Source organism: Perognathus longimembris, chromosome 28 (genome assembly GCF_023159225.1).
Source record: "Perognathus longimembris pacificus isolate PPM17 chromosome 28, ASM2315922v1, whole genome shotgun sequence".
NCBI lineage: Eukaryota > Metazoa > Chordata > Mammalia > Rodentia > Heteromyidae > Perognathus > Perognathus longimembris.
Window position 1 is genome coordinate 66,831,661 of NC_063188.1, and position 72,089 is coordinate 66,903,749.

At 39.9% G+C, this 72,089-nt stretch overlaps 1 protein-coding gene across 1 annotated transcript; it reads left to right on the forward strand.

Moving 5' to 3' along the window:
• The first annotated feature begins 34,657 nt into the window (after positions 1–34,657).
• Zc4h2 (zinc finger C4H2-type containing) lies at positions 34,658–59,957 on the forward strand. The gene is made up of 5 exons (XM_048335971.1): positions 34,658–34,817; positions 53,930–54,101; positions 56,519–56,691; positions 58,120–58,282; positions 59,574–59,957. The coding sequence occupies exons 1-5, from the start codon at positions 34,765–34,767 to the stop codon at positions 59,685–59,687; spliced, it is 675 nt and encodes a 224-aa protein (XP_048191928.1). The 5' UTR covers positions 34,658–34,764; the 3' UTR covers positions 59,688–59,957.
• The last annotated feature ends 12,132 nt before the right edge of the window (positions 59,958–72,089 follow it).

Consider the following 72,089-nt stretch of genomic DNA (forward strand, 5'->3'; position numbering starts at 1 on the left):
ATATTTGTGTGTCTGGATTATTTCACTTAACAAAATGTATTCTAGTTCCATCCATGTTGCAATAAATGACAGGATATTTTTGCCAGTCCTGGGGCTTGAACTCAGGGCCTGAGCATTGTCCCTGGTTTCTTTATGCTCAAGGTTAGCACTCTGCCACTTGAGCCGCAGCACCACTTCCCTCTTTTTCTGTTTATGTGCTGAGGAATCGAACCCAGGGCTTCATGCATGAAAGGCAAGCACTTTACTGCTAAGCCATATTCCCAGCCCCCAGATTTCACCTTTTCTTGAGTGTAATATTCCATCAGGCATATATTCTACATTTTAACCCATTTATTCATTGAAGAACATCATGGTTGATTAGCTATTGTGAACCATGCTGTAATAAATGTAGGAATGCAGGTATCCCTTTCATGTAATGTCATGGCTATTCTTAACTGTTAACTTGACTGGATGAAAAGATGCTGAGGAGATAAATAAAACACAGTTCTAGGTGTATCTGTCACTTTATTTCCGAGCTAACTAACCCTCAGTTAGTCACTATCCAATAGGCTGAATGCCCAGATTTAAAAAAAAGGGAAGAATGAAAGATGCTTGTTAATAGAGGTTCATTCTCCTCTCTTCTCTCCTCCTTTCTTATTCTCTCTTATCTTCTCCTCTCCCTCCCTTCCCTTATTCTCTCTGTCTCTCTGTTTCTCTGTATCTCAGTCTCTGTCTCACTCTCTTCCCCCTTCTCTGGCCACCATGAGGTCAGCAACTCCTGTGACATGCTGTTGTGATATTTTGCTTCATCGTAGAGGCCACCAAACAATGGACCCAACTGACCATGGACTGAAGCCTCTGAAGCAGCCTAAATATATACTTCCTCTTTTAAATTACTTTTTTCAGGTATTTGTCATAGTAGCAAAAAGTCTGTCTGACACTAGTGATTTAATTTCCTTTGAATATATGTACTTTACAGTGAGCTTGTTGGATTATATGGTCTTCTGTTTTCAGTTTCCTAAGGAAACTCCATATTGTTTTCCAAAAACCTGTACTGATTTATACCTCTTAAAGAGAATGTACAAGAACTTTGCTTTGTCTACATTCTAGCCAATGCTTACTATTTTTTAATGTTTTAAATCAACTGGTGTTCTAACTGAGGTGAGTTTATATGCTATTTTATTGTGGTTTGAATTTTCATTTCCCTGATAGTTAATTATATTGAGCAATTTTTCTTTCCCTTTTTTCTAGTACTGGGACTTGAACTCAGAGCCTAGGCACTGCCCCTGAGCCTCTTTGTAGTTAAGACTAGCACTCTACCACTTGAGCCACAGCACCACTTCCCACCTTTTCTGAGTAGTTTATTGGAGATTAGAGTCTCATAGGCTTTCCTGCCCCACCTGGCTTCAAATTGCAATCATTGGATCTCAACTGCTTGAGTAGATACAGGCGTGAGCCACTGGCACCTAGCTTGAACAGTTCTTCATATAATTGACTGATTACATGATGACTTCTTTTAAGGTATGTTTTTATTAGTGTTTTGCTCATTTTTTAAATTGGTTTATATGCTGTAGTTATTATAGTTGAGCTGAATTTTATGTATTCTGGATATCCCTTATTAAAGGAGTGGTTTGAAAACACTTCCTTTCATTCTGAAGATAGTCTCTTCGGGGCAGGGAATGTAGCCTAGTGGTAAAGTGCTTGCCTCAGATACACAAGGCCCTGGGTTCTCTTCCTCAGCACCACATATATAGAGAAAGCAGAAGTGGTGTGTGCTGTGGCTCAAGTGGTAGAACGCTAGCCTTGAGCAAAAAGAAGCCAAGGACAGTGCTCAGGCCCTGAGTTCAAGCAGCAGCACTGGCAAAAAAAAAAAGGTTAAGATTGTCTTTTCACTGAGAAACATTTGTTTCTGTGTACTTTCTTTGCTGATGTGACTAAACATTGTCAGAAATATCTTAGAGGAGAAAGGGTTGGTTTGGGTTTATACTTTCAGAGGTTTCAGTCCATGGTTACTTCTGCACTCTGATTTGTGGTAAGAGGGAGCATGTTGTCAAAGCCACTAACTTCAAGGTGGAAAGTTGGCTAGGAAAAGAAAAAAACCATGAATAAGATCCTGTCAAGGACTCGTCCCCAGGGATATACTCTAGCTAAGTTTCCACTTTTAAAATGTACAGACCCTCACATCATGTCCAAACCATAGCTTTGCAGAAGCATCTTTTTTTGCCAGTCCTGGAGCTTGATCTCAGAGCCTGAGCAATGTCCCTGGCTTCTTTTTGCTCAAGGCTAGCACTCTACCACTTGAACTAAAGTGACCCTTCTGGATTTTTCTTTGTATAGGTGATGCTGAGGAATTGAACCCAGGGCTTCATGTATACAGGCAAGCACTCTACCACAAGGCCATATTCCCAGCCCAGCATATTAGATTATAATTTTATTTATCTAGTTTTGTTTTTGTTACTACTTTTGATTGGGCTTTTTATCCCCCAAATCTTGGCTTATATTAATGTGTTCAAGAATTTCCCCTATTGGGGCTGGGGATATAGCCTAGTGGCAAGAGTGCCTGCCTCGGATATACGAGGCCCTAGGTTCGATTCCCCAGCACCACATATACAGAAAACGGCCAGAAGCGGCGCTGTGGCTCAAATGGCAGAGTGCTAGCCTTGAGCGGGAAGAAGCCAGGGACGGTGCTCGGGCCCTGAGTCCAAGGCCCAGGACTGGCCAAAAAAAAAAAAAAAAAAAAAAAAAAAAAGAATTTCCCCTATGGATTATATAAGGAAGATGACAGAGGAGCAGCAGAGCCCTAGCTGAGCTCCCTCCGACATCACAGTTTTCTCACCCCATAGAAACTTTTACTCCTAAAAAGACAGCCAGAGTAAGTTCTAACAGTACAGGGATTCTGGCCAGGAAGGAAAAATCGACTTTGCTCATCTGAAAACACAGATTTGAGCTCCGGGTGGCGTCTCACCACCGCGCCAGTGCTGGCGCCAACACAGCACCCAGCACAGCGACCCGCACTCCATGTGGATAAAGCACACAGCATAGACCAGGGAGAAATCCTCCAGACGGCGTCTGAGCATGGATGAGCTGAAATCGCAGAGAAAACGTGAGTAGCCCATGAAAGATACTCTCACTTGCGCCCACAGAGCAGCTTCTGGAAGGTAGCCCTTCCCCCACCGCCAGAGCAAAGTGCCATCTTTGACACTGGCATAGGGTCAGACCAGACTGGAACTAAAGCAGGCCTGGGGAAAGCGAGGACAAAGGAGCCATCTTTGAAAAGGGCAAAAGGGACCGACCAGTGAGAGCCAGCTCCACCCAGGAGAATGCCCCCTGCCCAGGAGGAAGGCTTGTCCTGGGTCACAGCTTAGCCAGAGGAGCCTGGGCCTGCCTGCCGGAATTTCTAAATTTAAAGCGAAAGCGGCAAGCAGCTACCGGCAGCACAGAAACACCAGATGGGGGAACAAACAGTGCCTGAGACAGATAAATGATCCCGTCACAGAGGACGCCCAATTCCCAGCCCGAAATGGAGCTCAATTCCATAACCAGCTCAGCCAGGCGGATGCCCCGCCAAGGAGGGAGGAACCTCCCCCAGGCAACCAACTCTCAGCCAGAGGCACCCCACCCTGCTGAGTACACAGCCGATTCAAAGCCAGGCGTTAAAGGCCGCAGCCCCACAAGCAGACAGAGGAGCCATGGTTCCCGAGACTGCTCACGTCCTCATCTACAGAGGACGCCCAAGGCCTACCTGCAAGATGTGCGAACCACAGAGACCCAGGATTGCACCAACAGGGGAGAAGGGTCAGAACAGATCCACCTCCTGCAAACTGAAAGCAAGTCAAACCAGCCAAGCAGCAAAATAGACTGCAGACCATCACAAGGAAGCCAGAGACTGGGGAAAGACCACCCAAACAAGGAGGACTCCATTTTCTTTTCTTTGCAAACATTTTTTAAACTTTTTTAAAAAAAAATTTTTGCCACTCTGGCAAGCAGTATGGAGATTCCTCAGATGGCTAAATATAGAAGTCCCCTATGACCCAGAAACACCACTATTGGGTATCTATACAAAAGACCACAAACAAAATCACAGTAATGCCACCAGCACAACAATGTTCATCGCAGCACAATTTGTCATAGCTAGAATCTGGAACCAACCCAGATGCCCCTCAGTAGACGAATGGATCAGGATTATGTGGTATATATACACAGTGGAATTTTATGCTTCTATCAGAAAGAATGACATTGTCCCATTTGTAAGGAAATGGAAGGACTTGGAAAAAAATATACTAAGTGAAGTGAGCCAGACCCAAATAAACATGGACTCTATGGTCTCCCTTATTTGGAATAATTAGTACAGGTTTAGGCAAGTCATAGCAGAGCATCACAAGGCCCAATAGCCATACCCTTATGAACACCTAAGATGATGCTCCGTGAAATGAACTCCATGTTATGGGAACAATTGTTATTTCACAGTTGTAACTACTTTCAACGTCCCATCTGTATCTGTAGCTTCTATTATTGATGATGTTCTTGTATCACCTTCCTGTGGTTGTACCTACACTATCTCTGTAATCTTATCTGAGTATATTGGAAACCGTGTATACTGGTATTGGAACTAGGAAATTGAAAGGGAATACCAAAATTGAGAGACACAGGGTAAAATAAGACAAACAACTACAAAAGCAATACTTGCAAAACTATTCGGTGTAAGTGAACTGAACACCTCATGGGGGGAAAGGGAAAGGGGGAGGAGGAAGGAGGGTATGAGGGACAAGGTAACAAACAGTACAAGAAATGTATCCAATGCCTAACGTATGAAACTGTAACCTCTATGTACATCAGTTTGACAATAAAAATTTGAAAAAAAAATTTTTTTAAATTTTTTCACTTCTGAAACATCGTTGGTTTTTTGTTTTCCATTTTTACCTGTTTGTTTTATCAAGTTTTTTTTTTTTTTGGTTGTTCGTTTTTTTTTTCCTTTTTATTTTTTATTTAATTTTTTTAAAATAATTTTTCTCTGTTTTATGCATCTGTCTTCCTGTATTTTTTCTTTATTTCTTTCTTTGCGTTCTCTTTCTTTAAAAATTACTTTCCTATGAATAACACCTCCACTCTTTTCTGCTAACTCTCCATTGTCTATCATTTTAACTTTGTTCTTTCTACTGATTCTACTCTTCTCCACATTTCCACGTCACTAAAACTAAACCAAAATCTTCACCCCCCCCCCCCCCGCAATACATTTTACTCTATTCTCTTTACTACCTCAAACTTTCCCTCCTGACTTACTGCCAGGACCTCCAGGTTCCATTGACTCCTGGATAGAGGGTATATTGGATAGAGGGTATCCCTGCTTAATCCGAGTGAATCAAAGGGGTTCATAGAGAAAGCCAGTCCTAAAAGAACTTAATATAAGAACAAGAATTGCTCATAGGGTGGTAACAGTAAATAAATAATTACTGAATACAGGGCCCAGGATCGGTTGTTATATTGAAATTGTATTCTTTAGGAACACCAAATCTAATTTTATAGACAGCTATACAAGGTATCTGTATATAATTGTGAACTTACAAGATTTACACAACAGGGGCTGGGGATATGGCCTAGTGGCAAGAGTGCTTGCCTTGTACACATGAGGCCCTGGGTTCGATTCCCCAGCACCATATATACTGAAAACGGCCAGGTGTGGCACTGTGGCTCAAGTGGCAGAGTGCTAGCCTTGAGCAAAAATGAAGCCAGGGACAGTGAGAAGGTCCTGAGTTCAAGGCCCAGGACTGGCCAAAAAAAAAAAAAAAAGATTTACACAAGAGTGTTTGGTAAGGGCTGCTTTGGGTCTTAAACGGTGCTCACAGGTGCTTGTAGATTGGCATTCCCAATCCACATGGGCAGAAGAAATAGAAGAAAGATGGCAAACAATGGAGTCTTTTCTCCCACGCAAAACAAGCAGGAAACAGAGCAGTCAATCAAAGACATAGAAGAGAACCCTCAAAATCCATTACAAAGTCCACTGATAAACATGTTAAATGAAAAGTTTGAATCAATACAGCAATCCTTCCATAAAGTCATAGATGATTTCATGGCCTCAACAAGTAGAAAGATAAATGAAATTCAAGAGTCAAACGAAAAGATAGCTACCCAGGTAAAAGATTTGAGAGACAGCACTCAAAACCAAATTAATGAAGTAAAAAAGTCCATGCAAGACCTAAGTGATGACATGGAAATCATCAGGAAAGACCAGTCAGAAGGAAAAGAGATTCGAAATCAAGTAGCTAACCTACAGTCCTGACTAACTGAAGCAGAGGATCGAATCTCAAGAGCTGAAGATTCCCTAGAATCTATGGAAAAAGATCAAAAATCAATACAAATCCAGGCCAATCAACATAACAGATCGCTACAGGAGATTCAAGACACGATTAGAAAGCCCAATTTAAGGGTAATAGGTATTGAGGAAAACTTGGAGAAAGAAGTTAATGGGATAGGCAACCTATTTAACAGAATATTAGCTGAGGACTTCCCAAATATCCAGAAGGATAGGCCTGGGGCTGGGAATATGGCCTAGTGGCAAGAGTGCTTGTCTCGTACACATGAATCCCTGGATTCGATTCCCCAGCACCACATATATGGAAAACTGCCAGAAGGGGCGCTGTGGCTCAGGTGGCAGAGGGCTAGCCTTCAGCGGGAAGAAGCCAGGGACGGTGCTCAGGCCCTGAGTCCAAGGCCCAGGACTGGCCAAAAAAAAAAAAAAGATACCAGAAGGATAGAGGCCTATACAGATACAAGAAGCTTTTAGAACCCCAAACTGACTAGACAAGGATAGGACATCCCACCGACACATAGTGATCAAAACAGGATCAGTAGAGTACAAGGAAAGAATCCTTAAAGCCGTTAGGGAGAAGAAAACAATCACATATAAAGGAAAAGCAATCAGAATCACCCCAGACTTCTCAGCAGAGACCATGAAAGCAAGGAGAGCCTGGAATGAGGTATACCAAACACTAAATAAAAATAACTACCAACCAAGAATAGTGTACCCAGCCAAACTATCATTCATAGCCGAAGGTCAAATAAAAGTCTTCCATAGTAAGGAAAAACTGAATCAATATATCTCCACCAAACCAGCTTTACAGAAAATCCTCAAAGATGTACTATACAGGGAAAATAATCAAGATCCCAATACAGAGAAACGAACCCTAAACAGTAAACATCAGATCAAGAAATGGGAAGACACAGATTTTAACAAGATAGTGATGATGAAAGGAAAAAATGATCATCTCTCAATCCTACCTCTCAACATTAATGCACTTAATTCTCCAATCAAACGACAAAGGCTCATAAGTTGGATCAAAAGTCAAGATCCATCGTTCTGCTGCCTCCAAAAGACACATCTATCCAGCAAAAGTAAACATCTTCTCAAAGTAAAAGGCTAGAATCAAATCTATCAAGCAAATGGCCTCCATAAGCAGAAGTATCAAAACCATTCCGTGCATTCTCTCAGACTACAATGGAATAAAATTAGAGCTCAACTCAAACAGACACCACAGAAAATCCTACACTTCATGGAGACTAAACAACACACTGCTGAACCATCGGTGGGTCATTGAAGATATTAAAATGGAAATTCAAACGATTATGGAATTCAACCAAGATGAGGACACAAAGTACCAGCTCCTTGGGACACAGCAAAGGCAGTACTCAGAGGAAAATTTATATCTCTGCGTGCATACACCAACAAACTGGAGAAACAGCAATTTTATAATTTAAGGAAACACCTTAATTTCCTTGAAAGAGAAAAACAAGCCAAATCCCAAGTCAGTAGACAGAAGCAAATAATGAAAATCAAATAATAATTAAATCAATTAGATATGAAGAAAAACATCGAAAGAATCAACAAAACGAAGAGTTGGTTCTTTGAAAAAATTAACAAGATAGACAGACCCCTGGCAAACCTGACCAAAAAACGAAGGCAGCAAACTCAAATAAACAAGATAAGAGATGAAACAGGTAACATCACCACAGAAATAACCAAAATTCAGAAAATAATAAGGGACTATTTTGCAAACCTTTATGCCAACAAATTCGAGAACTTGGAAAAAATGGATGATTTTCTAAGTAAAATCCATATCCCCAAACTCAACCATGAAGATTTAAACCTTCTAAACAGACCCATATCCAGTATTGAAATAGAAACGGCAACAAATGATCTCCCATCCAAGAAAAGCTCAGGTCCAGATGGATTCACTGCAGAATTCTACACGGCCTTCAAAACAGAACTCACACCAATATTTCTCAAACTCTTCAATGAAATTGAAAGAGAACATTCACTATCTGACACATTCTATGAAGCCAGTATAACCCTCATCCCAAAACCAGGCAGGGACTCATCACAGAAAGAGGACTATAGACGATTTCTCTGATGAACATAGACACAAAAATTCTCAATAAAATTCTGGCCAATCGACTTCAATAGGTCATCAAAAAAATCATACACCAAGATCAAACTGGATTCATCCCAGGGATGGCAAAGTTGGTTTAATATATGCAAGTCAATTAATGTAATCCACCACATCAATCGGAGCAAGGTAAAGAACCGCATGGTTTTATCTCTGGATGCGGAAAAAGCGTACGATGAAATCCAGCACCCATTTAAGCTAAAAGCCCTGGAAAAACTGGGATTCCAGGGAACATTCATGAATATAATCAAGGCAGTTTATGACAAACCAACAGCAAGCATAACTCTAAATGGTAAAAAACTAAAGCCATTCCATTTAAAATCAGGAACAAGGGGCTAGGAATATGGCATAGAGGCAAAAGTGCTTGCCTCGTATACATGAGGCCTGGGTTCCATTCCTCAGTACCACATATACAGAAAATGGCCAGAAGTGGCACTGTGGCTCAAGTGGCAGAGTGCTAGCCTTGAGCAAAAATGAAGCCAGGGACAGTGCTCAGGCCCTGCGTTCACGGCGTAGGACTGGCCAAAAAAATAATAATAATAATAAAATAAATATATAAATAAATAAAATCAGGAACAAGGCAGGGATGTCCACTCTCTCCCCTGCACTTCAACATAGTACTAGAATTCTTAGCCAGAGCAATTAGGCAAGAAGAAAATATAAAGGGCATCCAAATAGGAAAAGATGAAGGTAAACTTTCTGTCTTCGCACATGACATGATACTATACCTAAAGAAACCCATAGACTCTACCCCCAAGCTAGTAGAGCTGATCCAAAACTTTAGCAAAGTTGCAGGATATACAATAAACCATCAAAAATCAACGGCCTTTCTCTATGCTAAGGACCCAAAGACCGAGGCTGAATTCAGGAAAGCAACTCCTTTTGCAATAGCCCCCAAAAACATAAAGTACCTAGGAATAACCTTAACCAAAGAAGTGAAAGACCTCTTTGATGAGAACTTTAAAAGCTTGAAAAACGAAATTAAGTCAGAACTAAGGAAATGGAAAAACCTCCCAGGCTCCTGGATTGGGAGGATTAATATACTCAAAATGGCAATATTTCCAAAGGCTATCTTCAAATTCAATACAATACCCATTAATATCCCAACACCATTTTTTAATGAAATAGAGGAAGCAATCCAGAAATTCATATGGAACAATAAAAGACCTAGAATAGCAAAAACAATCCTAAGCAGAAAGAACAGTACTGGAGGGATTACAATACCCAACTTCAAGCTGTATTATAAAGCTATAGTAATAAAAACAGCTTGGTATTGGCACCGGAACAGGCCTGAAGACCAATGGAACAGAATTGAAGACCCAGAAATGAACCCACAGAACTATGCCTACTTAATCTTTGATAAAGGAGCTAAAACAATAGTTTGGAAGAAAGATAGCCTCTTTAACAAATGGTGCTGGGAAAACTGGTTTGACACATGCAACAAACTAAAGCTAGATCCTTATATATCACCCTGCACCATAATCAATTCCAAATGGAATAAAGACCTCGAAATCAAAACAGACACCCTGAAAACACTAAAGGAAGGAGTAGGAGATACACTTGGGCTCCTTGGCGCAGGAGGGAACTTCCTTAACAAAGACCCAGAAAGGCTACAAATCAAAGAAAGGTTGGACAAATGGGACTGCATCAAACTGCAGAGCTTCTGCGCAGCAAAGTACATAGCTCTCAAGATAAACAGAAAGCCCACAGATTGGGAGAAGATCTTTACCGGCCATTCAACGGACAAAAGCCTCATATCTAAAATATACACAGAACTAAAAAAATTACCTTCCTCCAAAACAAAACCGCAAAGAACCAATCGCCCCCTCATCAAGTGGGCTAAAGACTTACAAAGAGACTTCTCTGATGAGGAAATGAGAATGGCCAAGAGATATATGAAAAAGTGCTCTACATCACTGGCCATAAAAGAAATGCAAATCAAAACAACATTGAGATTCCATCTCACCCCAGTAAGAATGTCATATATCAAGAAAACTAACAATTGTTGGAGGGGATGTGGCCAAAAGGGAACCCTACTTCCTTGTTGGTGGGAATGTAAACTGGTTCAGCCACTCTGGCAAGCAGTATGGCGATTTCTCAGAAGGTTAAATATAGAACTCCCCTATGACCCAGCAGCCCCACTTTTGGGTATCTATCCAAAAGAACACAAATAAAATCACAGTAAAGCCACCGGCACAACAATGTTCATCGCAGTGCAATTTGTCATAGCTAGAATCTGGAACCAACCCAGATGCCCCTCAGTAGACGAATGGATCAGGAAAATGTGGTATATATACACAATGGAATTTTATGCCTCTATCAGAAAGAATTACATTGTCCCATTTGTAAGGAAATGGAAGGATTTGGAAAAAATTATACTAAGTGAAGTGAGCCAGACCCAAAGAAACATGGACTCTATGGTCTCCCTTATTAGGAATAATTAGCACAGGTTTAGGCAAGTCACAGCAGAGGTTCACAAGAGCCCAGTAGCTATACCCTTATCATCATATAAGATGATGCTAAGTGAAATGAACTCCATGTTATGGAAACGATTGTTATATCACAGTTGTAACTACTTTCAATGTCCCATGAGTATCTGTAGCTTCTACTATTGATGATGTTCTTGTTTCACCTTACTGTGGTTGTATCTACACTATCTCTGTAATCTTATCTGAGTATATTGGAAACCGTCTATACTTGTATTAGAACTAGGAAATTGAAAGGGAATACCAATATCGAAAGACTTAGGATAAAAAAGACAAACAAATACAAAAGCAATACTTGAAAAACTGTTTGGTGTATGTGAAATCAACACCTCATGGTGGGAAAGGGAAAAGGGGAGGAGGGACAGGGGAATTAGGGACAAGGTAACAGAAAGTACAAGAAATGTATCCAATGCCTAACATATGAAACTGTAACCTCTCTGTACATCAGTTTGATAATAAAAATTTGAAAACAAAAAAAGAATTTCCCCTATGTTTTCTTCCAGTGGTTTCTTGGTTTTCAGGTCTTACATCTAGGTGTTTGATTCATTTGAAGTTGATTTCTAATATAAGAGAAAAAGGTATTGCTTCATTCTTCATATGTGTCTTCACTGACACACGTTTTATATGTATGCATGTAGACACACCTGGATGTGATTAAATATATGCATATATATCCATCTAGTTTTTCATTAACATTTATTTTAAGGATTATCCTTGGTCCATTTGTTGAAAATTAGTTGGCTATGATCTGGGGTACTGTAGCTCAGTGGTAGAGCACCTCTCTAGCCTGTGAGAGGCCCTGGGTCTGATCCCAGCACTGAAATAAAACTCAAATAAACAAATAAAATCAATGTCAGACATAAAATAAATTAATCATTAGAAAATTCTCCAAAGTCAATGGCACTAGTCAATATCTTGGTTTTAATGCCAATACCATGTTATTTGTTTGTTATAGCTTTTTGACTCAAAGTTTATTCTTTTTCTCAGGATTGCCTTGGCTCTACTGGGTCCTGGGTGATTCCACACAAATTTTAGAATTTGTTTTTCTGTTTGTATGGAAAATCTCATTCGTACTTTGATAGAGATTGCACTGAATTTGGTCACTATTTTACCAAGTGTAGACATTTTAACAATATTATTTTTCACTCCATGAGCATGGGATATCTTGTCCCTTTAGGAGAAGAGCACTAGCATTTCTGTGAGCTCCCTTAGTTGATTTCACCTCACAATCATTGGTCAAAATCAGATCATTGTCACCTAAACTTAAAGCTAAAAATATTTCATCTGAGGCTGTCCACACTACTGCCTAGACAAATTAAGGTGTTTGTCAGCAAGGAAGAAATGTGGTTTATCTATTGGGAAAGCAATTTAAAAAGTGCACCATGCTAATACACTTATTTGTATACAGAATGCAAAAGTGAATTCACTAAACATAAGCTGAACTGCCTTGCAAGTGGCTTTCTGGTCCTTTTTTGTCCCCATTCTGGGGTTTGAACTTAGGGCCTGGGCACTGTCTCTGAGCTTTTTTGTTCAAGGTTTATGCTTTACCATTTGAGCCACAGTCCTATTACTGGCATTTTTGGTAGTCAATTGGAAATAAGAGTCTCACAGGCTTTCCTGAAGTGTCTGGCTTTGAAACATCCTTCGATCTCAGCCTTCTGAGTAGCTAGGATTACAGACATGAGCCACCTGTGCCCATGTGTTACACCCAAATGTTTAACATCATCTAGAGCACATGCCTTCGTGGGAAACAAAGCCCCAGATAATCTGAGTCCTGTTAGTGCTATCCAGAATGTAAGCTGTGGATTTTTGGCAACATGCTACCCTTAGGCCAATATGAAAATGCATTTTCACTTCCAAGCAAACATTAATTGATTACAGCACAGACACATGCTGCTTGGCAGAGGGAAACCAGCTTGAGATTTTAATTTGTCACCAATGATCCACAAAGTATACAGTCAAGCAGATAATCAAGGGTTGGCAGTATATAGCCATTACTCACAAGTACGAGCTGTTTATGTTATTCATTTATTCTGAGTATAGCAGAAGGACTGAACCAACTGACACTACAATATTAAGAATGATAGCGAATTCTTATGAAGTGAAATGATAGAGTTTTGCTCTCTTTATAGAGGTATGACATTTGCAAGCTCCAGAAGTATGTTCATAAATACACTTTAATATAAATTCATTCACCTTTGTCAATGGGAATAGAATTAGCATTTATAGAATGGCTAGGATCCTTGGAGATGCCTTATTCACTCTTCTGGATAATTTATGGATTATATAACTGAGTCCCAGAGAGGCAAAATGACTTCCCACCAGATTATAGCCAGAAAATACAAATGTAAAGATTTAAATGAAATTTTACTTGAAGGTTGGTGAAACAAAGATTGCTGAGCCCTACCCTTGTAAGTTTAGGATATGATTGAGAGTTTGCATTCTACAGGGTCTAGGTCGTGCTAACTGCTGTTCTGGGGAATCACACCATGAAAACTATTGCTAAAGGATTGCCATTCTAAGTATGGAAAGCATTAAGTCTTCTGGATTTGGGGTTTGAAGTCAATGAAATAAGGTACACTGGTGTGCCACAAATGAATTCTAGGTATTCAAAATTCCAAGAAAGGTTGAATTCTAGGTATTCAGAATTCTAAGAAAGGTTGAGTAGGACCTAGAAAAATTGGTCACAATTTTTAGGTAGCAGCTTTATTGTTTGCATGCAGTGTTCCATACAAATATTATTTTATATAATCTTCAAAGGGCTACCACAAACTGATCTAGTTCATCCATTCACATAATGTCTTACTACCAAAATTCCTAGCATATGCAGCTTCTGCTTGCATAGTTCTTGAGATGTGGAGCTCATTCACCTATGAAATATTCAAATCCACTCTTACACTCACTGATTTAACCTGAATATTAGAAAGGCTTTTCTTTATAGCTTGGAGAAAAGTGGGTAGAGGAGAAAATATCCAAATCATAAGTTTTCACTTCATGACAGAAAGCTTGAATGATGTTCTGGACATTGTTTCCATTCTATGTTACTTTTGCTGAGTAACAAATGATTCCCAAATCTAACAGTTTTAAACATATCACATTTATAATCTTATCATTTCTGTGGATCAGAAATCTGGAGACAACTTTTATGAAATCCTTGGCTTCCAGGCTATCTCACAGCCGGAGACTTTGCATTTCTCCCCCAGTTGGTCAGGATATAATAATCATCATTTTTGTGCCAGTCCTAGGGCTTGAACTCAGGGCCTACACTGTCCCTGAGCTCTTGTGCTTGAGGCTAATGCTCTACAACTTGAGCCACGGCTCCACTTCTGGCTTTCATACTCAGGACTAGCATTATACCCCTTGAGACACAGCTCAACTAATGTCTTTCTCACAGACTTTTCTGCTTGTGCTGTTTTTGAACCATGATCCTCAGAGCTCAGCCTTCTGAATAGCTAGGGTTACAGGTATGAGCCACTAACACCCAGCTTGGCAATAGTCATCTTAAGGTTCAATTTTGTAAAAATTAACTTCCAGGCTCACATTGTTGGTAGGATTCAATTACTTGTGGATTGCTGAATGTGGTGCCTCAGGTCTTTACAAATTAGCAATCAGAAGTTTCCCTCAGTTCTGTGTCATGTGTTTCACCAAAGCTTGCAAAGTAGGAAGTCAATGGAGAAAATATTTAGTGAAAGAAAAGTCATAATCTTTTTTTAACCAAGCATTCAATGATTTTTTATATTTTCTATTTGTAAGAAGAAATTTACTAAGTCTAGCTCACACTCAACTGCTGATAGAAAAAAGAAATTGATACTAGGAGGCAAGGATTTTGGACATCACCTCAGAAGTCTACCTACTATAGAAGTTCTGTTTTATTGTAAAAGTGATGTACAGAAGGGTTACAGTTACATAAGTAAGGTAATGAGTACAATTTTTTGAACAATGTTACCCCTCCCTCATTTCCTCCCCACCCTCTGACTTAACCTCATCCCCTCAACTTGTAAAGTCCATTTCCAACATAGTGTCTAGTGAGTATCACTGTTGTATTAGTCCATCCTTTTTTCCATTGTTTCTGATTCACTTTCCCTTCCCCAAATCAGATAAACTTATATACAAGACAAAGGGTACAGAAATAAAAAACAGTGAGAACAAGAAATAAAGAAAAAGGGAGAAAAAGAAAGAATTGCAAACAGTACACTATAAAAACCTCTTGTTTCTATTTCTTGGAGTTCATTTTGATAAGCATCATTTTATATGGTTATATGCACATAGCTATTGAGCTATTGTGATCATCTGCTAAAAATACCCTAGACGTATTCTAGTTATTACAAATGAGGGAGACCAACAATGAGAAGACCGAAGCTGAAATCAGGAATAGCCTCAAAAATACCTAGGAATTAACTTAACCAAAGATGGGAAGGACCTCTATGATGAAAACTTTAAAAACCTGAAAAAGGAAAATAAAGCAGACTTCAGGAAGTAGAAAAACCTCCCATGCTCCTGGATTGGGAGGATTAACATCATGAAAATGGCAATTCTGCCAAGAGCTATCTACAAATTCAATGCAATACCCCTCATAATCCTGACAACATTCTTCAATTATATAGAAGAAGCAATCTCAAAAAATTCATATGGAATAATAGAACACTCTAAATAGCCAAAACAATCCTTAGCAGGAAGAACTTCAAACTTTATTATAAAGCTGTAGTTATTTAAAAAAGAGCTTGGTACTGGCACATGAACAGGCCTGAGGACCAATGGAATAGAATTGAACATCGAGAAATGAACCCACAGATCTATGACCACTTAATCTTTGATAAGGAAGCCAAAAATATAGGATAGAAGAAAGCCTCTTCAATAAATGGTGCTGGAAGAATTGGCTAGACATCTGTAAAAAACTGAAGTTAGATCCTTATATATCACCCTGCAGCAGCATCAATTCCAAATGGATCAAAGACCTCAGTGTCAAAGTTCTTTAATACTTCCTAGACACAGCCTCAACAATGCAACTTTTCAGTGACTTGGATTAGACAATACAAAGACTATGTCACATGCTGTAGGGAGCTGAGCTGGCAGTTATGTCAGTGGACACATTAAACTATCAGCACAGCATTCGTTTTCATATTCTTCCTTTAGCATGCCTGAGATTTTATTCAGGTCAACAATGTATATGTTCACTTTCCTTCTCCCCTTTGCAGCCAAGACTAGTTCTTGTCATTGAAACTTAGGAGAAAATCTATGGACATTTCTGAGAATACTTTTCTTATAGAAAGGAACAAAAAAGAGCTGGGGGCTAGTGGCTCATGCCTGTAATCCTAGCTACTCAAGAAGTTAAGATTCAGAGGATGGCTGTTTAAGGTCAGCAGAAACATTCACAAGATCTCATCTTGAAAATGGCTAGCAAAAATCAAGTTGGTGATTTAAGAGGTACAGTGGTAGCCAAGTAATAAACCCAAGTAAGAGGGAGGCCCTTAGTTCAACACTCTAATACTAAAAAAATGAAGACAAATGCTAGAGGTTTGTTCTATCTTTTACTGTCTCTTGTGTTTCCATGAACATAAATATGATCACTACAATCAAAACAGCTTATTCTCGGGGCTTGGAATATGGCCTAGTGGTAAAGTGCTCATCTTGTATACATGAAGCCCTGGGTTCGATTCCTCAGCACCACATATATAGAAAAAGCCAGAAGTGGTGCTGTAGCTCAAGTGGTAGAGTGCTAGCTTTGAGCAAAAAGAAGCCAGGGACAGTGCTCAGGCCCTGAGTTCAAGCCCCAGGACTGGCAAACAAACAAACAAACAAACAAAAAACAGCTAATCTACAACTATGTGAGAAACACATTGTAACGTTTTAAATCAAAATGACAAATCATCAAAATATATCAAGTAAAGATTGAGAAAATTGCCAGGTGTTGAGGAACACACATGTAATGCCAGCTACTCAGGAGACCAGCCCAGGTAAAAAGTTAATGTGAATCCCTTCCTCAACAAAATTGTGAAACATGGTGCGTCACTCCTGTAATCCAAGCTACACAGGACACATAAGGAGGATCATAGACTAAGGTCACTTGGGAAAAATATGCAAAGTCCTACCTGAAAAATAGCCCAAATCAAAAAGGTTTGTAGGTGTGGCTCAAGTGGTAGAGTAAGTACCTAGCAAGCACAAGGCCCTGAATTCAAGCTCCAGTATTAAAAAAAAAAAAAACACAAAACAGAATTAGAGATAATTGAAAATGAAAATACAACACACAAAATTTCTTAGAATCACATGTGAAAGTTATAACTATAATCACAGTTTTAAAAGATAGTCCTCAATTTAAGAAAAAACAACTACTTTTAAAGTTTAAAGAATTAGAAAAAAGACAATCTAAATTCAAAACTCACAGAACTAAAGAAATATTAAAGATCTGTATAGAAAAATAAAACAATAGATGAAACTGTTGTGCCAAGTCGCAAGACCACCCCCAAGAAGACCACCGAGATTCAGACACTCCGAAATGCAAAAGCAAGGCAAGGCTTTATTTAACAAGCTGCCAACTCGGGCCTCGTCCTACCCACCGACACAGCGGAGGCTAGGAGGGAGCCCCGAGCTGTGATTACACAGGGCTTATAAAGGCAAAGAACAAGGTTACAACAATCAGCTGTGCAAGCAAGATTAGGACACAGGTACAAATCTGATTGGCTCAGGGTTCGATTCTAAAATGGGGTTCACGTGGTGGGGCCTGACTTCAAAGTCTGGCACCTCATTTCCCCCTTTTTCTTTTTGGTACCTTGGGAGCCAATCATGGCTCCATTCTGTCCATTTCAATGGCTTGCATGTCTAGGGGATGATATAGAGGTAAGGCATGAGCCAGTAGGGCCAAAAGTAGTATCTGAAAATAACTCTGGTCCCTCGGTTTTAAAGGGGGGCTGATGGGTGAAGATCATCCATCTTCTGTAATTTCTTCAGGCTGACTCAGGGGCGTTGACCTTACCTAGCCAGGAACCTATAACCTTAGTCTACTTTACCAAGGGACTGCAGGATTCACCTCACTTTGGAGTGAGCTGCCAAAATAACATTAACACTAGCCAGGGTAGTAAGGAAAGAAGGCAAAAAGAAAATTATAACAATATTCAGTCTAACTTTCTTTTCTTGAGGCGAAGGCGAAGCGGCTGAGTTGGGTGCTTGGAGACCTCCCATGTTCCACCACGGTAGTTGTCATCCAGGACAAAGGGGTCAGCTGGCCTGGCGTGGAAGCAATGAACCCAAGTGGCGATGCCGTCTAGGGTCCCTTCCACCGTGGTTCTTAGGATTTCAGTCTCCTGGTCTGAATAAATGGGGGGGAGGGACAGAAGCAGAATCATATAATGCCTTAAGTTGGGGTCACATTCTTGTACACGAGCTGCAAATAATCGAGTTTACACAAAAATTCAGCATTATCCAAATCAGCAAGCAATTCAGTCTGAAGGCTAGGGATAATGGGCGGGGGGGTACCCGTACATTATTTCAAAAGGAGTAAAGCCAAGCTGATAGGGAGAATTTCTTACTCTAAGCAGAGCAAAAGGAAGGAGTGACACCCAGTCTGCGCCAGTCTCTAAGGCCAGTTTAGTTAAGGTTTCTTTTAGAATCCGATTCATTCTCTTTACCTGTCCTGAACTCTGGGGTCTATAAGCACAATGCAATTTCCAATCCGTCCCCAGTGCTGCAGCTATTCCCTGACTTACTTTTGAGACAAAAGCCTGCCTGTTGTCTGACCCAGTGGTGGATGGGAAGCCATACCTGGGTAGGATTTCTTCCAGGATCTTCTTAGCCACTACATTCGCAGTCTCATGCTTTGTTGGATAGGCTTCAACCCATCCTGAAAAGGTGTCTACAAAAACTAGCAAATATTTGTAATTTCTGTGAAATCTACTTCCCAATACACACCTGGCCTATTCCCACAGAGGCGAGCTCCTTTAGTAATCTGTTGATTGGGGGCATTGGCAAGCTGACAGGCCTTTAACAGATCTCAATAAGGACACAATCTCAGGTCTACAAGCTTTCTTTACTAAACAGATGTATGAGCTTAAAATTCTCACTGCCAGTCAGGGCTTTGAGTAAATGCGGGGGGTGAGATTTTAATCTATCCTCTCATTTGACAAACTTACCCTTACTAACCACTATCACAGATGACTGGCAAATTCCTGCCCAGTAGACAGACATGGGCATTGGAAAGGCATGCTTATGAACTATTCTTCTAGGACTTCCTGGCTTTAACTTTTGAAAGGCCAACAGTAGTGACTCTAGGATCTGACACCATCTCTGCCATCCAAGCAGTGGCTTACTGCCTCTGGATGCTCCATCACTTTTGTTCCAGGAGGAGTGACTTTCGACTTGGACTCAGGGCCCGAGTGCTGTCCCTCAGCTCTCCAGCTCAAGGCTAGCACCCTACCACTTTGAGCTCCACACAACTCCGTTCCCAGCACTCTGCTGGCTGATTAGAGACAAGTCTCTCACAGGGACCTTTCTTTGCCCGGGCTGGCTTCGAACCGCAGATTCAGATCAGTGAGTCTTATAAGAGGCCACTTTACTCCAATTAGAAGCAACAAGGTGGGCCACACAGAAGTAGTTTTTAAGCATGCTCTCTTACCTGGAACTTATTAAGGGTCAGTATTAGATCTCGACAAACTTGTAGGAATCACCTGTGCTTCTCTGTGGGCCTGCTGGAAACTGTTACAAAAAACCTACAAAGAAGCTGGAATGGCAATTAAACATTTTGGTAGCCATAATTCTCCTTTTCTCACTTTGTAATAATTATTTAGGACAATTTTACTTCCAAATTTCTTATCTAGAAATGTATTCTTGATTTCAAAAGCCTTTTTAACACTAACACAACACTTTAGCTTTTATCTGCATCGGAAAAACTGAAGCTCACAGGCAATCTGAAACCAGGTGCCGCCCTTTGCTTACGGGCTGGTTGTTTCAAAAGAACCTCTTTTTTTTTTCTCTTCAGTCCCAGTTACTGCATGGCATGAAGCACACCAAACAATAAGAAGGCTGGGTGGGGGCCCCCCTAGAGTTCTTTTTTTTTTGCGGACACTCTCACTGATTGACTGATTGTGGGCTGTCACCTGTACATCTTTCCAGTGAGCTAAAGTCAAGTCCAGGGGAGTGGAAGGAATGTTCCCCATCATCCGTTTGTCAGTCAGGCACAGTGCAAGAAAGAAACACACAAAAATAATCACAGGCACAAAGACCAGACAACACTTACAGACAGACTTAGGGAGCCGCGGCTTACAGGTTTGACTGTGTCTCTCCTGCCCCTGTGAGAAGGCAGACCACACAGTCTTGAGGCTCGCTCTCTCCCGTTCCTGTGTAGGAGCGGACCAGACAACCCCAAATATAGAGTGGACTAGACGGACACCCATTAGAAGGGCCTCTCGGTCCAGTCCTTCAGGTTCAGAGTGGTAGTGGGAAGCCTGAGCCCCCTGTGGAGGGCTTGAGGTGTCCCCCAAGTCCCCCAGGACTGCCCATACGAGCATGTCCACTCCGGCTCGTCCTTCACTACCTACAGGTTTAGGTTCAAGCAGCTGGCCTAAACAGAAAACAAAACTAAAAACCACACAGACACAGACACACAGAATGAACGGCCCTATTTTCTTACCTTCGGAATCTGGGGTCTCGGGGTCTCTGGGGCTATCCCGGACAAGCCCCCAAATGTTGTGCCAAGTCGCAAGACCACCCCCAAGAAGACCACCGAGATTCAGACACTCCGAAATGCAAATCAAGGCAAGGCTTTATTTAACGAGCTGCCAACTTGGGCCTCGTCCTACCCACCGACACAGCGGAGGTTATGAGGGAGCCCCGAGCTGTGATTACACAGGGCTTATAAAGGCAAAGAACAAGGTTACAACAATCAGCTGTGCAAGCAAGATTAGGACACAGGTACAAATCTGATTGGCTCAGGGTTCGATTCTAAAATGGGGTTCACGTGGTGGGGCCTGACTTCAAAGTCTGGCATCTCAAAACCAAATGATATTCTTTGAAAAGATCAACAAACTGAACTCAAATTACTAAAATCAGAAGTGAAATTGGTACATTACTAATGATTTTGCAGAAATGAAATTGATTATAGACTATAATGAACAATAGCATACCACAAAATTAGATAAACTAAATGAAATGGATAAAAAAGGATGGTTAAATATAAAAATGCCAAGCCATGTGGTTTACATCAGTAATCCAGCTGTTCAGGAAGCTGAGATCCAGAGGATGGAGACCCAAGGCTATCTCCCAAATAACCAGCAAAAAGCTAGGCTGGATCATCAACAGAAAAAGCTACATTTTCACATGGCATGTTGAAAATAATTACAACAATGATATAACACTCGTTTCTATTACATGGAGTTCATTTCACTTAGCATCATCTTATATGTTCATAAGGGAATTCTTGTATCCCCTTCCTGTGGTTGTTCTCGCACTATCACTGTATCTCATCTGAGTACCCTGGATATTGCATATACTGGTATTAGAACCAGGGAAAGGTAAGGGAATATCAAAATTGAGAGACAAAGGATAAAAAGACAATTCCAAAAGCAATACTTACAAAACCATTTGGTGTAAACCAACTGAACAACTCATGGTGGGCGAGGGAAAGGGGGAGGGGATAGGGGGAATGAGGGAGGAGGTAACAAATTGTAAAAGAAATGTATCCACTGCCTTATGTATGAAACTGTAACCCCTCTGTATATCACTTTGACAATGAGTAAGTAATTATTCAAAAAAAAAAAGCCAGGCTGGAAGTATAGCTTAAATGACAGAACACCAGTCCAGCAAGGAGGAGGCCTGAAGTTCAAACTAGCAGAAAGAGAGACAGACAGACAGAGACAGAGAGACAGAGACAATGAGAAATTATTAGTACTTCTCATAAAATAAGCAGAATTAGAAGCAAACCATGAAGAATTAAAGCCCTATTTGTAAACAACTTACCATTCTGGTTAAGATTCTGATTCTTAGAACTGATAAAAAATCGGTGCGAAATACACCTTTCAGGATGGTATCCCAGTGAGTTCGAAGTATATTTGAATGGCCTATGAAATGAAAAAGTAATTATTTCTGGCTTGAGATAAGGAGTCTTCTGGAAAACATATGAAATGAACCTACCTAGGAAGGTGGGCAAAAGCAAAAAACCAGACATTTCCACTTTTATCCTGAAAAGTACAAGGAGCCACAGATAGATTTAGATGGGAGGAAGGGGGCTAGTTGTGGATGAGGATAAAATTAACGTCTCAGAGAGAACAAAATGGAATGTAAGAAGGAGATCAGAGGTAGGCAAGACTTGAAACTTTCAGGTTAATCAAGACATGAGATGATCAGACTGTAACTAAGGTATTGGGAGTCAAGGAAGATAGAAGCAAGTGGACTGAAGGTATTTGAAACAAGAATAATGAGAAAATTTGTGTTTTTATCCAAACTAAGGCATGACCTAATGTTTGGCCAGAAACTGAAATACCTAGAACTACTGGAAGGAAACATAGAGAACAACTTTCTGTAGTTGATAAAGATGATGACTTTTTATTTATTTATTTATTTTTTATTTTTTTGCATTTTATTTTATTTTTTTTCAAATTTTTATTATCAAACTGATGTATAGAGAGGTGACGACTTTTTTATAAACAGGAAAAACAGAAAAAATTGACAAACAGGATTACATAAAACTAAAAAGCTTCTGCAAACAAAGAAGACAGATAAAGAGATAATCTACAAAATGTGAGAAAATATTTGTCAAAATATTTAACAGAAGATTGGTATTCAGAATAGGTAAGGAAGCTTAACAAAAGTAATCAAGTAATCCAATTAAAATTGGGCAAATGATCTGAATAGACATAAAACACAACAGACACATAAAAATGTTCTATATTGTCTGGCATGTTGACCTGTAATCTCATATATTCAGGAGGTAGAGGTTAGGAGAATTGTGTTCTAAAGACACTCTGGGAAAAATGTCAGTGAAACACCTGTCTCCATCAATAAACAGTGTGGGGGCACAGCTCTGGTCTCAAGTAGTGTGCATCTATAAGTAGAAGGCTCATGATCTGAGCCTTTCTCCAGACATACATGTTAATATTCCCTTCTTTTCGTAGTAACATCATGATTTTATTTGGAAATGATCTTTCTAAACAATTCTGTGTAGACCTGTTAAGAGTATCAACAGAAGGTTTCCTCCCAAACCTGGAAAAGAGTCCATTGACCAATGACTGGACAATAAGATTATCTTTTGTGAAGTTATATAATTTAAATGAAGTGATAACTTAATGGGGAAAAACATTTGGAATTAATTCATCATAGTGGTAAGACCCTGAAGAAACTCTGGAAGTATCCTCGTTCCAATGCTTCCCTAGTGTCTCGTTGATTTTTAACTCCCAACTAGTTTTATTTTTTCTTTTAACTCAACTGAATCAGAGACACTTACCATTACATACAATCAATGAGCCTGTCACCAGAGGAGGGGTGAGGAGTTCCTTCTGCTACATAGCTATGATAAAAAAGAAAAAGCATAGGTAGTTGAGATCCAAATGTGAAATACATTTTATGGAGTCTGAGAAAAATGAGTCAGCTCAGTGATAGTGGCTCATACCTGTAATCCTACCTACCCAGGATGCTGAGATCTGAGGAGCTCAGCTTAAAGCCATCCCAGGCTGGATAAGAGACTCTTATCTCCCTTATCTCAAATTAACCACCAGAAAGTCAGAAGAAGAGCTGTGGCTTAAGTTGTAGAGTTCCAGCTGTGAGCAAAAAAGCCAAGTAAGAGTACAAATCCCTGAGTTCAAGCTGCAATACTAACACACACACACACACACACACACACACACACACACACACACGGCTCACAAAGTAGACATTTTAGCAAAGATTTATTTTAGTATAGCTGAATAAAATAGAGAGCAATGAAAAATGCAGGAAACATTTCAGCTCTCCAGACAGGAAATGAGAGTGAAGACTCATAACTGATAGTTTTCTTCTATAGCCTTTACACTTCCTGAGCTGGGAAAATACATGTGGTCATGGCAACCAGCAACTCCTAATCTTGAGACAAAGGTTTTGAGTGAACCAAATGGGTGCTGTTTATTAATCTATAATATGAAGATGTGATCGAGGCCTACACAGGGAACATATACTTCTTTACCCAGCAGACATGCAGAACCTTTTTATCTGTGAAGGACCACTTAATATATTTATAATAGCACTCATGGGCCATACAAAATGAAAATATAGGCAGGTGGCTACATGTGTCAATGAGGAGTATACAAGAAGCATCCATAGGTTAGGAGGCATGGCTCAGGTAGTAAAGAATAGCCAATGTGTGAAAGCGTAAGACACTGAGTTCAAGTCCTGGTAATGGACAAAATAAAAAAGTATATATGTCTGTCTCATCAAGTAGGAAATGATTTCACTGGCTATACATGGTCCGCTGGTGTACTACACCCCCCAAAAGTTTGCAACTTTCTTTTTTTCCAGTCTTGGGACCTGAACTCAGCGCCTGAGCACTGGCCCTGGCTTCTTTTTGCTCAAGGCTAGCACTCTACCACTTGAGCCACAGCGCCACTTCTGGCTTTCTGTATGTATATGTGGTGCTGAGGAATCAAACCCAGGGCTTCATGTATGTGAGGCAAGCACTCTACCACTAGTCCATATTCCCAGCCCCAAGTTTGCAACTTTCTAACATCTCAAAGAACAAGGTCAATTCAGGTAGACTCTTTAGGTTTTCCTGGCTTTGTAACTTAGCATCTGAAAGGAAATGGGATGGGAACTGGTTGCTTTTCGTCCCCAGTTTACTTCTGATTTTGGACCTTTTAATGTTTATTAATTTTAATTTTCCTGTTTCCTCACCTATCTTTCCTGCTTCACAACTCCTTCATACTGGTGTTCTGATCAAGGTCATTTATACTCACTATTCTGGTTATTATCTCTCAGTTCCAAACACATCCTTATAAATTCTGTGTTATGAGCTTGGGGACTGCAAAGTACAGTTTTCTTTGGCAACTAACTCCCTGTAAAGCTCTGCCAACAGGTACCATTAAGAAAAGACCTCAAGGCTGAAAGAGGAGACTGTTTGTCCTTAGGGTATTAGATCCTATTTGTGTTGCTCCAGCAATGTGTTTTCATTAGTTGGTGGCAAATTAAATTCTGTACCAACTGGTTCCAATTTCTAGTTTCTGCTATACTGTCAGAACTCACAGAACTAATTTTATCAGGTTTCCTCAGAGACCCCTCACACCAGTTGGGCCTCTTTTAGCAGGAAACTGGATCTTAGCTCCCCCAGGACTCTTCCTTTAAAAGTCTAATATCTCAATATGTTTCCCTAGCCATATGAAAATAGCTGCTTCTTGAAATTATCACCTCTGTCAGACCTCAGTGTCTTCTTGCTCTTTCAGCTTTCCAATACAATTTCACAATATTATATTCTTTGTAAAAACACATGTTATGTCTGGGGTTTTGAGGGTAGATGGGGTACTCAAGAACAGTCATTGAGATATGGAAATCAAGAAGAGGAATAAGTTGTGGACAATACAGATAATTGGTGACTTTTGTTCATGTTGACTGTGAGTTATCTGTAAGATATCCAAGTGCCAATCAAAGGCAAGCAGTTGTTTATAAGAATCTGAACTGATACTGTCTAGAATTGAGTTCATTTTCACTGCTAATTAAAGAATTAACAGGCAGAAAAGTGTTTAAAGCAAGCAAGGTAAATTTATTTAAAAAACAAAGGAAAGCAAGCAAAATGGACTCGCCCAAGTAGGCAAAGTACGCAATGAATCATGGGAGACTTCTACTACTGGCTTTTTGGTGGTTAATTAGGGATAAGAGTCTCAGAGACTTATCTTGCCTAATCTGGCCTCAAATCATGATCGTCATATCTCAGCCTCCTGATTAGCTAAGGTGATAAACATGAGCCACCAGCACCCAGCTTCAAATATTTTTTTTAAAGTAACAAAAATCATGTTTTAAAAAAGCCTCCCCTGTGAGACCTGCAATTATGAAAAATCATACTAGTTAAATTCTAGTTGAAGCAGGTAAGTAGGTATGCCTTCCCTACACTCTGAAATCTTAGATTTTTGCCAATGTAGTTTGAAAATCATTGATCTTGCTGATTTCTGAGACAACTTCCCACCTCTGGTACTTACTAACCTTCACAGGACTAGATAAATGGAGGAAGTAAAGGGGTTAAGAGGGAAAGTGTTGGGTTAGTTTCTATCTGAAATGTATTGGCTTAGAGAGCACAGGAACTAGGCACATGCATAATTTTATCTGTCACTGAGAAATTGATTGAGGCACTGCTGAGGTATCATGTCAGCAACAGAACAGCTCTGAAACCATCCATCTGGAAAACCTTCCCTGATTCTCCCAGGTGGAGTTTCTTAGTTTCTTCTGACAGCTAAAACCTGGACACACCATGACTGAAATTCCTTAAATTGCTTTGTAGGAAAACCCTCCAGGCATTTCACTAATGATTCCTATAGTTTGGAACTGGCTTTACAAGGATAGACATAAACAGAACAAGCCACCTTGTCTAGTCAATGATATTTCCTGCATAGAGCACAACACCCTTGAAAAGAGATGTGTACTGGGAAAACTGAGGGTATAGGTGGGACTAGGAGAGAAAGAAAAGAACAATGGAAAAAGTGATCAAGATATATTGTATTCATATACTGGTATGTTGAATTGAAACCCCTTTGTACAACTATTTAAAGATAATAAAATAACAACAAAATAATAAAAAGAAAATGGAAACATGATTTTTCTTATTACTCAACCAACAAGCAAAATTTTCCTTCTCTTTCCAATAAATTTCCTTATAGATCCCACTGATTTGGGGAGGCAAATTTGAGCTTTTAGCTCCTGACCTCCTTTACAAGAAAATCTTTTTTGCAAAGATTTGCGTGGCACCGTGTTGGTTTCTATACACACTGGACAGTGAGTGAGCCCTTGCTCAATAACATGTCTAAGTGGTCCCAGAGTATGAAATCCAGTCCTTTATTATAACACAGTTTCCATTGTTTTAGCATTATTTGCAGGCCTATCTCCAATTAGGCTATGAGCATCCTGAGAGCAGAAACTATTCTGATTTCTCTGGCTCTCCAGCTCCCAGAAGAACACTCAAAACAGGGAAGGTACTTGATAAACATGTGCTGACTTGAAATGTTATGCATTTCTCAAATCTCTTTTCTCCCTCAAGGAACCCAAATCATTCAGATTATTCCACAGAAAGCATGTCTAAATGCTAAGGAGGAAATTATTTTTATTAGATATTTGAGTGCTATTCAATAGCCATCATTTTAATCTAATTGAGGATACAGTTGAGATGTATTTTTATGTGCCAACTTGCCATATACAGAATTTCTCACATTTTTATGAATAGCAGATCATGAAATCAATGCATATAGTGTATATGTAACACATACACACACACACACACACATATATATATAATGTACCTTGCCATTTTATAAGACTGAGAACATGATTTTCCTATTCTTAAATGATAACAGAAATTTAAATTTTCTATAACTTCCATTTTATGATAAACTGGCCATAGCAATGATGCATTTGTTTGGTATTTTCATTTCTAATCATTCTTCTTTATCCTTATGATTTAAAGGATGATAGGGGAACTGTTAGGATCAAAACTGCCAGTGATAAAGTTAATTGAAGAATATCCATCCAGAGCCAGATAGGGTGGTGAATGACTGTAATACACTGGTATAAGCCATAAGAATCACAAGTTTGGGGCAATGGAAGTGAAACCTTGAATCAACACACACACACACACACACACACACACACACACACACACACACTCACTACCACCATCACCAACAAACAGAAATGTAATAAATATAATTGTGATCATGTGATTTTTGTCCACCTTTCCTGATTAAGATACAAGTGGTATGGGAGCAATCCAATAAGGAGAAAGTTTAAGGAAATCAGAAAAATCACTGCATATTTTAGAACAACATAAGCAGGAAATGATGGGAAATGACTCATATCTCCTGAGGGTGGTAAGGATGGATAACATGGACTCTACATTCATATCTTATTGAGCTTAGAAAATAGATCTTTCTGGCATTGTATCCTTAGATTTTTTTTCTAGTACTAGGCCTTGAACTCTAGGGTCTGGGCTTTGTTCCTAAGCTCCTTTGCTCTAGGCTAGTGCTCTACTATTTGAGCTATAGTACCACTTCCATTTTTTCTGTGATTAATTGGAGATAAGAGTCTCATGGATTTTCCTGCCTGGGATCACTTCGAACCATGATCCTGTTCAGATCTCTGCCTTCTGAGAAGCTAAGATTATGGGTATGAACCACGAGCACAGGTTTCTTTCTTTTTTTCTTTTTCAATTTTTTATTATTAAACTATGTACAAAGAGGTTACAGTTCCATACGTTAGGCATTGGATACATTACTTGTACTGTTTGTTACCTCGTCCCTCATACCTCCCTCCCTCCTCCCCCTTCAAGCACAGGTTTCTTAGATATATTTTTAAGTGCCACAGTAGGAGTTCTGCCTTATCATTTGCAGATAAAAAAATTGAAGTCTAGTTAAGAAAAGGAATCAGTATCAGATCTGTGATTTGAACCCTAATTCCTTGCGACTCAGGATTCAATGTGTCTTCTCTGAGATTAAGAGAAAGTTTACAAAAATTTACTAAGAAACTTAGCAGAAACACACAAAGCTACTTTTACAAAGTTTTCAACACTAAGGTTTACAGACTTGAAGAAGGGAAAACTAAGAGTCCCCAACTCCTGTTCCAGTTTTTCTTTGCTCACTGCACTTTGCACTTGGGGATCTAGGTCACTGAATAAATGAGAAAGACTAAGGAGTGAAAATGCAGTCACATAAAGCCATCAAAAATAGCATGAATTTCAGCTGTAATATTGCTGGGAGAGTACCTAATACACTCTAAGTAGGCAGATACAAGTTATGTTAAGCACAGGCAACTCCCATCAACCAGAGAAATCTTTGGTAAGGCTCCAGTTACTACTCCCCCAGTTAAAGGGATAGAGAACATAAAGTTTTCTGGTAAGTATGAAGAACAGATAAACAATTCAGTCTTTAATTCCTAAACCCTGGCAATGGCAAGCCAATTCCATTTCCATTTCCTTCTTTGCTTTTCTTTTTTGTTCCAGTACTGGGACTTGAACTCAGGGCCTGTGCTCTGTCCACCACCTTTTTCATTCATTTGAGATATACCTCCTTTTGGATTTGGGGTGGTTAATTAGATATAAGAATTTCATAGACTTTTCGGAACCAATATCCTCAAATCTCAGCTTCATGTAGCTAGGATTACAGGTATGAGCTTGCCATTTCTGATCTTCACTTTTTCTGTGTGTCACATAGAGGGGGCTTTGCAACTCTTATATCCTATAGTTCTCTTTTACTCTTTCCTGTCTCAGAAAATATCACTGTCCTACTTTTCAGGCCCTGAATCTAGGAATAATTTCCTTTTCTAAAAAATGTATATATATATATATTTTTTATTCATACATTATAAGTTTTCACTTACATGGAGCACAATGTGATGTACAATATTATGACCAAATCAAATTAATTAGAATATCTATCATCTTAACTGTTTACTATTTCTTTGTGGTAAAAACATTTAAAGTCCTCTCTTCTAGCTATTTTGTAATACACAAAGCACTATCATTAACTATAGTCACCCTACTGGGCAAAAGAACACCATCACTTATTTCTCCTAAATGTTATGTTGTACCCATTACAAGAGTCATTATTAGATGCACTATTTCTCACACTGTGTCTTCTATCTCATCTATGAGTGAGTCATATCAATCTAGTAATACGTTTCCAGTAAATCTAGTTTTCTTCATGTCTACTCTACTATTACTACTGTAATTCAAGCTATCACCTTCTCTGTCCTGGATAATTGTAATAGCTTTTCTTCTACTTTCTTCTGCTTGTACTCTTACCCCAGTAAAATCTATTCTCCTCACAGCAGAGGGATATTTAAAAACTGGATTGTGTTGTTCCACTGCTTAAAATAAAATCCCAGCTCATCACAGTGACTTCTGTTTTTTTTTTCTGCTTTTCTCCACAATCTATCACAATTGGTAAGAGCCCTGACAGCTTGTGTATGTGTGTGTATGTGTGCATGTGTGCATGCTTCCTGGAGCTGGAACTCAGGATCCAGGTGATGTCTCTTAACTTTTTCGCTCAATGCCGGCACTCTACCACTGGAGCCATCCCTCCACATTAACTTTTTGGTGTTTAGTTGGAGATAAGATTCTCAAGACTTTCCTTCCCTGGCTAGTTTTGAACCTCAATCTTCAGATCCCAGCCTCCTGAGAGGCAAGAATTACAGGTGTGAGCCACCAAAGCCTGGTTCTGGCTAAATACAATTCATTTAAACAGACTCAAAACCACATTTGGACCCTCACCAGACATGTGGACATACTGTGAAGATTCTTAGACGAAAAGATGGCGTAAAAATGAACATTAATTTTAAAACTTTAAAGGCAAGGTTGGGAATGGAGCTCAGTGGTGAGTATTTGCATAATATACAAAGGCTCTGCATTCCATCTGCAGTACTGCAAAACAAACAACATCTTTAAAGGCCGTTCTTAGACTTCTCCTCTCACTCTCTCATACAAATCTTTCACTTCTTTTTTCTTTCTCTTTCTGTCTTTTTTTTCTTATTTATTGTCAAAGTTATATGCAGAGAGGTTACAGTTTCATATGTTAGGCCTTGGGTACATTTCTTGTACTGTTTGTTACCTCCTCCCTCATTGCCCCCACTCCCCTCCCCCTTCCCTCTCCCCTCATGAGTTGTTTAGTTGGTTAACAGAAACGGTTTTGCAAGTATTGCTTTTCGAGTCTTTTGTCTTTTTATCCTTTCTCTCTCCATTTTGATATTCCCTTTCACTTTCCTAGAATCTTTCACTTCTTGACCAACCAATGCTCACTCCCTTTGTAAAGCACTTTATGCTTATTCAGGGCCCTATTTCCTTTCTGTTTATCTTTTTTTTTTTTTTTTTGCTAGCCCTGGGGCTTTTTTGCTCAAGGCTAGTACTCTGCCACTTGAGCCACAGTGCCACTTCTGGCCATTTTCTGTATATGTGGTGCTGAGGAATCGAACCCAGGACTTCATGTATACAAGTCAAGCACTCTTGCCACTAAGCCATATTCCCAGCCCTGTTTATCATATTTTTCCATACATATTGTGTTCCTTAATCTGCAGATGAGTCAGTTCAAATTGAGTTCGAGCTCTTACTCTAAACCTTTGTGTGTGGCCTTGACAAACATATTTTTCTCATTTGAATCTATTTTCAGCCTTATTAAAGAAGAATAATCTGTCTCCTTCATTGTGGTTCTGAAGATGAAATGAAAAAGTATACTTGTAGACCTCCACACAGAAGTCATAAAATGCTAGATGCATGATAGGTACATGCTAGGTATACAGGCATCTTTCTCAAACCTTCTCCTTATAGGACATGGTAGAAGCCAGTTCCTGGCCTAGACCCACAAACAATGTAAATAATCAACTCAGTGGTCTTTAAATGCCACATAGTGACACTATACTATAGAGAACTTCCAGATCACTGGAAAATCTTGATGCTGGTGGCTTACACCTGTAATCCTAACTATTCAGAAGGCTGAGATAAGAGGACTCTGGCTCAAAGGCAGTTTATAAAAAAGTTCTTTTTTTTTTTTTTTTTGCCAGTCCTGGGCCTTGGACTCAGGGCCTGAGCACTGTCCCTGGCTTCTTCTTGCTCAAGGCGAGCACTCTGCCACTTGAGCCACAGCGCCACTTCTGGCCATTTTCTGTATATGTGATGCTGGGGAATTGAACCCAGAGCCTCATGTATACAAGGCAAGCACTCTTGCCACAAGGCCATATCCCCAGCCCCTATAAAAAAGTTCTTGAGACACCTATCTCCAATTAACCTTCAAAAAGCTGGAAGTGGGGCTGGGAAAATGGCCCAGTGGTAAAGTGTTTGCCTTGTATACACGAAGCCCTGGGTTCGATTCCTCAGTACCACATATATAGAACAAAGCTGGAAATGAAGCTGTGGCTCAAGAGGTAGAGTGCTAGCCTTGAGCAAAAAAAAGCCAGGGACAGTGCTCAGGCCCCGAGTCCAAGCCCCAGGACTGGCAACAAAAACAAAACAAATAAACAAAAAGCTGGAAGTAGAGGTTTAGTCAAGTGATAGAGCAACAACGTGAGAGGAAAAGCCAAGCAAGAGCATATAAGTCCTTGAGTTTAAGCCCCAATACCAAGAAATTAAAATTTAAAAAACACAACAAGAGATTATCAGAAAAAAACATCAGACTAATCCAAAATAATTAAAGTCAGCTTACAATAGAGACTCCTGCACACCTTTGTTTATCACAGAATTTTTCAAAATTGGTGGATAAAGAGATAAAGAAAATACAATGGATTTAAAACTTATGTCTGAAGTCATGTTTTAAGTGGTGGAATACCTGCCTAGCAAGCACAAAACCCTGAGTCCAAGCCTCAGGACTGAAACCAAATGAATGCTAGAAAATGGACAGAACTGAAGATCATCATGTTAAGTGAAATAAACCAGTCTCACTAATTCAGGTATCATATATTTTCTCTCATTTGTGGAAATAAAAGGAAAATAAAATAAAGTCATGAAAGTAGCAGGGGCCTACTAGGAAGATAAAGGAGGATGAAAGTAATAAAGATTACTAGAGGGGTGATTTTAATTGCATGTATGAAAATATCATGATGAAACCCCTAACTCTGTACAATTTAATATATGTGAATAAAATGCAGAACTTGTTGATTTATGAAAAGGAAAATATAGAGGATTTCTTGGCTATGAAAGTTATTAAGGTCTGGGGTAGAAAGAATAACAATATTTCAATCCCTTACCCAGAGAACATTCAAATTGTGTGGACTTTCAGAATGGGCTAGCATTCATGTTTCACACACTTTTTTAGCTCCTACAAAATACCAAATCTTGTATTCAGCACCATTATAGAGGATGATCTTATTAAGTCTCCAAAATAAGTCTTTGAAGACTGGAGGTCCATTTTTCAGATAATGAATTGAGTTTTAGGCAAATGGAAGTTCAGGGAACACAGTCAAATTCTCCTTTTGTTCAAAGCCTCCCTCTAAGGAACTGTCCATGCTCTTTTAGTAACCAATTCTCTCTTACCTCTTATCATTTCTAAATTTCCACTTTGCTTCCAATGTCACTTCCCTCAGACATGTCTCTAACATTATCACTCCTATGCCGTTCAAATTATTTTATGTTAGGGGCTGGATGTGTAGCTCATGAGTAGAGTGTTTACTAAACATGCATAAATTTATGTTTTTAAAGAGTATTGTAAAAGTGATGTTCCAAGGGGTTAGAGTTAAATAAGTAAGGTAATTACTTTTTGAAGTGTTACCCTCCCTCATTTTCTACCCCCCCCACCTCCCACTTCAAGTTGTAAAATTTATTTCCAACATAGTATCTAGTGAGTATCACTGTTGCAGTGGTTCATCCTTTCTCCCACCATTTCTGTGATTCCCCTTCCCTTCCACAAATTAGATAAGCTTATATACAAGACAAAAAGTACAGAAATCAAAAACAGGGGATAAAACAAAGGGGGTAAAAAGAAATAATTGCAAGGAGTGCACTGAAAAAAAACCCTCTTGTTTCCATATCTTGGAGTTCATTTTGATTAGCATCATTTTATTTGATGCATATAGTTATTGAGCTACTGTGATCGTCTTCTAAGAATATCCTAGATATATTCTAGTTATTACAAATGTGGGAGACCATGCAGCCTATGTTTCTTTGGGTCTGGCTTACTTCACTTAATATAATTTTTCCCAAGTCTTTCCATTTCCTTACAAATGGGAAAATGCCAATTTATGTTTTCTCGATGCATGTCTCTTTTCACCTCTGTACCTGTCATATGAACCTTATGCTCCAAAGACCCTGAACCATTTGTCTTTTCCTTTTTCAATGTGTTTGTTGTGTCCTTTTGTGGAAACCCAATTTTTTCTCAATGCTCTGGAATTTTCTTAGTAACCTTTAGAGACCTATTTGCATTGTCCCTGCTCAGGTTACAACTTATTTATTCCTGTAATAGGACACCTCACTGTTTTTCAGTCTTGCTTGCTTCTCAGAAGCAAGAACTTATCTTTGCCTATTCCAGTACTGTCTTCATTGAGGGGCCAAGTCTGAGCTTAGTAAAGTTTCACAGGATGGATAACTGGAAGGAAAGAGGCTCCCCCACCAGTTTCCCCCAGTTTCTATCACTGTCTCCTCCTTCCTTTCTCTCTCCTTTTTCCTAATTCCACCCCCAGTTCAATCTCAATACCAAACGTACACGTTGCTAGGCAGAAGCTAGGACACTTGACATCTTGGAAGCTAGTTCTCCCTTCAGGGTTTCACTCTGTGCCCAGGGGCTCAGTAATTAAGAGACACTTGTTAATGTTTCTGGGGTTGGTAAGCATGAAGGCCCCGACTGATTGTGAGTACACGCATTTCTCATTTCTCTAGCTGTCTTCGGGAATATTTTCCTTCCTAATTTCCATACCCTGGCCAGACGAATACTCCCATTGCTCTCCTCTCCTCACAACCTTTGAGATAATTATCCGTGACAAACTGATTTAAAGTGCGGCTGCAGGAAGAGAACCAGGAGTGGCTCGCTCGGCCTTCTGGGAGTTGTAGTCCAATAGGCCCTCGGGCTGCCTGTCTGGCCCTGAAGCTGCGGACTACAGCTCCCAGGCCTTCTCCAAGCTCCTAACGCACAGGCTCAGAGCCTCAAGCCCAGAGGAGGTGGCTACATTGTATCTATTGTATCCCTTGCTGGTGCATTTATAAGATTCTCCCGGACGGGAAATTGAGAGTGAAAAGCATGGCAGATGAACAAGAAATCATGTGCAAATTGGAAAGCATTAAAGAGATCAGGTAAGTGAGCCACTGTATGTTGTAGCATCCCTGTCCCTCCTCCTCCCCCCGCCGCCCACCTCGAGACCCCAACATCCCTCGCTTGGGCACCAAGCTGTTATCTATGGAAAATATCTATTGTTAAGCTACTTGCGGAAGGGAACTGGAAAGGGGCGCGTTCACCATTGATTTACAGGTGAGGTGAGGGTTGGGGTGTGGAGAGAGTCGAAAAACAGACTTCAGACTTGGAGGAGGGAAGGACGAGATGAGAGAGGAGGAGAAAAGGAGGGAGGGAAGGAGGGAGTGAGTATCAGACTACAGATGGAGACACTAGGGACTGGTTCCAAGACAGCTTTATTCTCTCCAGATACTGGTTACAGCATTCATGGATTCCTCCCACCCCCTCGCTTTTCTCTTCTTTCTTCTTATTGACTTCAAAGTGTCTTTGGCTTCTTGCTTTTTATGATTTGAGCCCCAACACCCCTCTACCCCTGCCGACCAACTTCAGGATTCCCAAGCTCGGGAAAGCCTTTTGAAAGCTGAGCCAGGGATGGGGACCTGGAGTGTGGAGCGCACTCATTTTCCTTTTACTCTCTTGTTACTTTCTTCCTATCCCGCGCTTAGAGGGGGGATGGGAGCTCTGGTATCCTGGCTGATGGTGAGATCAGGGACAACTGCTCTGAGGAGCGGGAGGTGAAGGGAACGCTGACAAAGTGTGAATTTCCATAGCACATCACTAGCTACCCCAGAAGCAGCTTCAGCCAGAGAATGTTGATGTTGCTCTGAACACAATAGTGCCTTGAGAGCTGAGGATATGGGCCAGCACTAGGTCTTTCATGGCCTCTCCTGATCTGCTTGAGTTTCTGCTTCACTCCCACCCTCCTCCTAAGGTGGCCTTAGTCTAATTGTCTTCATGTTTCTGTGGTGTTTTCAGGATCCTGGCGGGAGGGGGGGCATGGAGGATATCAAATGTATTTGTTCAAGCTATTAGACCATGAGAATTGAACATGATAAATTTGACATGAGATTGAAGCCCTGGACTATTTGAATGAGATCTGCACATGACAGGAGTGGTTTCTTGGTTTCTTCTTTGAAGGGATTGCATCACACCTTTAACAGGAAAAGGAAAAGAAGGGAACTGAGATTTATTGAGCCTCCAGTGTGCTGGACCTTGTGACCTACTTAAACTAATTTCTGCAAGAATCCTTTGACCTTCCTATGCCTCCTTTCCAATTTGGAAAGTGGAGACTCAAAGAATAGGGATGAGTGTCCCAGAGCCACACAGCTTGAACATGCCGCACTTAACCACACATTTAAACAAAGCCTCTGTTCTTCCTATTGTGGTCTGTGGAAGGCTGGGAAAGGAGAGTCATGATGTAACAGAAGCAGTAGGAGATGCTGGACATGGATTGCTTATGTTTTTAATCCTAGCTACTCAGGAGGCTGACATCTGAGAATCCTGGTTCAAAGCCAGCCTGGGTAGGACAGTCTGTGAGACACTTTTCTCCAATTAACCAGCAAAAAGCTAGCAGTAGAGGTACTGCTCAAGTAATAGAGTGCCAGCCTGGAGGAGTAAAATGTAGGGGACAGCCCTTAGACCCCGAGTTCAAACTCCAGTCCCCCCCAAAAAATCCCCAAGAGATAGAGAGTGAGATACCTGAGTGTAGTAAAATGCTAGGGGTCCTAATACTGTAGCTAATAAGTTTAGGCTATCTTATCCACAGAGAAGGACCATTTGGAAGAAAGGACATTTACCCTAAATGAAAATAGACTCCTCCCAGTGGAGACTACCATGACTTCTACCCTCAACAGCAGTAACCAGGAGAGATTTTTTTTTAGCATAACTGAGGTAAGATCAGTGGAGTTTGAGGCAAAACTGAACTGACACTCCTAACCAACATGATTAACAAGAGACATCTTGTATAGAAACTGAACTTCTAATGACCTGCCCCAACCATCCAGGACAGTATCAGAGGATACCTGCTTAAACAATTTTAGTTCCAGAAAGTCCAACTGAAAATGAAAATTTGCTCACCATATCCAGAAATCTACTCGAATAAGAAGAAAAAATACACAGATGTCAATATTGAAACAGACACTAGAATTATCTGAAAAACATTTTAAAATATCCCCTAAAATGCTTCAGTGAGAAATTACAAAACATTTCAAAATATGATAAAATAGAAATTTACAGCAAATAAGAAGTGTCAATAGCAGAAAAGAGTTCTTAGAAACTAATGGAATTTTTAGAACTGAAAAACCTAACACTAACAATTACCCTGTGGATTCACTATATAGACCCAACAGCAAGGTAGATAAGACATAGAAACACTCAGCCATCTTAAATATAAATTAATAAGTCAGGCACTGGTGGCTCCTGCCTGTAATCTCGTTACTAAGGAAGCTGAGATCTGAGGATTACAGTTGGAAGCCAGCCCAGACAGAAAAGTCCATGACAGGCTTGTCTTCAATTGACCAGCAAAGTGTTGCAAGTGGAAGTGTGGCCATCCTTCAGTGAAAAAGCTAAGGAACAGAGCCCAGGTCTTGAGTTCAAACCCCAGTACTGGTACACCCACATGCAAAGAAAAACCCATAAAGTATTAGAAATCACTATGATAGTATTACAAAAGTTTTAACATTCATACCAACAGATTTCCCCATAAGAGAGGAGAAAAAAGACACAATTGAAAAGGAAATGGAAGGAACAATTACCAAAAACTTCCCAGCAACCTCCAAATTCAAGAAGCTGAGCAAGCTGTGTGCTGGAGGCTCATGCCTATAATCCTGGCTGCTCTGGAGGCTGAGATCTGGGGATTTGGTTCAAAGTCAGCCCGGGCAGGAAAGTCCAATGTGACTGTTATCTCCAATTAACCATCAGAAAACTGGAAATTGTGCTGTGGCTCAAAGTGGTAGTAGCCTTGAGCAAAAGAGCTCAGGGATAGTGCCCAAGCCTCAAGTTCCAGCCTGATGACTGACAAAAAAAAGAGCAAACATCAATAGAAACAAAAGCAAGCCATTCCAAAGCACATTGTAATTAAACTTCTGAAAAAGAAGGAAAAGCCTGAAACAATATCTTATTTATACTTACTAAGAGAAAATTACAGTCTAACCAACAAAGCAGCACATTCTCAAGTGCTAAAGGAAAGGAATGGTCAACCTATGTTGACCTATATGCCCAATGATAATATCCTTCATTATTGAAAGTGTAATCAAGACATCTTCAGATGATGGAAAACAAAAGGAATTTAACAATAGAGCTACCATGAAAAAGTGACAAATGTAATGGGCTGGTACAGTGGCTCAAGTGGTAGAGGACCTGGCTTGCAAGTATGAGGCCCTGAGTCCAAACTCCAGTACTGCTAAAAAACATTCTCAAGAATAACAAAGTAAGTTCTTGAGAGTGTGCCTCAAGTGGTAGAGTGCTAGCCATTATCTGAAGAGCTCAGGGACAGCTCCCAGGCCCAGAGTTCAAGCCCCATGACTGACAAAAAATGATTTGAAAAGTAAGTTTTTGAAACAAATGATAAAGAAAAGGACTTTGTAATAGCAAGAAGGAAGAACAAATACTGAAAGCAAATTTATGAGTAAATATGGGATATTTTCTTTCTGAGGTTTTCTAAGTTATGTTTGATTATCAAAGGGAAAATTTTCTCTTTTTAAATTATCAATATGAAATGTGCTGAAAATAAATTCAATGATTTTTTTGTCCTGGTACTGGGACTTGAGTTCAGGGACTCATGCCCTCCCTTAGCCTTTTAGCTAAAGGCATGTGAAACACAGTTACACTTCTGGCATTTTAGTGGTTAATTAAAAACGAGAGTCTCTTGGACTTTTCTGCCTAGGACAGTTTGGGACTGTGATCCTCAAGCCTCAACCTCTTGAGTAGCTAAGATTATAGATATGAGCCAGAGGCATCCAGTGAATTTAACAATATTTTTCAAACATACATGTAACATATCATATTTACACCCATCACCCTCTTCCTCCCATTCCCCCTACCCTTGATTGCCTTCCTCATTAGAAATTCTCTGAAAGTTTGCAACTTGTAATATAATCTCAATATATGTAGAAAAAAAGGGACATTTTATAAGCAGAGGAGTTTAAAGGGATATAAAAAAGGGAGAGGTTTCTATAGTTTTGTATTTCACAAAATCTGATAAATAGTAATGTTAGAGGACAGTGATAAATTTTGTATTTATAATGTATTAACTGAGAGCAAACACCAATAAACACTATGCAAAGAGATGTTCTCAAAAACACTAAAAATAAATAAAATAGAATTGTAAAACATTGATATATGGAAAATATGGTAAAGAAAAAGAATGAAAATAAAAAAGGCAGACTTAGTTTCTTGGGCAAGGCTTGGGAATTTGCATTTCTAACAAGTTCACAAGCAGCAATGCTATACTGTGAAAAGAAGGTAATCAGGTAAACAGCACTGGATTTTTCTCTTCCTGAATTTGTGATCTTGGGAACTCGCTTTGCTTCTCTCTGTCTCAAAATCTTCATCTGTAAAAATGTGCTGAACATAGTTGTTAAGATATGAGGGGGAGGGGTTGGGGATATGGCCTAGTGACAAGAGAGCTTGCCTTGTATAATGAAGCCCTCGGTTCAATTCCCCAGCACCACATATACAGAAAATGGCCAGAAGTGGCGCTGTGGCTGAAGTGGCAGAGTGCTAGCCTTGAGAAAAAAAGAAGCCAGGGACAGTGCTCAGGCCCTGAGTCCAAGCCCCAGGACGGCAAAAAAAAAAAAAAAAAAAAAAACGATATGAGGGGGAAATGTGGGAAAATGATGGAAGGTATGACATTGATCAACAACCTGACTTATGGAATTGTAACCTCTTGGTATAACTACTTAATAATAATGATAATTTAAAAATCAAATTGTGTTGTTGCATAAAAATGGATGGAAGTGGAGATCTTCATCATGTCACTTAACATGACGATCATCATCATGTTACGTGACATAATCCAAGTTCAGAAAGTTATTATTTTTACTCATATGCATAAGCTAGATCCAAAACATGTAATAATATGCCATGATTTTTTAAAGGGTACTGTTTTGAAAGGAAGGGGTAAAAGAAGGAATGATTGGAGGTAGATATTAAAGAAGTACATATATATTTATTAAAAAAGAACAATGAAATCCACTAAAAACTCTTTAATAAAAGAAAGGATGGGTAATAAAGGTGGATAAGAAAAAATAATGTGGATGATATAAATTTGACCAAGTATATTGTGTGCATGTATGTAAATATCACACTGGTACTTGTGTAAGTTAATATTTGCTAACAAAAATAAAACGTTTACTATTGAAAATAGTGTAAGAAATGAAAACTTATTAAACTTTTTGCTCTTTCATCTTTTCTTTCCTCCCTCCCTCCCTCCCTTCTTTCCTTCCTTCCTTCCTTTCTTCCTTCCTTCTTTCTCTCCTTCCTTCCTTCTTTCCTTCTTTCTTTTTCTCTTGTGGGGTTTGAACTCAGGGCCTGGGCACTGTCCTTGAGCTCTTCTGCTCTAAGCTAATGTGATACCACTTTGAGCCACAGCTCCACTTCTGATTTTTGAGTGGTTAATTGGAGATAATAGTCTTCTGCTCCAGCTGTCTTTGAACTGTGATCCTCAGACCTCTTCCTAATGTCATGCTAGTTAGACTGGTTAAATTTTTACCTTTTCAGTATAATTTCATCATATTTTTCCATGAAATTCCCTTTTTTATTGTCCTTTATTAGTTTGTATAGACATATATTTCTCTGTTAGCATTTTCCTTCAGCCTGAAGGACTTCCTTTAAATTTTCATGCAGTATAGGTTGGCTGGTTGGTAATGGGGTATTTCAGCTTTACCATGTCTGAGAAGTACTCATTTTACCTTTTCTTTTTCAGACTTACTTTCACTGGAAGAAAAATTCTATACTATAAAGAATTTTGTCAGTACTTTAAACAATGATATCATTCTTTGGAATATGCTCTAAGTAGGCAAAAATGTATTCATCATTCTTTGTTCCTCTAATGTATCTTTTTTCCTCTAGCCTCTTTAAAATTTTTATCTTTATCACTGTTTGGAGCAATATCATTTGGATATAATTGTAGTTTTCCTTTAAAAAAAATTCTTTATTGTCCGAGTGAAGTATAGAAGGGTTACAGTTTCATACGTAAGGCAGTGTCTTTATAGTCCCATGATGGTGGTTTGTTGAACTTATTAGATCAATAGATGGATAGTTTTATCAAACTTGGGACATTTTTGCCATTAAATCTTAAAATATCTTTCCTCCTATCTGTTCACCCATTACCTGTATTTTATTTATTTAATTTTTAATTGATTGTGTGATTGTGCACATACACATACTTGCATGCATGCACTGGTCCTGGAAGTTGAAGTCAGGGTCTGGGCACTGTCCCTGAGCTGTTTTCTGCTCAAAGCTAGTGCTCTAATACTCGAGACATAGCTCCACTTCTGAATTATTATTTTTTGTTTATTTTTTTTTTTGCCAGTCCTGGGGCTTGAACTCAGGGGATGAGCACTGTCCCTGGCTTCTTTTTGCTCAAGGCTAGCACTCTACCACGTGAGCCACAGCACCACTTCTGGCTTTTTCTGTTTATGTTGTACTGAGGAATCAAACCCAGGGCTTCATTTATGCGAGGTAAGTACTCTACAACTAGGCCATATTCCCAGCCCACTTCTGGATTTTTAGTAGTTTTTATTGGAAACAAGAGTCTCACAGTTTTCCATGCCTGGGCTAGTTTTGAACCCCAGTTCTCAGATCTCAGCCTCCTGAATTGCTAGGAATACAGGCGTGAGCCACCAGTGCCCAGCTAGTTATTTTATTTTTACCTTTGTAAGCTCATTGAATATGAGATGTGCACACTTAGAGGCACAAGCTTGCATAGCAGATATCTTGAGATTATTCATCTTATGTAACTAAAACTTTGTATGTATTTTATATGCCCTGAATAACTTTCCACATTTTTGTTTTCTCCAATCCCCTAGCAACTCCCATAGAAGCAACTCTCTGCTTCTGTTAGTTTCACTACTATAAATATCTCACATAAATGGAATCATGTTGTAATTATCCCTCTCTGACTTGTTTATTTCACTAAACATTATGTCATCAAAGTTTATACATGTCTTCATATGTGGTTGGTAAGATTTATTTTCAAATGTTGATTAATTTCATTATATATATGAATCATATTTTCTTTATCCATTCATCGTTTGACGGACATTTAGATTTTTTTCCCAAGTCTTGACTACTGTGAATAATGCTGCCATGAACATGGTATTGCTGGCAACTCTTTGAGATCTTGGTTTCAGTTCTTTTGGTTAAATACCCAGAAGTTAGATTGCTGGATCATATGGTAGTTCTATTTTAGTTCCTGAAGTTTTATTTTATTTTAAATTGAAAAGCAACTGTGTTTTATGGAGTAAAATATTGACAGATATATACATTGTGTAATGATCAAATAATGGTAGTGAACATATTCATCAGCTTAAACATATCATTTATTTGTGGTGAGAACATTTAAAATCCTCTCTTGTAGTTATTTTTCAATATCCAGTAGTTTGCTTTGTGTGTGTGTGTGTGTGTGTGTGTGTGTGTGTGTGTGTGTGTGTGTGTGCTGGTACTGTGACTTGAACTCTGAGCCTTGCATTCTCATTTGGCTTTTTTGCTCAAGGCTATCAATCTACCACTTGAATTACACCCACACTTCTACTTTTTTGTTGATTAATTGGAGAAAAGAATCTCATGGATTTTTCTTCCTAGACTGGCTTTGAACTGAGATCTTGTGGTTTCATCCCCCTCCTGAGAAGCTAGGATTACAGGCATGAGCCTCTAATGCTTGACTCCAATAGTTATTACCTTGCCCTGCAGTTTCAGAAAATGAACACACACACACACACACACGTGAGGTATAGGAGATTTTGTCAAGTAATGTTATTTCTATACAGAAAGGTACACTATCAATACTTCCTTGAGAGCTAGGCAGGCACCCCGGGCGAGGTGATCTGGTCTGCTCAGTTTTTTCCTAACCAAAGGGGTGACATTGTCCCTTCTCCTTGTTGCTAAGAAGTCAGGCTCAGAATGTTTTTCATTTGGTTACCAGGGCGATGGAGTAATACAAGGAAATTAGAAAGCACTCTAAGGATCAGTGAGAGGTGCCTACCTACTAGGAAGAGGCTTTTCTTTTGGAGGCAAAGGCACACGTGTGTGTGTGTGTGTGTGTGTGTGTGTGTGTGTGTGTGTGTGTGTGTGTGTGTGTGTTTGCTGGTAATGGGACTTGAATTCTATGTCTGGGCACCGAGTTCTGTTGCTTAAGGCTAGTACTCTACCTTGAGCCACAGCTCCACTTCCAGCTTTTTAAAAAAGAATTTGTGTTGTTAAATTAGAGATGAGTCTCACAGGCTTTTTCTGCCTTGGTTGGCTTTGCTTGTTTTGTTTTTTTGCCAGTCCTGGGGCTTGAACTCAGGTCCTGAGCTCTCTACCACATGAGCCACAGTGCCACTTCCAGCTTTTTTCTATATATGTGGTGTTGAGGAATCGAAGCCAGGCCTTCATGTACATGAGGTGAGCACTTTACCACTAGGCCATATTCCCAGCCCCCTGGATTGGTTTTGAACCACAAGTCCCAGATCTCAGCTTCCTGAGTAACTAGAATTACAGGAGTCAGCCACCAGTGCCTGGCAAAGGCATACGTTCTTCTCAACATGGCAGACTGGGGCTGGGACTGGGAATAGGGCTGCTAACTCTTACAGTTGGGGGAGATTGGTATAGAAAGTGGACAGTACCAACTCAAAGGGAGTCTATTCTTTATTTGTAAGTATTCATATCCTTGACATGGCTGGCTGGTTACAAGCAACATGGAAGAAAATTAAAATAGAAGTCAAAAAGCAAATAATTCCAGGTAATATCAGTACCAGGAACTATGAGTACAGAATGGTGACTTGTTACAAGTTGGAGACATTTTAGTTTGACAGAAAAGATTGCTTTTCCCCAATCCAAGCCTCTGTAATTGCTGTTCTACAATTTACTAAGTGCCAAACTATGGATGAATGGATAAAAAGTGGTACATATACACAATGGGATGAAATTCAGCCATTAAAAGATGAAATACTGTCATTTTTGACAAAAAGTTAATAAAAACAGAGGGCCCTTCTGTTAACTGACAAGCCATATACAGAAAATATCATTCATGTGGAATAATCAAGTAATGTTTCTACTATTTTCTGTAGTAGCTCCATCATTTTCCATTCCTCCCAACAGTATACAAGGATTCCAATATCTCCTTAACTTTGTCAATGTGTGTGTGTGTGTGTGTGTGTAATACTGAGGGTTGAACCCAGGGCCTTACATATGCTTATCATATGATCTTCTAGTGAGATAAACATCAAATCTTTTTTAAGACAATAGATATCATAACTACTGTGAGGAGATGTCATTATAGATTTGATCTTATTTTTTCTGATGATTTACCAACATTGAACATCATATTATATGATGACTATTCAATTAGTCTTTTTTGTTACTGTGATAAATAACTGATAGAAAATTTTTAAAGCAAAGAAGACATCTTTTTTTGCTCATGGTTTCAGGGGTTTTAGTCCACTGCTGGCTGGCTCTGTAGTTTCTGGACCTGATAGTCGAAGGACATGAAGGAATGGACATGCTCTCCTCATGGCTGCCAGAAAGCAGAGAAACACAGGCAGGAGCCAGGGACAGGGTATATCTTTCTAGCGCTGCTCATGGACTATTTCCTCCAAATAAGGCCCATTGCTAAGTCCTAAGCTCTCTCCTGTGTTTTCTTTAGGAATCTGTGGGCTATATATCTGTTTGTCTCAACAAAATATCACAGATTTGGTGGATTAAACAACAGATATTTATTTTCTTATAGAAGTGCTGAAAGAAAATAACAACACAGATTTTACTTTATTTTTTCCAATATTTGAAAGTCAGTGTACATCAATACATTGTTGAAATAAGGAGGAAAATCATGTTAACTGATAAATCTCATCATATTCGCCTCAGTGAACAAAGAATAGACAGTTTTCTCGTAAGAGTACATTTCATACTTAAGAAGTATAACCTATTTGTGTAAAACTATTGCCTAATAATGTATATTCAGATTTACCCAGTTATTCCAATACTGCTCTAGGTCCTTTTGTCCCAGTATTAAACCCAGGGGTGTGTGTGTGTGTGTGTGTGTGTGTGTGTGTGTGTGTTTGTGTGTGTGCATGTGTGTGTGTTATGAATGGGAATGGGTAAATGGGCATAGTTTAAATAGTAGAATGAAAACCCCAAAGGTTAGAGAGGAGGAGGTAAAAAAGAACAATAGAGTGGGGAATATGAACAAAGTATATTATGTGCATGTATAGAAATTCCCTAATGGAACCCTTTACTTTGTTCAGTTAATATACACCAATAAAGACAAGGTATAAAATAGAAGTAAAAATAAAACAAAATCTAAAATATTACTAATTTATACATTGTCTATAAGAAACAGACTTTAAATATAAAAAAGTATATATTGAAAGTAAAACATTAGATCATATACCATATATGCATTAACCAAAGGAAGCAAAAAATGTATTAATTGCAAGAAAAGTAGTCTTTATAGCAAAGGAAATGTAAAATACATAAAGCAAAAGCTAAAATAACTGAAAGAATACATAAATCTACAATCATATTTGGAGTCTTCAGCACAGCTCTGTCAACATCTAATAGTACTAGCCAGAAGACAGCTATAATATAGAATTCCATATCATTATCAACTAACAGGATTTAATTGACATTTGTAGGACATTCTACCCAACCTCAACGAACATACATTTTCCAAATGCCAATAAAACATGTATCAAAATAATTCATATACTGTGATAAAAATATGAACCTGAACAAATTTAAAGCAATTGAAATATATAATATGTTCTCTGGAACTAATAAAACTTTATTCATTTGTATTTCAAAGTTGAAATCTCAAAGAAAGTGAAAATACACCAAACTGCATGAAAATGAAAATATAATATATCAAAATTTGTAAAATGTAGCAAAAGCATCAATGAAAGGAAATTTTGTTTTTTGTTTTGTTGGTTTTTTTGCCAGTCCTGGGGCTTGAACTCAGGGTCTAAGCACTGTCCCTGGCTTCGTTTTGCTCAAGGCTAGCACTCTACCACTTGAGCCACAGCGCCACTTCCAGCTTTTTCTATATATGTGGTGCTGAGGAATTGAACCCAGGGCTTCATATATACGAGGCGAGCACTCTACCACTAGGCCATATTCCCAGCCCCAATGAAAGGAAATTTTATAGCACTAAATATTTACATTAGGGGCTGAGGATATGGTCTAGTGGCAAGAGTGCTTGCCTTGTATACATGAGGCCCTGGGTTCGATTCCCCAGCACCACATATACAGAAAATGGCCAGAAGTGGCGCTGTGGCTCAAGTGGCAGAGTGCTAGCCTTGAGCAAGAATAAGCCAGGGACAGTGCTCAGGCCCTGAGTCCAAGCCCCAGGACTGGCCAAAAAAAAAAAAAAAAAAAAAAAAAAGACAACAAACAAGAAATAAATATTTTACATTAGAACAACTTCCTCAAATCAATGATATGAGTTTTTATCTGTAGACACTAGAAAAGAAGAGAAAAAAATATGACCAAAGCATGCAGAAAACAGGAAATCATAAATAGAAGAACAAAAATCAGTGAAATTTAAAATGGGATACACACATATTTCAAACTACGGTAGCATCACTAATGAAAAGTAGATATTTGCAGAGCTTGTGCAGAGCAAAGGACATAGCTCCCAAGATAAACAGAAAGCCCACAGATTAGAAAAAGACCTTTACCGGCCCTACAAAAAAAACAAAAGCCTCATATCTAAAATATATGCGGAACTAAAAAAATTAAATTCCTCCAAAACAAAACCTCAGAAACCAACAGCCCCTTCAACAAGTGGGCTAAAGACAAAAAGAGACTTCTCTGAGGAGGAAATAAGAATGGCCAAGAGACATATGAAAAAGTGCTCTACATCACTGGCCATAAAAGAAATGAAAATCCAAGCAACATTGAGATTCCACCATACCCTAGTAAGAATGTCCTTTATCAAGAAAACTAACAATAACAAATGTTGGAGGGTATGTGGCCAAAAGGGAACCCTACTTCATTGTTGGTGGGAATGTAAACTGGTTCAGCCACTCTGGAAAGTGGTATGGAGATTCCTCAGTAGGCTAAACATAGAGCTCCCCTATGACCCAGAAGCCCCACTTTTGGGCATCTACCTAAAAGACGACAAACAAGAACACAATAAAACCACCAGCACAACAATGTTCATCGCAGCACAATTTGTCATAGCTAAAATATGGAACCAACCCAGATGCCCGTCAGTAGACGAATGGATCAGGAAAATATGGTACATATACAGAATGGAATTTTATGCCTCTATCAGAAAGAATGACATTGTTCCATTTGTAAGGAAATGGAAGAACTTGGAAAAAATATACTAAGTGAAGTGAGCCAGACCTAAAGAAACATGGACTCTATGGTCTCCCTCATAGGGAATAATTAGCACAGGTTTAGGCTAGTCACAGCAGAGGATCACAAGAGCCTAATAGCTATGCCCTTATGAATGCATAAGATGATGCTCAGTGAAATGAACTCCATGTTATGGAAATGACTGTTATATCACTGTTGTAATTACTTTCTATATGTCATGTGAAACTGTAGCTTCTTTTCTTTATGATCCTCTTGTATCCCCTTCCTGTGGTTGTACCTGCGCTATCACTGTATCTCATCTGAGTACCCTGGATACTGTATATTCTGGTATTAGAACTAGGGAAGTGAAATGGAAGATAAAAATTGAGAGACAAAGGATAAAAAGACAAACGACTCCAAAAGCAATACATGCAAAACCATTTGGTGTAAACCAACTGAAGAACTCATGGGGGGAGAGGGAAAGGGGAAGGGGGGAGGGGGGAATGAGGGAAGAGGTAACAAACAGTACAAAAAATGTACCCATAGCCTAACGTATGTTACTGTAGCCCCTCTGTACATCACTTTGACAATAAATAAGTAGTTATTAATTTAAAATAAAGATAAAAAGACAAACCTTTCCAAAAGCAATACTTACAAAATTGTTTGGTATAAGCCAACTGTACAACTCATGGGGGGAGAAGGAACGGGAAAGAGGGGAGGGAGGGGGAAATGAGGGAGGAGGTAACAAGTTGAACAAGAAATGTACTCTCTGCCTTACGTATGAAACTGTAACCCCTCTGTACTTCACTTTGACAATAAAGAAGAAAATTAAAAATAAATAAAACAAGACCCCAGGACAAAAGGATACCAGCTATAAAAATCTATATGAGGGAAGGTGGGAGAAAAATGAGGGAGGAGGTAACAAGTTTGATAAGAAATGTACTCACTGTCTTACATATGAAACTGTAACCCCTCTGTACATCACTTTGACAATAAATAAATCAACTAGAAATTTATATGAGCCAGGTGCTGATAGCTGACACCTGCAATCCTAGCTACTCAGGAGTCTGAAATCTGAGAATCCCAGTTCAAAGTCATCTTAGGAAATAAAGTCTGTGAGACTCTTATCCAATTAATAAGCCAAAATCCCAAAGCAGAGGTGTGACTCAATTGGTAGAGTACCTGCCTTGAGAAATAAAGTCCTAAATTGAAGCCCCAGTACTGACACACACACACACACACACACACACACACACACACACACACAGAGAGAGAGAGAGAGAGAGAGAGAGAGAGAGATACTGCAAGAATTACAAAAATGTGACATAGAACAAAATTAAATACATGCTATTGCAAAAAATGCTATCAATAGACTTGTTCAGTACAAGTTTTCCACAAACTTTCAGTTTGTAAGTAACGCATGTCAACTTTATATTGCTTTGACAAAAAATGCCTGAAGAAAACAACTTAAAGGAAGACAAATGCTTACTTTGGTTCATGGTTTTAGAGTTTACAAAAAATATGCAATTGGCTCCATTGTTCTGGGCATGGGAAGATGCAAAAACCATGGTAGGAATTGTGTGGTTCAGTAGAGCTTCACACCTCATGGTGGCCAAGAAAGTGGGACAGAAGGAAAAACAGAGGCACAGAGAGACAAGGAGAGACAAAGAGAGAGTGAAAGACAGAGACACAGGCGGAGAGGGAGGGAGGGAGAGAGAGAAAGAAAGGAGCCAGGCACTGCCCCAATGATCTACTTTCTCCAACTAGGCTCCACTTCCTGAAGTTTCTACCCCCACCCAATAGATCATTAAGCTAGTGGATCAATCCACTTATGAGATCCTTCGTGACCCAAATACACCTTAACGGCCCTACCTCTGAATACTGATGTATTTATTGTGGGACCAACCTTTAATGCATGAATTTGGGGGGATTTTAAAAAACCAAACCATCACAAAGCATAATATTTGTGAAGCAAATTAAATACATATATAGATAATTTAAATAGCCTCATATAACTATTTAGGAAATTGAATATGTAACTTAACAACTCTCAAATTTGGAATATCTGAGCCCAGATGGCTTCACTGGAGAATCCTTCCAAACATTTAAAAAGAATTAACACCAGTGCTTCACAGTCTCTTCCAGAAAGTAGCAGTGTAAAGAACACTTCTCGTTTCATCTTCTGAAGTTATTATTACCCTGATACCAACTTCAGGCAAAGACAGTATAAGAAAAGAAAAAAAACTACAGAATCATTTATGAATGTAGGTGCAAAACTCTTTATTAACAAATACGATTTAGCAATGCATAAAAATGATTGTGCATTGAGACCAATTGGGATTTCTTCAGGAGATACAAGACCAGTTAATGACTCAAAAATCCATGAATGTAGCTGCGTGCTAAATGGCTCTTGCCTCAATTCTTAGCTACCTAGGATGCTGAGATCTAACAAACATGGTTCAAAGCCAGCCCAGGCACAAAGGCCCATGAGACTCACATCTCAATTAATTAGCAAAATGCTATAAGTGGAGTTGTGGCTCAAGTGGTAGACACCAGCCTTGAGCAAAAAATAAGGGGACAGTTCCTAAGTACTGAGCTCAAGCTCCAGTACTGTTACAAAAAAATTAGTGTCCCTCAACAGGCTCAAGAAAAATCATATGATCATGTCCATTTGAACAGATGATACATGACAAAAAAATCTCTTAGAAAACTAGGAATGGAGGGGGACCTCCTCAACTTAATAATAGTATCTACAATACCCCTAAATATTTAGTTGTGAAAGAATGAATGCTGACCTCAACGATCAAAGACAGCAAGAGTGTCTACTCTCAGCACCACTATTCAAATTAGAATACCAGAAGTTTTTGGCAGGGCAGTTAGGTAAGGAAGTAAGAAAGACATATGCTCATAAAGAAGAAAAAATGAAACTACTTATTTGCAGATGTTGTGCTTGAGTGTTGTAGGAAATGGCTAGAAATATATTTTTAAAGCAAATTTTAATGAAATCTCCTAAATCTAGTGTGTTCAGTGAGGTTAGTAAAATAAATGGTATATTTATAATCTAGCATCAGGCCTGTGGAAGCCATGATTAAAAACGTAAAGTCACAATTAAAATCACAAAATTATTTACATTCACTAAGAAATGTGAAATTAACCAGACCCTAGTGGTTCAAGCCTGTGATTGCTATTCAGGAGGCTGAGATGTGAGGATTGAAGTTTGAAGCCAGCCCAAGAAGAATAGTCTATGAGATTGTTAACTCCAATTTACCATCAAAAGGCTGGAAGTGGGAATGTAGCTCAAGTGGTACAGCACAAACCTTGAGTGGAAAAATGCCACGTAGGAACTGCTTGAGACCCCAAGATCAAGCCCCAATCCTGGCACTAAAACAAGAATTAAAAAAAAGAAAAAAATGTGAAATTATGTGGTTGTTGCTATTTGTTGTCATACAATTGAGAATGTCAGCAAAGATGTCCACATTGCAGCTATCCTGTGCTCACAAAGGTTGACACTACCTTCTTGCTGGTGACAGACAGGGAGAGGAGATGCCACACACAGACAGCACTTAACTGTCCACCATGTAAAAAGTTTTTTGGTATATTTTTATTTAATCTGGGATTTCAGGGTCTACTGCTTGACAAGATGAAATTCTGGGAACAGTAGACATAGAGGGAGGAGGAGTAGATAAAAGGCATTCATCCAAGTGGAGATAGCTATGCTATGCTAATTCTTACTAAGTATCTGTGGGAGAAACCATTCATCTCTGATTTCATTTAATGGTACTTGTTGCTGTGTTAGTTGGCATGATTTTGAATTAGAAAAGCTTGTCTTGGTCCCCTGTAGCATGCCACTGAAATTACTAGATAGATTATGCTAATGATTATTATTTTGATCTTTGTAATCACAATATACCTGGCAAGTCAGGGTATTATATATGTGCAGACACACACACACACACACACACACACACACACACACACACACACACACACACACACACACACACCCTACTTGCTTTAAGCTCTTTGTAACAAAATCCAAACCACTGTGGTGAAGGAGGTAGACATGGCAGCATTGGGCACTATCATATTGACTGCCCACCCTGCACCATATCCATGTCATCAGCTGGAAAACTTTACTCATATCAGTATATTCAGCTTTACTATGTGAGCTGTCAAGTGTGTATGATTATGCCTATGTTATTTTAGTACTGTTTAGAACATTAAGATTCCCTCTTTCTCTGAGGACAAAAGGCCTAACTTATCCTAAGCTCCAAGATGCATTCTAAACTATGCCAACTCCCTTTTTTAGTGGATGATTCAGCCATACTAGTCTTTGTTTGATTTTGTGTGTGTGTGTATATATGTGTGTGTATGTGTGTGTGTGTATGTGTGTGTGTGTGCTGGTACTGGGGCTTGAACTCAGGGCCTGAGCTTTTGCACTCAATGTTGACACATTATCACGTGAGCCATAGCTCCACTTCCAGCTTTTGGTAGTTAGAGTCTCACAGATTTTCTTGCCAGACCAGCTTAGAACTGCAATCCTCATTATCCTGACATTTTAGGATTCCTGGTGAGAACTACCTGTGACAACCTGTTTAGTTTCTTTCTTCTATTTTGGGGCTACCATTCATGATGGTCTCACTCCTGGACTTCTCTCTTCTATGTCTACCTGTACTCACCAGCTAACCTACTCATTGTTTAGGCTCAGTTGAGGTGTCACAACCTCAGATTGTCAGGGAGCCTTCTTGTGGCTGATCAAACTTCATTGAGGAGGCACTACTGGGGTTTCAACTTAACTCCTCATGCTTGCTAGGTAGGTAATCTACTGCTGAGCCATGCCTCTGGGCCCTCACAGCTCTCCTACCTATGCCCATGTTATGCTGTCTTTCCATTGCATTATGCATCTGCCGTCTGCTCTCAACAACTCTTCATGTAGTTTCACATATAACTGTGTCCCAGAATCTGGTTTTCTCATTAGATGAAATTTCATGTCTATATCTTACCGTCCTGTTCTATCTGCCCCTAGCATCTAGTATAGTACATGGCTTATGACAATTGTTCAGTAAATTATTTATATATATATATATATATATATATATATATGGCCAGTCCTTTGGCTTGAACTCAGGGCCTTAGCACTGTCTCCCTGGCTTCTTTGGGCTTGAGGCAAACACTCTACCTCTTGAGCCATAGCGCCACTTCTGGATTTTTCTGTTTATGTGGTGCTGAGGAATTGAACCCAGGGCTTCATGCATATTAGGCAAGCACTCTACCACTAAGCCACATTCCCAGCCCAGTAAATATTTTTTGAATGAATCTGTAAGAAACCCTCCATTTTTGGTCCTTAGTAGGTGCTCAATAAATAGATTTAAAATATAATTATAGTTGTTATTATTAGATAAGGAGAATAACTAGTCAAGGACAGAACCAAGATTTGTACAGTTTTAAATTTGATATGATTTCCTGCAGAAGCAGTTCTCATACTATACCATTTGGAATCTCAGTTTTCCCATCTGTAATGCTCTACAGAGGTAGGCCATTTCCAATTGTTCTGAGTGTCTTAGAAGAGCATAGAAATCTAGATATGAGTGTATCTTAAGAAGTTATGGCCAATAAAAAATCAATATCATTCATATATAAGATATTTCAACATTGGACCAATAATCCTTGATGTGTTTATGCCCTTCAGCCTGGAAACATCTGTTGAGGCAGTATGGAGTAGTGGGTGATATATAGATGTGTTGGTTATTTTTACATTGCCATTACAACATAGCTGACCTAAATAATTTAAGGGGAAGATTTAGTTTAGGTCATAGTTTCAGAGATTTCAATTCATAGTCCCTGGTTCCTAGCTACTCAGGAGGCTGAGATCTGAGGATCATGGTGTTCTATATGGTCTAAGATCCATTCCCATACCTAAATGAGTGTGTGCTCTCCTTTCCTGTGATCCCATGGTGTGCACATGACTCTCTCAGAGAACTTTCAGGATCAAGCTATGCTTGACCACGAAACAAAAGAAAGCTATTCTATTGGCCAACAGGTTCAAATAAAAACTAGTAATCTCCATGGTTTGAAGCTAGCTTGGGCAATCAAATCCTTAAAACTCTCATTTCCAATTGACCACCAAAAAGTTAGAAGTGAAAGCCTTGAGCAAAAAAAACAACAAGAAAAACGAAAAAAAAAAAAAAAAAAACAAGCAAGAGGGCTAGGTTTTTTGAGTTCAAGTCCCAGTACCAGCACTATAAAAATAAAATAAAATAATAAAATAAAAATAAACCTATCTCTGTAGAAAATTTATTGGATAGTACCTGTTTAGAGTTTCTACAAAGGACTGTTGGCAACTTCCATGGAAATTCTCTGTAGTGTGAGACTTTCCTGTGCATGGAGAGTCTCCTTAATATCCCTAGATCATGTTCGCTAAATGCCAAATAATTAAGGCCTACACCCCCTCATTTGAAAATGTCCTAAGGGAACACAATTAACCCTACTTGTGATTCACTGAGCATTGATCTTAAAAGAAAACGGTTTCTGACTTTTCTTGGGATGGCTTCCACTTGACTCTACCTGAGAGAGGAAAGTTTGGATGGAATGATGACTCAGGGCCTAACTATGTTCTCCATATCCATTTTTTCTCCCTTCTTCTGCTGGCCTGTTTCCTGTTTGGGGAAAATTTCAGGAATAAGACCCTGCAAATGGAGAAGATAAAGGCGCGTTTGAAGGCTGAATTTGAAGCACTTGAGTCAGAAGAGAGGCACCTGAAGGAATATAAGCAAGAGATGGATTTACTGCTACAGGAGAAGATGGCCCATGTGGAGGAACTTCGACTGATCCATGCTGACATCAATGTGGTATGTGGCTGGCTAAGGAAGATGTAGCAGTGAATGTGTGGCCTTTCTTTGGGATGTGGCTGTGGCCAATTTGGGATAGCCTGTGTCCAGATGTTGTACAGTGCCACAATCCAGGAGTCTGAAACCAGCTCAGGCTCTGTCACTGACTAGTAGCCCTGGAAAGACCTGTCACTCTGGGCCTCATTTTATTGTCTATGCATTATGTGAGGGGATCACTAACCTCCAAGCGCTCTTTCAGTTTGGTTATGCTCTTATTCTGCAAGTCTGAGAGTCAAGAATTTGGTGAAAAGTAGAGCAGACACCTGGCTCTTAAGGTACTCTAAAGCTTCTAGCCAGACTGAACAAATTATTTTGGCATGCCTATCAAAGTGAGGCTCCCTCATTAGAGCTTGCCTTTTGGAAACTTGTGAAATGGGAAATGAACTGCAAGCTTCCCTTTGGGAGGAGCTATCCAGACACTGGGCTACTGTGTTAGTGATTCTTTCACCAGAAGGTAGCTTAGAGGTGCTAACTTGTAAGGTCCTTTCCAATCCTTAGAGCCTATGACATTTCTTTAAATTACTTTTTTGGTGGGATGGTACTAGGGCTTGAACTCTGGCTGGGAGTTGTCCCTGAGCTTTCTTGCTCAAGGCTATAGCTCTACTATTAGAGCCACAGCTCCAATTCTAGGTTTTAGTGGTTAATTGGAGGTAAGAATCTCACATACTTTCCTGCATAGGCTGGCTTTGAACTGTCAACCTCAGATCTGAGCTTCTTGAGTAACTAGGATTACAGACATGACCCACCAGTGTCTGGCTCTTTAAATTACTTTTGTTTCATTTTCATTTTCTTCTTTTTTGTGCTGATCCTAGGGCCTAAATTCAGAGCCTGAACACTGTCCCTGAGCTTTTTTGCTCAGGGCTAGCACTCTACCACTTGAGCTACAGCTTCACTTCCTGCTTTTTTGTGCTTAATTGGAGATAAGAGTCTTATGGTCTTTTCTGCTTGGACTGGCTTTGAACTGTGATCCTCAGATCTCAGCCTCCTGTGTATCAGATCATAGGCATGATCCATGGGTACCTGGCAATAACATATATTCTTTAAGTTACTTTTGTTGTTTTTTATTTTTGCCAGTCCTGGCTGGCAACTGAAATCAGGGCCTGAGTACTGTCCCTGACTTCTTTTTGCTCAAGGCTAGCACTCTATGACTTGAGCCACAGCACCACTTCTGGCTTTTTCTGTATATGTAGTGCTGAGGAATTGAACCCAGGGCTTCATATATACGAGGCAAGCATTCTGCCACTAGGCCATATTCCCGGCCTCTTTAAGTTACTTTTGATGGAGTTAAGATCCTGTTCTTGGGAAATTTATTTCTGGGGCAATACTTGCTTCTGATGTTGTCAGGCCTAGGATCTTAAAGGAAATGTAAATGAGGTTTGTAGAGTAGGTCTTGGGATTTGTTGTATTCTTAGAGAATACAGTATTTGGAGTATTGGAGGAATTGGCAGCTCTATCAGCTATCCAAGGATACAGAGTCAATGAAATGAACAAAATATTTTCCCAAGAGTGGCTGAGAATCTAGGCCAGTGTCTCTCAGACATCTGGAAGGCCTGTTAGCATACAAATTGTTAGGCTCCACCCACCTGTGAGTTTCTAGTTCAGTATGGCTTGTTTGGAGCCTATGAAGTTGCATTTCTGACTTCTGTACTGATGCTGGTGCTGATGATCTGGCAAACACATTTTGAGGACAATTGACCTAGGAGAAAGAAACTCTGAATGCTTTGTCCTTAATAAGTATTTTCCAGTTGGGTGCTGGTAGCTCATGCCTGTAATCCTAGCTACTCAGAAGACTGAGCTCTAAAGATAGCAGTTTGAAGCCAGCCCAGGCAGAAACGTCTGTGAAACTCTTATCTCCAATTAACCAGCAAAAAGCTAGAAATAGAACTGTGGCAGAGTGTTAGAGTGCCAACCTTGTGCAAAAATAAAAGTTTTGGGACAGTTCCCAGGCCCTGAGTTCAAGCCCCAATACTGACACAAAAAAGGGAAGTATTTCCCTAGGGAAGTCCTTTCTTCTCTCTGAATCTCAGCTCTCTGACCTGTGAAACAGTGACAGGGTAAATGAGTCTTTACAGCTTTGAGGTGCTCTGTTTGAATATTAACATTTATTGAGTCTTTATTCTATTAGTCCTCATACTCAGGGCTTTGTATGAATCATTGAATCTTCATCAAGATTGCATGAGATATGCACTAATACACACACAGAGATGAAGAACCTGAGGCTTGACCAGAGTCATGTAGAAAGGACATGACAGATCCACAACTTGAACGTAAATTGGTCTGGCTCTAGAGCTTGTGCTGTTATCTGCTCAGTCATAAAGTGTCTTCAAGAACTTTGGGACTTTTCTTCTTCTCCATGCCTATCCTATTCTATTTTCCAGATGGAAAACACCATCAAACAATCTGAGAATGACCTAAACAAACTTCTAGAGTCTACCCGGCGACTACATGATGAGTATAAGCCACTGAAAGAACATGTAGATGCCCTGCGCATGACTCTGGGCCTGCAGCGGCTTCCTGACTTGTGTGAAGAAGAAGAGAAGCTCTCCTTGGAGTAAGCTGTTGGTCCTATACCCACAATGCATCACACTGACACACACCTACAAGTGTGCACACAAAGAAAAATACTGACACTATGTGTGTATAATTAAAGCCTGGCCTGAAAGCCAAGATACACTGTCCTAGTACTAAGCTTATCAATGGCTGATTGATTATATGATGTTAGGTAAGTCTCTGAGATGGGCTAGGCTATTACACTAAAAGGTAGATGGTTAGACTAGAATTAATAGCTGGCTTTCTAACTTCTTTGTGTTTTTTTTCTTTGTGATTTTGACAATATAAAATTTTACCTGTGACTTGTCAGACACTTGTGGCTCATGCCTGTAATCCTAGCTACCCAGAAGGAAAGTTTCCTAAAGATAGAGCAGGTTGCCTGTGGAAGTAGTGAGCGTCTGACGCCTAAGGATATATAAACATAGGCTTGGGGACACTTAAAAGGAATAATGAAGCTGGGCACTGGTGGCTCATGCCTGTAATACTAGCTACTCAGGAGGCTGAGATCTGAGGATTTCGGTTCAAAGCTAGCCTGGACAAGAAAGTCCATGAGACTTATCTCCAATTAATTATCCACCAGAAAACCAGAAGTGGCTCTGTGGTTCAAAGTGGTAGAGCATTAGCCTTGAGTGTAAAAGCTCAGGGACAGCACCCAGGCCCTGAGTTTAAGCCTCATGACCAACTAAAGAAAGGAATAGTGAAAATAGGAATGGCTTGGAAGATAGAAATACATATCTTTAACGACTTTGCTAAGCAGAACAAGGTTTCATAATTAACAGATGTCCCTTCCTTCCTTCCTTCCTTCCTTCCTTCCTTCCTTCCTTCCTTCCTTCCTTCCTTCCTTCCTTCCTTCCCCCCTCCCTTCCTTCCTTCCTCCCTCCCTCCCTCCCTTCCTCCCTCCCTCCCTCCCTCCCTCCCTCCTTTCCTTCCTTCCTTCCTTCCTTCCTTCCTTCCTTCCTTCCTTCCTTCCTTCCTTCCTTCCTTCCTTCCTTCCTCCCTTCCTTCCTTATGTCCAACTTGACCAGAGTCCTTCCTTCCATTTGTTCTTTCTTTCTGTTGATTGGATTGGGGCTTGAAGTCAAGGCCTAAGCACTGTCCCTTAACTTTTTCTTTCAAGGCTAGTGCTCTCTCACATGAGTCACAACTCTATTTCTAGCTTTTTGGTGGTTAATTGGAGATAAAAGTCTTATGGACTTTTCTGCCCAGGCTACCTTCATCTGTTTCCTAACCCACTAGGCTTCTCAGAGTCAAAGGTATGAGGGTTATCCCTCCTAGAAGATAAGAGACTTGGGATCTTTGAGCTCCAGAGGGTATGATCACTTTCTAAAGAAAACCAGTCCAAACCCTGGTTCAGTGGCATGGGTTATTTAGAAGGGGAAGGTTCTTCTTGCTTTCGGGATGATTCAGCCAATGTCTTTTATCTCCAAAGTTATTTTGAGAAGCAGAAAGCAGAATGGCAGACAGAGCCTCAAGAGCCCCCAATCCCTGAGTCTCTGGCTGCTGCAGCTGCTGCTGCCCAGCAACTCCAAGTGGCCCGGAAGCAGGACACCCGGCAGACAGCCACCTTTAGGCAACAGCCTCCGCCTATGAAGGTGAGTGAATGAGATAGGGTTCGTGAAGGAAGCCAAGTATCTTCCCATAGGAGGCCCATGTAATTCTGGATGTGGCCTTGGGCCTTATTTATTTGGGGTTTTCTTTAGACACCCTTGTCTTGGAACGCTGGGGAACTGCTAAATTGGGCTCAGTGGTTTTTCTTGCTCCACATTTGTAGATGGATTAAAATTAAGAGAGATTGGCAGGTCCTGCTGAAATGTTTCAAATGTTGCAGATAATTTGTACACAAATATATAGTTATCATGGAGCCACTATTATCACAAGGCATATTCCTAGAACAGTTGAGGAGCAGATTTTATATAGTTAAGAAAATAAAGGAAATCTGAAGTAAATTTTCAAAGTTAGATAGAGAACTGATTTATATCCTATGGGGAAATAAAGCTGTGATTTTTATGGCTATCTACCCCCCAACAGAACTAATTTGTATCTTTAGTGAGGAAAATCCAGCTACAGGTTATCTTAATAACCTTACGAAGTTTGATCAATAGTGAACAGTTGAAGAGACATTCTACTAGATCCTGGGCTCAGCAAACTATAGTATACAGGCAAAGTCAGACCTGATCCCTGGTTTTGGTAAAGATTTATCAACACACATTCATGCCTGTAGATTTATATATTGAATCTTTTTTGTTGTACCCATACTGGCGATTGAACTAAGATATTCTACTTGGCTTTTTCTGCTCACAGTTGAGGCTCCACCACTTAAGCCACACCTCAACTTCAGCCTTTTTGCCAGATAATTGGAAATAAGAATCTCACAGACTTTTCTGCCTAGGCTTTGAACACTGTTCCTCAGATCACAGCCTTCTGCATAGCTAGGATTTACAGACATGGGCCACTAGCAACTTGCCTATCATTTTGTATCTTAACATAAAATAGAGTTGATCAGTTGCAACAAAAACAATATAGTATCAAAAGTCTGGACTATTTATTTTCAGAAAATGTTTACTGACACCCCCTCCTAGGAATATTAAATAATCCGCATGTGAGTCTGTTAGAGACAACAGTGTAGTATAATGCTAAGATGTGTAGTCCTCATTTTTGCCTTATTGCCAAGATTGACATGCATTTTTCAACACCCTTCTCTGACCTGGGTTTTTTCCTTCACCCTGTCTTTTATGATATCCAAGAGCACTGATCTCTATATTGGGGTCTGATTACTGTTCCCGCCTGGTGGACAATCACAATTGTTTTCTGGGCCCCTGTGAAGCCATGGTCTAGATGAATACAAGCATTAACTTTCTTTGTCCTGTGTTCCTCTCCCACCAGGCTTGTTTGTCCTGTCACCAGCAAATTCACCGGAATGCACCTATATGTCCTCTTTGCAAAGCCAAGAGTCGGTCTAGGAACCCCAAAAAGCCCAAACGGAAGCAGGATGAATGAAGAGGAGAACGTGTAGACTTCTGCTGATCATAAGCCCTCCGCTTGGCCAGAGTGATTGATGTCCTGATGTAAAAAATCCTTCCCCTCTTTCACCAAGTCTCCTATTTAATGTGATAGAAGCACAACACCCTTTCCCCCAACTTGCTCTTCAGTTTTTTCTACTCTTGGGGTTTCTAGTTTAAGAAGAAATGAGATTCAGGTGCTAATGACTGTCTCTGATGAAAAGGCCTTCTCTCCCATTCTCATTTCAATCTGCCCTTGTTTGTAGTTAAGGGAAGGGCAAAAGCCCAGAAGGGACTGTCACTTGTACCTGGTGCTTGAAGTCTTAAGAAGCTGTAGGGTCTGAGGCCAGGGGGAGTGCTCTTATCTTGGTTTCTCTTCCCTATTTTTCTGCTTAAGGCTCTCAGGAGAGAGCAGTCTTCTTGCTGGACTTCCCAACCGACAAAGCGCCATTTTTTCCCCCACCTTCATCCTCATCCTTAAGGACTAGAGGTAGCTTGGACAAATCTTTCTTTAATATCATTTATGAAGCCTGGATGTTAGCCTGCAGCTCCCCGCCCCCCCCCAAGTCTTTCAGATGTACTAAAGTTCTTAAGTACCAGGTTGGGTGGCTGGATATTCTGAGATCTGTTGGGCTGGACCAGACATTCTCCACAATGAATTACAGAGTCAGTCTCTGTGCATAGTTCCTGCCTAACTCACTTCTCTGTGCATAGGTCCTGCCTAACTCACTGCCCAAGATGTTGAGGATGAGGGCTAACTCATAGGAGTTATCTTAGGCTCAGAAGGGTGCAGTGATGATTGTGGTGTTGGTTTGTGTTCAAACTGGTTACTTTTGTACATGCTCAGAGGTATACTGTGGGGAGAGGAGTAGGTTTACACTCACATGAGTACCAATCAGTAAACACTGCTGTAAGTCCATAGACTTCTTTCTATTCATCCTTCTCCCTTCGAAGTCTGTCTTCTGTAAGGCTATCTCAGGTCAGGAAAAATCTGGGCACCTCTTTCCTGTGGATTGTGCAGGTAACTTTTCATTCCAAAAGAAAAGGCCCCTTGCTCTCCAAGTGCTACAAATGTTCTCTGTACCAAGCATAGCTAGATCTCCTGGTCAAGTCACTTAGACTTAAGGAATGAAGAAGGGGGATTACTGAGTGAAAAGGTTTTAGTTCTAGGTCTCAGTCCCTGGCTGTGGAGGGGATATTTTCCCCTCTTTTCTAAACTGTAGTTTTAAGTTGCCGCAGTGTATGTGTTCATAATAACAAAGGCTCCTCTGCCTTTTGAAGGTAAGGGTGTTATGTCTGTATAAATCCTTTTCAATAAACATTTGTTCATTGGAGTAAATGCTGACTGAGGGCCTACTGCATACATGAGAATTCACCATTTTCTCTCCTGTATAGCACTTTACTTTTATTCCCTCCAGTTTATAAATGGGGTACCACAACACAATAATTCTCCCAGTTATCATAGAAACTTTATTTATTCCATCCCTACTCTGTGCCAGGCAAAATGCTTTACCCAGATGATTGTACTTGACTATCAAAATGGTCTTACACTCTAACTATTCCATTTTCTATTTTTTAATCTTGTCGTTGTCACTTGAACTCAGGGCCTGAGTACTGTCCCTAAGCTTTTCTACTCAAGGCTGGTGCTCTACCATTTGAGCCACTTGAATAGCTAACTATTCATTTTCTTGTTGTTTTTGAGACAGGGTCTTGCTTTGTAGCCCAGTTTCGCCTCACATTCTCAATTTTCCTGCCTTTGCCTTACAAGTGCTGGGATGATAGGCACACACCATTATATCTGGCTACAGATAAGTATTCTTATTATAATTTCCCATTAGACATAAACTGAATTGCAAAGGCTTCAATAAGTTATCCAGAGTTAAGTAGCTAGTAAGAGAAAGTTTCGGGATTTGGAGTCAGAGTTTTCTGATTCCAGAGCCCTGTTTTTCTACTTTGTCATATAATTACTTTTTCTCTTTCAACATTTCTGCATTTGGGCCATGTGACAGTGGCTCACACCTATAAACCTAGATACTAATGACACTGAGCTCTGAGGATCCTGGTTCAGAACCATCCTGAACAGGGAATTCCAGGACCAAAACACCAGAAGTAGAGCTGTGGCTCATGCAGTAGACAGCCAACACCCTCAGTGAAAAAGCTAAAGAACAGTCCCCAGGCCCTGAGTTCAGTCCCCAGCACCAACACACACACACACACACACACACACACACACACACACACACACACACACAGCATTTCTGCTTTGGGGAATGGCTTGATGAGAGGATGTGATTAATTCTGCAAATCTGAGAGTAGTTATTTAATGAGTGATTGAGATGTGAGTGCCTAGTCCTATATAGAGAACTCTGATGGGGCATCTAAGTTTTAGAACTCCTCAAAGGGGGAACTGAAGCTTCCCAACCTTGTCTCATTAGCTGGTGTTACCTTCCCTTCCCTTCTCTCCCATGATTCTTGATGCACAGCCCCCCTAATTACTATCCTGTATTTGCGACGGGGTTTTTAGACCCCAGGCCCAAAGTCCATGAGTTCCAAGTTAGGTTCAGCCACTAACGTGGTTATGCCAAATAAAGATGAGGAGCAGAGAGAGGAAACTGATTACATGCAGCCATGGGAATAAAGTACTTCAGTAGCTCTTCAGCCATCTTCAGAGGTACAGATACTGGTTTTAGGTTAAATAGGGAGAATTGGGGGCAGGAGGTAAGAAGGGTAGGAATAGTTTTAAAAAAGTCCCAAATCACAGGCATGACCTGGCTGTTCTTTACTTCAGTCTTCATTCCTGGAGGAACTCTATAAAATTCGTTCCTTTATTACTGGAACAGAACAAGAGCAAGGTGGTCTCCTAAATTTTAGACTGTTTTCTATAAGATGATTAAAAAAAGGAAGTATTATTTGTTTGAGTGGCAGTTTGCCTTCTACACAAGATGGTTGCCTGAATCTTCTCTTCCATCTTAGAAACAAGATGGTTGCAAAGGGACAATGACAGAGAATCACTCAGATCGAAGGGCACAGATAAAATGTTGGGAGAGTTTTAGTTACTTCACAGGATTCAGCAAAAAAGGTTCTGGGATTTGAACTCAGGGTGTTATCCCTGAGCTCCACTTCTGACTTTTTGGTGGTTAATTGGAGGTAAACGTTTCACAGACTTTACTGCCTGGGCTGGCTTCAAACTGTGATTCTCAGATCTCAGCCTCTTGAATAGCTAGGATTGCAATCATGAGCCATGGATACCTAGACAAAAACATCTTTTAAGTTGCCTCTACCATACTTACACAGTGCTTCCCAGGGAGCCCAAGGAGCAGTTAAGAACTTCTCTATACTTGTTTATCATCTGCAAAATAGGGCACATGATGTATTTAATTCATTTCTCTGTGGTGAGTAATGCCAGGCATATAACAAGCAGTTGGTGTCTTAATTTCCTTCTCTATGTTGCTGGAATTCGGTAGATTGGATGACTTACTGTTCATTTTTCCTGGCATAAATTGAAATTTTGTTGAGCAGTACACTTGTAGGTGGCACAGGCTCAGTTTGGGCAAAGGGAGGTCACTTAACTGCAACTGGGGAATATACTTTAATCCGGGTGATCTCCATGGATACCTTTATATAGAGCTGATGGTCATTGCCCTGCATCCTTGGCACAATAGGGGTCAAATCTGTCAGTTCTGTTTTAGTGAAAGTAATAAGCTTTGATCATAAACAGGATTAACCAAGAAAGCCAAAGAACATTTCATTTTTTTTTTGTTTTTTTGTGCCAGTACTGAGGGCCTTGACCTCAGGTCCTGGCTGCTACCCCTTAGCTATTTTTACTCAATGTTGGTGCTCTGCCACAGCTTCACTTCCATTTTTTTTAAATCAGAGATAAGATTCTCACAGACATTCCTGCCTGGCCTGACTTTGAACCATGATCCCCAGATGTCAGCCTCCAGAGTAGCTAGGATGACAGATGTGACTCACCCAGGCAAGGGATACTTCTAAATGCAGAATAATCATGCCTTGAGCACATAACCCTGCCAACCACTTGGTGGGGCATTACTATTTCATTTTGTTTGGCTGGTTTTTTTAACCTATTTTCTGTGAAGCAAAATGTTCCCACATCTACTAGTTTAATACCACCACCATTTGTGTGCTTATGACTCTGCAGTTTGAATAGATCAGGCTGGGAATGTTTCATTTCTGTTGTCATATTCCTTCAGACAAGTGGGTGAGGGCTAGAGAATCCAAGATGGCTGTTCTCTTGTCTGACACCTCAGCTCAGGTGTCTGGAACAGCTGTGGGCTGGACATCTATCACCTTTCTGTAATCTGTATCTTCCAAAGACTCTTTTTCCCATACGGTCTTTCTCTATAGTAGTCAGACATTTATACCTGGAAGCTGGCTTTCAAGAGGGTGAAAATATAGGTGCCAGGTCCTTTGTGGCCTAAAACCAGAAGTTACACATGCACAATACTGCTGCAATACTCATTCTGTTAATCAGAGCAAGTCACAAGGCCAATTCCAATTTTAAAAGTGAGAAAATAGACTTCATGGGAGAAGCTGGATGCATGTCAGAGACAGTACTGCTGACATATGTCCATCTGTCCCATTTTCTGACAACAACCTTGCAAGGAATGTGTTATAATTGTCCATTTTTTTACAGATAATAAAACTGAGGCTCAAAAAGAGGAAATGCCAAGTGTGGATAGCTCACACCTGTAATCCTAGCCACTCAGGAAGCTGAGACCCGAGGATCATAGTTTAAACCCAACTCAGGCAGAAAAGTCCATGTGACTCTTCATCTCCAATTAACCACCAAAAACAGCAGAAAGTAGAGCTGTGGGTCAAGTGGTAGAGCACTAACCTCAAATAAAGAAAGCTCAGGGACAGCACCCAGATCCTCAGTTCAAGCCCCAGGATTGGCACAAAAAGTGGGGGGAGTGGGGAGTTACCAAACAAAGAACTTGGAAGGGACAGATTCAGATCCCTTAAAATGCCTCTGAACTTTGTTGCTTTTGCCTAAGTGCACTGCTGTTTGGTAAACTCAAGATCCAGTTAGGGAATGATAAAAAAAAAAAGAGAACAGAATGAATAAAATGAGAGGAGGTAGTGGTGGGGAGAAAAAGGAAACATGTCTGTGTAGTATATAATGGGGCTTGAACATAGAGCTAGGGTGCTCACGCCCCCCCCCCTTTTTTTGTTCAAAAGCTCAGGTCTGATGCTCTAATACAAGCCACACCTCTTCTTCTAGCTTTTTACTGGTTAATTGGAGAGAGAATCTCAAGATTTGTCAGTCCAGGCTGGCTTTGAGTTATGATCCTCAGATCTCAGTCTCCTGAGCAGCTAGGATTACAGGTGTGAGCCATTGGTGGTTGCCTCACAATGTTCCTGTTCAATGCTCACATCAATGGCACTGTACTCTTTGTACAATATTTTTTAACATCCACTTATGTTTGATGAGGCCCAGAGGAGGGAACTTGTGTAAGTTAGGGTCAAAATACCTTCAGCTCTGGTATCAGTCTGTAGCCATCTTTTCCTGCTCTATACAGCTAGAGAATTGTATGCATACTTTGTGTCAGAAGTTGCTGACTCTTTTACATTGGAGGTAAGATCTTCACTCCACATAAGAAGACTAGGTAATTTTAGCAGTTTTACTCTTAAATCCCTCAGCTCTTTTTTTTTTGGTAGCAACTATCCACACTTTTGATATAAATCAGTATCTCCCAAGGTAAACGCAGGGAAGGCTTATTAACTCAGCCCTAGGACCAAGGCTCCCTGGCCTGCTATCTTCCATCCAATGGGATGCCCTGTTCCTTTTTGGTCTAATATGATCAAAACCTGATGAAACACGTACACTAACAACACTACACTGGGCTGCTCCAATCTAAATATTTTAACCTCTTGAAGTATATCACAAGTAGAAGCAATGGATCATAAACATGATGGCCACTATCTTACTGTGTTTTCAAGTTGTTTTAAGAGCTATGCAACAGCTCATGGGACTTTTCCCAACATCTTTGGGAAGACCTCCAGGGCCAGACCTACCGTTTAAATTGCCTATAAAAACCAGGCAATATCAGGGAGTGTTGTCATGAGGCTTTGTGTTAAATTTCAAAGATCTTTTGACATTTCTCTGTCCAAATCAATGATTTATGTGGTTACTTTGAGAACTTCATACAACGGCTTTGCTATTAGCCCAAAGTTTGGAATCCAAAATATGACTAAAACTTGTTTTTCCCCCAAATCCCATGCAATTTCATCTTGCTCCTTTGGGGCATGTAAATTTTTTTAAAATGGCCTATCTCAAGTCTGGCATGAGAATGTGGATTCCTCAATTTACTGAAAACCCAATAGGTAACCTGTTGCTTACAAGTCTGGACTCTTGGTTTCTTACTGGGGTTCGAACTAGGCCTCACACTTGCTTGGCTTCCTTGTTCTGCTCATAACTCTATCACTTGAACCACATTTCCAGTCTTTCTTTTTGCTCATTATTTTGTAGATGGAGTCTGGCAGACTTGTCTGCCATAGCTGGCCTCAAATTGTGATCCTCTGAACCTCAGCCTCCTGGATAACCAGTATTACAGGTATGAGCACTAGTACCCAGCTAAAGCTAAGCTTTTTAAAGTGACACCTTGCAGCTACATGAGGAGAGATGGTTCAGCACTGCAGTGATGTTGGTAACTCAGTGTTCAGGATCAGGGTTGGCCACAAGGAGGTCATTCACATATTGTAGTATATTTTCATACTGTCACATATTTGTAGCTGCAAATTCTATGAGTCTCTTATTATGCTTTCACTAGAGTAAATAGGCGGCTTTTAAAGCCTTGTGACAAGAGTGTTCAACAATATTGTGTAGTCACCTAAGTATTGGGCTCTTGTCATTTCAAATGCAAACATAATATTTTTCTAACATCCTTTCAATGCAACACTAAAACCCATTCATGGTAGTTATTCCCCTCATTCTCCTGACACTATAGTTAGAATGATTTAATTGTTTGGTATAATTGGGGTATATTGCCTGAATTATCTCACTTATGGGCCTCAAATCTGTATTCCTCTATATGGGACATTTTAACTAGCAATATTCTTGTATTATAGGGTGGCTGGCAAGATTAAGTCCATGTTCCAAATACATGCATAGAATTGGCTGAATTCCTTTAAAGGCCTCTTTTCTTTAAAGTTATTGTTTGTTTTTAGAGCAAGTTTCCCCATCTGTTAATAGCACTTCCATGGGGGCCAGTATAATGGCTCCATTAGAATTTCCATAGTTCCCAAACAGCTTTACTTACTTTTGCAGGGACTTGGTAAGGCCATACCAAATCCATCTCAATCCTGAAATAAAGGTAGAAGGCATTCCCCAAACTTACCTGTAGGCGGAGCTATTGCTTGCCAGGTGAAAAAGTTACTTGTGCGTCAATTTACATAGTCTTATCACAAGAGAGTATTCTCCTATATGAAAAGCAATGTCTGTTTCTAGTACTATTAAACCTTGTAAGTAATAACAAGTTGTGAGGAAGTCTGGTGCTGGTGGCTCAAGCCTGTAATCCTACCTATTCAAGAGCCTGAGATTGAGGATCATGATTCAAAGCCAGCCTGGGCAAGGAAAGCCTGTGAGATTCTTATCTCAAATTAAGCAACAAAAACTGGAAATAGAATGGTGGCTCAAGTAGTAGAGCCCCAGCCTTTACCAAAAATCCAAGTGGGAGCCTAAGGCTCTGAATTCAAGACTAGCACAAAATTGCCGGAGCCTGCCGGCAGTGAAAGGGAATCCTGATTGAGGGGGCGAGGATAAAAGGAAAAGGAAAATACAAAACAAGAGACAAAAGACAAAAGACAAAAGATGGGGTTCGGGAGGTCTGCAGCTCGAGACTTCCGCTCAAGTCTGCAGCCCCGCTTATTCTTAACTTCCAGCTTATATGCAGTTTGGGAACCAGGGAATGGCATAGGGTTACTAAAGTTTAAGAAAATAAGAAAGCCTTTTAAGTCGGTAAATAAGAAGAGGCAGTAAAACAAGACAAGGCTGAATGGTTAACATAAACCAGGCTCCTATGGACACAGTAAAACATCTTGGTAAGTGCTGTCTGTCAATTAAGCCATATCTTAACACATTCCTTGAGTCAGAGGTCAGGATAAACTTTACTGCCGGCTCCCTACACAAAATACTTTAATTAAATTTTAAAATAATCATAGAAAGCATTAATTGCTTAATAAACAACTAAACTAATAAAAAAAACTTTCTAATAAAATTCTGTGTCATCAACTTCGAAACAAAATAGTTGAGATTGAAAGAGGTCAAGTGTCTTAAGTCTAATATGTTCCAAATAAACATAAAATAGTAGTACCTGGTACCAAGTAGGACCTCAATGATACTTCATTCCTTTAGTCTTGGAATTTGAAGGCTTGAATATGAGGCTCCTCTTGCTCCAAGTCAGTGAGTAGAGGAGGAAACTGAGAAAGAAGCAGACAAATTCACAACTCAATAAGAAACCATGGGGGGCTTGCCACCCATGACTCACTCCTGGAATCCTGCCCTTGTGCTTAATGGCTCAGGGACAGTGCATAGGCCCTAAATTCAATCCCAGGACTGCTACACACACAAACACACACATACAAACACACACACCATACCACACACACACACACACACACACACACACACACACACACACACGAAACCATGTGGGTTATTTATTTCTATTCAGGGGTCAAGCTGGCCTTTGTTCCCTTTGCAAGACATATAGTTAGTGATTTCCCTGTTTGTCTGCTAAGAGGTAAGCTCCCAAAGAACAAAGCTTGTATTTTCAACTATGTAGTCAGTTTTCCACTGGGAGATATTGGTTCCATAAGAGTGTTAACAGGGTACCAGAACCTTCCAGACAAGACCTGCCCCTCCCTATAGTTTTTGCCTCTGGCTTCCAGCTGGGCCAGATAAGATTGAAGTTGAAGTCTGCAAAGAGAGAACTGGCAAAGGTCATTTAAACACCCCAGCCCAGCTGACTGCCAAGCAGATTTTGCCTAAATTAGGCTGAAAGGGTGGGCAAGGGGAATAGGAGGATATATAATCAATCAATGAGGCTCTTCTACTTACTACTTTCCAGTTGCTTCAGTACAAATGAATGGAAAGAATCAGACCCTTCTTCAGGAGAGGCAGAAATAGCATTAATTCAAGTGAATTACTGGTTGTCACTTGATAGCAAGTGGTACTTCAATCCTCTGCTAATCCAGCCACAGGTATTCCCTTCCTATACACTCATAGCTCTGTACACCTTGGCCTTTTCACTTTTCTCATGCCCTGGCCCCTATATCAGACTTCATTACTTCTGTATCAGAAAACTCATGTAATGAACAAGATAACCTTATTCCTATAGCTTACTCCCCAAAATTTTCTTTAGTCCTTCCTCACTCTGACATTTCCTGGAGGCCTGACACATTTCAAAAGCATCAAACCTTCTGTCCTTTTGAGTTCTGAAGAGTCAAAGATACAAGAGTCACAGTTTCCCTATTAGCCTCTTTTCTTCCCTCCTGATCTCTTGACCAGTCAAACAAAGCTAATTCACACACTTTGATCTGAATCTTTCCTCTCCTGCTTCATTATATTAATTGCCTATCCTTTCTCTCCCAATCCCAACCTCTACTGTGACTACTTCTCAGCTTATGTACAGCCCAAATAATTCTTATCTTTAGGAAAAAGAAAAATGAAAAAGAAAGTAAAGGGAAGGGAAAGAGACAAAGACATGTCCATTAAGACTATCTCTCTCATGCTACTACCCTCTCTCGTGTCTTATAGGCAAACATATGTATAGACTTTTGGATAGTCTGCGCCCACTACCTTTACTTCCTCATTCCCATCATCACCATCACTGTATTTCTTGCAGCCTCTTTATCCATGGACACCCTCTAGAGATCTCAGTTGATTTTCATACTGTGAAAGTTAATGGACTTGAGTTGAACCTACTTGATTTTTCTGTGTATTATTCTCTTGTAGAACCTCATTGCCTTCTTGCAATGCTCCATAGAGCATCTGCTACTTTAGCCATTTCATTTTATTCTCCATTGTATTCTTAGAATCCTGCACTTCTGCCTTCTTCCTGGAAGTTGAACTCTCCTAGGATGCCAACCTCAGCTCTCTACATTTTACAATAAATTTTCTTTTTTTTTGTAAGCTGTGGGGCTTGAACTCAGGGCCTGAACACTGTTGCTGAGCTCTTCAGCTCAAGGCTAGCATGCTACCACTTTGAGCCACAGTGCCATTTCCGGTTTTCTGGTTGAAGTTAAGTTTCATGGACTTTTTCCTGCATGGACTGGCTTTGAACTGCTATCTTCAGATCTCAGCCTCCTGAGTAGCTAGGGGGATTACATACATAAGCCACTGGTGCCGAGCTTACAATTAGTTTTCTAAGAAAAATCATCTATCCCCTGGTCTTAACAACCTCTTGGTAAAAACCATCTGAATCTCTCTTGTAGATCTGTCCCTTCTCTAGATAATAGAGGAGTAACAACAGCTGACATTTATGAAGAACTTACAATATGTCTAGAACTATATCAGCTAGTACATGTGCGTGTGTGTGGGGTATGGGTGTGTGCTGGTGCTGGGCTTGAACTCAAGTCTTGGGCACTGTCCCTGAGTTTTGCACTCTAGGCTGGTACTCTACCACTTGAACCACAGTTCTGCTTCCTCATCTAGTACTAAACATGTGTTTTTGCATAGAATCTCCACAAAAGCTTTATTGGGCCAGGAATTGCTCTGGTTATCCCTCATTTAATTATAAAGGAAATTGAATCTTGATTGACCCAATTTACCTAGTCCCACAACTCCTAAGAGATAGGATTAGCATTTGAATTCAGGTACATTCAACCTTGGAATCTTTGTTTTCAAGCACCCTGTCCCACATAGTAGAAAACAATCTTATGATGCCCAAGACACTAATGCAAAATTCTTCAAGTGGAGAGCTTATTTCTCACCTGGACAGACAGACTTGAGGGAACAACAATTTGCACAGGAAAAAATGTTGACATTTGTAACTGGAGAAAAAATAAAAGACTTTCTAGGCTAAAGGAACAGCAAAAATAAAAAGCCAAGTGTCAGAAAAACACAGAGAACTCATGTGAGACAAAGAGTTTGGAATTTAGTTCAGAAGATTTTCCTCTTAGCAGTATGGATGATGTACATGAAGGAAAGATTGAGGCAGAGGTCAAGTGAGAGGCTATTGCAAATGCTCTGGCAAAAGGCAAAAATGTCTTGAACTAGACAAGTGCATTGGAGATAATGTGAGGACAGAAACAGTCAAAAATGATAAGAAAACAAAAGGGCTCTTGGGAAAAGGAAAAGAAAAAAATTGACAGCTATGATGAGTGAGAAGGCTTAGTCTAGAACCAGAGTGTTCCTTCTCAGGTTCAACAATAGAGATTAAAGCCATTGTCCTAGAGCATTTCTGGGTATAGCATTATAAGGTAGAGCTCATTATCTAGGAATATAGAACTGACTACTAGCCTTTGGGTGATGTTATATTTTTCCTTGCATTTTAAAATCGTAGTTATGGCAGAAGTACTTTGCCAACTGGAAACTAGTACTACAACAATTAGTAGGTGCTAGAGTACTTATCCCAAAAAGTCTTCCCCCATGAGAGAGCAAGGCTGGATTAGGCAGTATAGGGGAGGGAAGTCCAGGCCTGGGTGCTATATGGAATGAGAGCTATTCCTTAAACATCTCCAGGAGTATCTTGATGTTGGGACAAGGAATCTCCTTCAGAGAAAGGATGGGAAGAAGGAACACCCAACTATTCCCATGGCCCTCGTGTAAGTAGCAGGATAGGCTTTGGTGGCAAATGGAAGAAATTATATTTGGGTAACTTAAACAATGCTCTTTTTCTTTTATTGTTTGCTTTGCTGGGAATTGAACCCAGGGCTTCCCAAATGCTAGGCAACTGCATTACCACTAAGCTACATCTGTAACCCTGAATTTATTATTTTTTATTATTATTGTTGTTGTTGTTGTGTGTATGTGTGCCAGTACTGGGGTTTGAACTCAGAGCTTCCCACTCTTGCTTAGCATTCCCTCTAAGCATCGCCTCTTAGAGCATTTTCCAAATTGGAGATAAGAGTCCCAGAGACTTTCCTGCTGAGGCTGACTTGAAACCATGATCCTCAGATCTCAGCCTCTTGACTCACTAGGATTAGAGGCATGAGCCACTGGCACCTGCCAAACTGTTTTATTTTTAACAATCACATTTGGTTTTTTAAAAATAAATAAAGCAATACTGTGAATGTGGCTGCATATCCACTAAAATGGCTAATATTAATATGAATGATGACACCAAATGTTGGTGAGAATATGGAGCAACTAATATCCTCATGCATTGCTTGTGCGAATACAAAACAGCACAATCATTTTAGGAAAATTTGACTGAAG

Coding starts and splice junctions, on each gene's coding strand:
- Zc4h2 (XM_048335971.1), top strand. CDS start 34,765: ATGGCAGATGAACAAGAAATCATGTGCAAATTGGAAAGCATTAAAGAG. Junction 34,818..53,929: donor GAAAGCATTAAAGAGATCAG/GTAAGTGAGCCA, acceptor GGAAAATTTCAG/GAATAAGACCCTGCAAATGG. Junction 54,102..56,518: donor TCCATGCTGACATCAATGTG/GTATGTGGCTGG, acceptor TCTATTTTCCAG/ATGGAAAACACCATCAAACA.